The sequence below is a fragment of the Chanos chanos genome, chromosome 2, assembly GCF_902362185.1.
Source record: "Chanos chanos chromosome 2, fChaCha1.1, whole genome shotgun sequence".
NCBI classification, from domain to species: Eukaryota; Metazoa; Chordata; class Actinopteri; order Gonorynchiformes; family Chanidae; genus Chanos; species Chanos chanos.
Window position 1 is genome coordinate 11,471,411 of NC_044496.1, and position 72,089 is coordinate 11,543,499.

The following is a 72,089-nucleotide window of genomic DNA, read 5'->3' on the forward strand; positions in this document are numbered from 1 at the left end:
GTTCTGTGATGATGTGAAGTGACAACAACAAACCAGGTTGGGATCACAGAATTCTCTGAGGGCCTTTTTAGTCAGACTTTAGTCAGACTTTAGTCATCTCTCCTCTGACAAAATGACATCAGCTGTGATCGCAAACATACAGACATAAACCGGTACACGCATATAACGCAAACCAAAAGTCTTTCTTTTTGTCTCTCTCTCTCTCTCTCTCTCTCTCACAGGCACACACACACACACACACACACACATGCAAAACCACATGGACACTGCCTGTATAGATTTTGGGCCACATCACAGTAGAAAGAAATGTGATTGTTGGTTAAATCATATGTCTGACTCGTAACTAGGTTAACAGATGAAATCGTCCACCATGTTGTTGGATTGTCCATTTCAACCAAATTTAAAATTTCAGTTGAGCCACATATACTTACGTGTATTTATGTGTATCTATGTGCATGTGCATGTACATGCATGAGTTTGTGTATAGGTTGTGTGCCTGCATGATTGTGTGTCTGTGCGTGTGCGTGTGCATGTGCATGAGTGTGTGTGTGTGTGTGTGTGTGTGTGTGTGTCTGTGCATGTGTGTGTGTGTGTGTGCGTGTGTGTGTGTGTGCGTCTGTGCATGTGCGTGTGTGTGTGTGTGTGTGTGTGTGTATGCGTGCACGCGTGCATGTTTGCTATAAAGGACAGGTTCATTTATTCTCACCTCAGAGTTGATTGTTTTACCTCCCTGTGTGTGACAAAGCCTTGGCAAAGTGTAGACAGGAAAATGATCATTCACTCAACGCTGATGACTCTCGTCTGACATGTAGTGTGTCATGCTGTTGTCTTATTCATCTCCTTCCCACTTTCTCAGCATTTTCTCTTTTAGACTTTCTAAACAGAATGATAGACCAGTTTAAATGTAGGACCTGGTGTTTTTTTCGTTTTTGGGGTTTTTTTGTTTTGCTTTGGTTTTCTGAAGATAGGGTTATTTTAAACATCAGAAAAACAGGTCACATTCACACTGACCACGTATACACACACACACACACACACACACACACACTCCTCCCACAGAGAGTCACTGAGGCTCACTCTGTCAGGGGCAGTAATAAGAGGGGTTTACAGCAATCATTCCCCTGTTTCTCTCTCTATCACTCCCTCAGCTCTGCAGCAGAGGACAAATAAAAACTCAGAGAGAGAGAGAGAGAGAGAGAGGTAGAGAGAACTCCTCTGAAATAATAGCTTAAACTGAAGTATTACTTTAATACTTCAATAGAAATAACCTAATTCCAACATTTTCGAAGGAACAGGCAGCTCTTGCTTGAGGCTAGCTCGTAATGTGTGTGTGAAAGTATATCGTGTGTCACTTTGGATTAGCGAAGCGAGCCCCTGTTGCCTTTGAATGAGAGGCAGGCAGGGTAATAGGAAGTGCAGACATTAGCCTTAATAAAATCATGTGGAAAAAGACAGATATGCATCTTGACCAAGTATTCACAACAAGCAGAGACATCATATCAGCCTCATGCTACCCAAACATGAGGGACCTATCCCCCCCCCCCACCCCCCAACGCGCACGCACACACACACACACACACACACACGCACACACACACACACGCACATCCCCTTAATGGCATATGACTATTTCCCTCCCTCCCTACTCGATTAAAATAAATAACGCACATGAAATGACATGTGTATTTACTTACTGTAGTGTGGGTCAGACAGACTGTGCTGCTCCTAATACCCAGCCCAAGTCCCTTACGTGTTTGTCATTTTAATGTTTTAAATCATCCATCATCTCTTAGCTTCATTCCATCAAATTTGTTTCTTGCATTTTGCCACGAGCAGTTAGGGGGCGGAAAAAAAAAAGTGAGACATTTCTTTGTCCGTCATCCAGAGAATACAACTGTCACCTCTAAGGAGTTCCATTCATATTCCTGTCCTCATAAGGCATGTCACATTGAAAATATATAGAGGAATCAAACAAATAAACACGGTAGCCTGCAGTGGCACAGAGAATTGGTGGTTGGGGGAATCAGAGAGTGATAGCTAAGAGGGGCTTAAAGTTATAAGACAATTGTGATTCATGTCAAAATACCCTTAATGTATCAAAGATATGAAAGATTTTGACAGCAATTGAATGACACCCTATGAAGTAAAGAGATCTTCCAAGACAACAAAGTCTTTTTTTCCCCCCCTTCTCCCTTTACAAAACGCGCTGCATCAGTTGACTCTAACCCCATAAACAGTTTATGATGAACTGCCATAGCGCTTAATTAAAACAATAAATCCAAGCTGTACATTAGTTTTGCGTTAGCTCTCTCTCTCTCTCTCTCTCTCCCTCTCTCTCTCTCTCTCTTCTCTCTGTCTCTGTCTCCGCCTGCTCACTGTGGTCGGTTGAACCCTCGGTTCAGCTGGACTTTGTTCTGTGGCACGCTAAAATACCAGCACAAATGTGTCATAGTTATTACTCCACACACACACGCACAAAGATAATTTCATTCGTATTTCATATGGCATATAGCTCAGAGAATGTGGGACTAATGGTGTATCAAAGGGTTTGCCTAGTGATAACATAGAATTTCTGTGAATCCACTCTAAGCACGCCTACGGTGCCTACCAAAAGAATTCAGATCCCTTTAATTCATTTCGTTCGAAATGGACTAAACTGATTTCCCTCCCCCCCCATCAAAAAAACACAATAGTCCATAACGTCAAAACACTCAGAAGCAGAAGCGCAGTTTTAGATAATAAATAAAAATTAAAAAACTGAAATCTCTAGTTTACACAAGTATTCACATCCTTCTCTCAGCACTTCACAGGGCCACCTTTGGCAGCCATTGCAGCTGTGAATCTTCTTGGGTACGCCTCTACCGGCTTTCCTCACCAGGATCTGTAAGACTGGATGGGGAGTGTCTGTGACCTGCGATCATCAGTTCTTTCCACAGATTGTCTATTAGAGTTCAGTTCTGGGCTTTGGCTGGGACACTCAGTAGCGTTTAGAGACTTGTGCCGAAGCCACTCAAGCATTGTCTCGGCTGTGCTCTTTGGGTCCTTATCAGGCTGAAATGGGAATCTTCCCCCCTAACCCCAAGGTTCCAGGCTCTGGAGCATCCATCCATCCATCCATCCATTTTCTCCCGCTTATCCGGGACCGGGTCGCGGTGGCAGCAGGCTGAGGAGGGTCGCCCAGACATCCCTTTCCCCGGCTACATCCACCAGCTCCTCCTGGGGGATCCCAAGGCGTTCCCAGGCCAGCCGAGAGGCTCTGGAGCAGGTTCTCTTTAAGGTCCTCACTGTATTTGGCTCCATTCATCTTTTTCTCAGTCCCAACCAGCCTCCCAGTCACCGCCACTGAAAGCAACCCCACAGGAAGGGTTGGTATTAGCCAAGTGATAAGTGGCACCTGGTTTTTGCCAGACACGGAACCTGGCATTCAGGACAGAGAGCTCAATTTTTAGTCTCTATCAGCCAGATGATCTTTTTCCTTATGCTCTCAGAGCTCTTTAAGTGCCAGTTAGCACACCCAGAGCAAGCTGTCACATGCCTTTTATGCAGCAGTGACTTCTGTCTAGCCACGCCATCATACAGAACGGGGTCTGTATGCAGAAAGCTCAGAGTACAAATTTGGTCATGAGAGCCCCAAAAATTCACAGAATTGAGAAAATGTACTCCTATGACTAGGCCTAACGGTAAGAGCAGTGTAGAAAGATTCTTTCACCTTAAGAGTGCTCTTAACTCTCAGCATTTCAAAGTGCTTCACGGGTGTCTAAGTCTGCCAAGAGTAGCAACAGGTGCCAGAGCTGAGACAGAGAAGACGTGTGTGACGCATCTTCCACGCTTGGAAAGACACACTGAACTTGTTTGATGATGCTGAGTTTATGAAAAGGCAAAGGGTGTGGATAACGAAGGCATTCTTTTTTATCACAGACCTGATTAGAGATAAAATATCACCTCAAACATGACAAAGTAAATGCTATCATGGTTGAAATGAAGGTGGGCACGACTTGCCGTGAAGGCTGTTTAATTTTTTTTCCTAAAATAACTTTTAGGAGTGATTTTAAGAAGATTTATACATACTGTTCCTTAGCTTAATTTGAAGTGTCATAGTAAAGGGTCTGAATTCGTACAGAAGAGATAGATTTCAGTTTTTTAATACATTTGTAAAAATAAATAAATAAATAAATAAATAAATAAATAAATAAAGTGCTTTCACTGTGTCATTACAGGATATTATGTGCTGACTGATAGAAAACAAATATTATTTTTTTTATAATTTTAACAGTGTTCTGTGCTCATGACAGAAGGGGGAGGGAGTAACGTGGCAATTACAGAAAAACACTGTACTTTCCAGTGATTCAGAAAACAGAGAGTCACAAATACGACACATTGTTTCGAGGTTGACAATTTCATGGCCTGAAAGTGCAAAACACTGCTCTAAAAACGTCCAGCTTGAAAGGAACAGACAACTCTCTTCAGTATAACTACATCTCTCTCTCTCTCTCGCTCTCCCTCTCTCTCTCTCTCTCTCTGAATCAGCATGCCGGCCTGTACTGGCCACAGCTGTCTCCAGAGTAATAAAAGTAACCTCTTTTTCCGCTCATACACACACACACAAACACACACACACACACTGATCACAAATATTCAGTGACCACAATTATTCTTTGTCATTACTCATTTTTACTCACCAGTTCCAAGGAAAGTCAGAACTCACCGGAATAAACACACTGTGTCTGCAGAGACAAACATTGTTTCAAAGCCTCCTTGAGCAAACATATGCTTTAAACTCACCCTGTAATTAAGACCAGGACCAGTGTGCATAAAGCCGTTCAGAGTGAAAATCAGGTCTTAACTGTCCCCAAAACTGTTAGAATTCAGGAAATTTTCTCCTAAACTTGGATCCAAGAATAAGTACTATGGGACAGCTATGAGAGGTGTCTCATACTGTTACGAGTACAAGATGGAACAACTGAGACGGAGAAGTCGTGCGCAGCGCACCTTCCGCGATCGGAAGAACGAGCCAGAATTGTTCGATGTTGCGGAGCGCCTTAAAAGGTCGACCGGGGATCAATTTTTTTTTTTTTTTTATCAAACACCTAATTAGAAGAAAAATATCACCGGCAACACGACGACGTAATGCAATAACGACTGAAATGACAGTGGCGGGGTAGTTATGAACAAGTTATTTATTGACTTGTGTTACGAAAATGTGGTGTGGTTAATGACACATTTTGGAAAATCGTTTTACGACTAACTTCTTACTCCTCACTAAAAGTTGCTCTTAGAGGTTTTGTCAACACATCCTTATCCTCTGCTTACAACTCGAGGTTTTCCCCGGTCTTAAGCAGACTTTTAAGACATTTTTATTAAAGCTCAGAAACTTCATACTACATTTCGGCCAAGACTCTTTCCTAGTTATCATAAACTGACTACATAGACTTTGTGCAGTAAGAAAACTAACTAGATACAGATTTGAACGCAAAGAAAGCATTTCAAGCGATAACACTCTTTATGTCAAAGGACTCAGATCACAAATCATGCTTCATTCGTGAGCCACGTGACTGAACAATGGATTGACTCATGTATGTATTTCCACAAGGATATCCATATCCATACATTCACTATTGTCTCCTGACTGAGCCCCTGCCTGCTGCTTTCCTGAAATGGAGAAATTATTTTTGTCAGCTTCCTTCCCCTGTAGGATTGACCACTGCCCCTCCCAATAATATGTCTAAGCATATTTCACAGCCTTTGGTTTGAGACAAGTACAAAAATATCTCATTTCAGAGGTCAAATTACTGCATGCTTAGTCTTGCGTCATGTAAGTGACCTGTGTCTGAGTGTACACTTGACACTGTAATCTCCAAACCAGGCAGCCTTAACATAGCCTAACCCTGTGTATTTTCTTAAAAGTTACAAATTTGACTTTGTCTGGCCACTGACTAGTTGAATCCAGTTTGAATCAGACATGCCGTCAAACCCTTGAAGTGAGAACAACTGACGTTTCAATGTGTTTCAAGATAAGTTATCTTCTGTATTAAACATTTAAAGTGATGATGAATGCCTGTAGCATGTCTTTTTGTAGGGTTGCCAGATATCAACAAGATGAAAACAAACATAAATTGGGTTTTTTTTCCAGACTTTTAAAAAGCTGTTACATAATTCCTGTGCAGAAAACTTACCACCAAACTGTGCTATAATGTGATCATGTTTAACAACAATTTTATTGCAATATTTAATTTAAGACATCTGGTCAAAATCAAAACATTCACTAAAACGAGGGAAAGTGAATTTTATATGGCTGTTGACAAAATTTCCGATGAAATCGAACACATATCCCCTGACAAGGAACAAGATGAAGAAAAGGAAGAAGGAGATGAGAGCTGAGATAAGAATTACGTGCTAACAAACCTCAACCTGGCAACCGAAGTCCTCCGCAGCTTGAATTCCTCTACGGTCACATGACCAACTCTGATCCGAGTCATGTGACTTTTGTTCCATCCTCGCCATTTTGAGCACACGCTGTGTGTGCGAGTGTGTGTGTGTGTATATGAGGGGAAAAAGAGATCACTTTTTTATTACCCTGGAAACAAAGCTGAGAATTGCCGTAGCTTTTGGCCAAAGATCATTGAGAGTTGCTGAATCAGTAAGTAAACATTCAACAGATGAAGTCGCATGACTTGGAGCTATTCATTGAACTGAACCGTAAATATTACAGTGCTTTTTTTCTCGTGCAGTGTTCTCTCTCTCTCTCTCTCTCTCTCTCTCTCTGTCTTTCTTGCTCTCCCTCTCTCTCTGTGTGTGTGTGTGTGTGTGTGTGTGTGTGTGTGTGTGTGTGTGTGTGGCGTGTGTTAGCTTGCCATACAGTACAGTTGACAGAAATGTCCTGCCCCCTTTCCCCTCACGTTTCGTCTCCACGGTTATGGGCACCATGTTGTTCAATACATCTCTGAACTTTCTCAGGAATGTCTTTTATTCACAGACGCTCTCTGCTGTTATTACTATCTGATTAAATAAACGTAGTTTTCGGCTTTGTATCTCATCATAACATAGTTTGGTATGGCGAATGTGTGTATAGCCCATGTGTTGCTTTTTTTCGACAGTTCAGCCAGTACTGATTTTTACTCCCACCTCTGAGGTTTAGTCTAAGGTTTACTTTAAGGTCTAAGCTTTACCATAACTTTACACGAAGTTTGCAGATCTGTCCTCTCCTCACATTGCCCAGTCTTGTTTCGATACTGATCAAAATGTTCGCTATTTTGTATCATCCTGTGGTTATCATTGAAAAGGTTTATTGAGAACTCCCCATAATAGCAAGATACGTTTCACCACGAGCGATAAAGTAACACACTTAATGATGGAGCGCTTTGTTCATGGAGCTGTCTTTGATCGCAGATTTTTAGTTTGTGCTCTTCTTAGAAAGTCAAAAGGTTTGGACAGCAGTAGAATTGCGGTTAGAGAGGGAAAGTGTTTCCTCTTACCAGTCTGAAACCAAACTTCTGCATTCCCAGCCTTTTACATTTATTCAGCATTAACTTTCACCTCATCTGACGTGCTTTTACAGACCAAAGCTTCTCTGTGAACAACGGCAAAGGTACCGAAAAGTAACTTGTCTGTCTGTAGAAACGTTGTGGAGCAACTTTTCTGCGGAGCTAAAAGTGTATTCATTTCTGTCATTCCAAAGCAGATTTTTTTAGCGTATTCTGGGGTGCCTAGGGTGTGGACTGAGGCTGAAGTCTGTTCCTGACTTACAGGGGTCATAGACCTTTTATATTGTCCTGCAAAAAGAGGCAGCTGACGTACAGCACAGTAAGGGGCAATTATTTATAGATTTATGATGTAATGCTTATTTCTGTTAACGTACTAGTGTGTCCATCACTTAGACTTGACTATAAGACATATAGGCTAATAAATTAGCAGTTAGGTTTCCTCCAGATGTTGGCTGGCCATTTTAAATTCTCAGTGCTCCACTTAAAATATCCTGTATCGAAATGCACATTCAAGTTGTTGACCTAGTATTTAATACAGAACAAAAAGTTTGGTTCTTAACTGTCTATAGCTTCGGGTGTTTTGCTTCATGGTGGCTCAGTGGTTAGCACTGTTGCCTCACAGCAAGAAGGCCCTCCTTTCTGTATGGAGTTTGCATGTTCTCCCCGTATTTGCGTGGGTTTCCATCAGGTTCTCCGGTTTCCTCCCACCACCAAAGACATATATGCTAGGATTAATACTCCTGTCAGTGACCTTGACCGAGGCACTGGCAAAAAAAACCTAGAGTTGGTTCCCAGGCACCTGCGGCTGCCCACCGTTTCTAGCTTCTAGTGTTTATGTACTCACTGGTGTATAGGATTGATTAAATGCGGAGGCTGCATTTCACTGCTCACTGCTCTGGTGTGTGTGTGACCAGTAAAGTACTTCTTTTCTTTGGGTAGGAATGTCTACTACATATGTCAGTTCTCATTGTAATGCAGCCTGTATATTGTTCTCAGGTATGGAGGACAGCAGAGGAGTTGCAGTCCTCGTCCCACACACAAGGGGGCAGCAAGAGGCCGTCTTCATCTCTGACCAAGACCTGCACAATAGTGAAGACAAGCAGAGGCAGCAGCAGAAGCAGGCTGCAGATTCTCTCATTCAAGTCATTGAGAAACTCAGCAAGATTGTAGAGAAACGCCCCAGACGATGCACGCTCCCTGGGAAGAAAAGACCTCCCCTTGCTTGCGCATCTGTGACTCTCCCTGACAGCAGGGATGGCAGCGGAGGGGCTACACCTCCTAAAAAACTTAAAGAACAACAGGGGGAAGAAGAGGAGAGCCAATCACAAAACTGCTGCGCTGAGTCTGCTCTCAAAACTGATCCTCCAAGTGGTGGTAGTCGGACTGTCACATGTTACCAGTGTAGCTTGTGTAGGTTTTTGTCCCCTACACTGGACGTGCTAAAGGAACACTTGCAACAACACAATGAGCAACATAGCGACCTCATCCTTATGTGTTCCGAGTGTCGTTTCACTTCCAGCCACCAGACAGAACTAGAGGCCCATGTGCGGCAACACTTAGATAAAGGGGACTGCACCCAGGGCTCTGTGCCTGAGCCGGCTTGTCAGCAAATAACTGAATCCACCACGACCGATCTGAAAGGGACGAGTGCAGAGTCCATGAAAACGAAGTCACCAGGAACTGAGGGAACACAACCAACAACCAAGAAGTGGTACAGCTACGACCAATGCGGTAGATATCGTTGTCTGATCTGCAGTTACGAATGTGGGCAGCAGCGCAATCTTAAGACCCATGCATGGAAGCATGCTGGCCTGGTTGACTGCTGCTATCCCATCTTTGAAGATGAAACAGAGGCACGAGAACCCCAGTCAGTACTAGAAGTAGAGGAAGAGGCTATTGTGGTCTTCACACCAGTGGGAGACAAAAGCCAATCTCTCCATGGTGCTTCCACCTTACAGATCGAACTGTGTGCATCACCAGAAATGAAACATCAAGGAGAGATGATCTCTAGGAACATTAAAGAATCCAGGAGTCCCTCTACAGTGGAGGCTTTTTCTTCCAAGGGTTCTGTCGCAGAGGAACCCATGGTAGAAGTTCAGGTGACCACAGAGGCGGTAATGGAGCTGGAGCTTGAAACTGAGAACCGCCAGTCAACAGATGCTGACAGCCTGCTCTCTTCAGCACAGAAGATCATAAGCTGCAGTGCAAACAGCGATGGACACGTAAATGTGATTGTGGAACGCCTTCCATGTGCCGAGGAACCAGTTACCAGCAAGCCCCTCCTCCTCAGTCCAGAAGTGGGTGGTGATAAAACCCTGTTGGCCTCTGAGGAGGTGAGGTCAGAGAGTCAGCCGCATCCCATTTATTATGAGGAACAAGAGGAGGTGGTGATTGGCTGGAGTGGAAGTGATAGACAGCCTAAGACGGATGAAGGGACCTCAGATCTCCGGCCTAACGAGAACGCCCCACCGGCTCGCAGAAGGACCCACTCCGAGTCGCTTCGACTACACTCGTTGGCGGCCGAAGCTCTGGTTGCCATGCCAACCCGAACACCGGAGTTAGGAAAGGCTACAGTGAAGGACATTGTGGGTCTCACCTCTCAGAGTCCTGATACAGGGCAGCAACTTGTAGAGATCACTGCCGCAGCCCATCCTAAGACTTCATCGGAGGAGTTCATGGATGGGAGCGAAGGTCCAGCAGCCCTTCTTAATTTGGGACTGGAGGGTCCAGAAGGTTCTAGAGAAGATGGTATGGGTGAGGGTCCAGCTAAAGCTGGGATCAGCATGTCACTCTTGACAGTCATTGAGCGACTCAGAGAGCGCTCTGACCAGAATGCCTCAGATGAGGACATCCTGAAAGAACTACAGGACAACGCCCAAAGCCAGAGTGGGGAAACTGGTGCAGGAATTGCGGTTGGAGGCATGGAGGACACATCTACACCCGATGGAGGTCTCGTGGAGTATGTGGCAGGCAGCGATAGGCCATATCGTTGTCGATTGTGCCGCTACAGCAGTGGAAATAAGGGCTATATCAAACAGCATCTTCGTGTGCACAGACAAAGACAACCCTATCAGTGCCCAATCTGTGAACACATTGCCCATGACAGCAAAGACCTAGAGATTCATATGATCCACCACTGCAAGACACGCATGCACCGCTGCAAACAATGCGGCGAGACTTTCCACTACAAGGTAAATTTACCAGAAATACTGAGCCAAGGATGCAATGAAAAATTCAGATGTCTTTGATATGGTTTTTCAACCCCATGTATTCACTCTCTTTATTAAGAAATATTTGAGCGACTGTTACCACTGCTTGAACTCTGTTTCAGTATCCCACACCAATTGTGAAATCACATTCCAATTTCGTGTCAAGTCACACAGGCCCAAGCTGGGACAATAATGATAGCCGTTATACCCCCAAAAACACTTTTATTTTCGCATAGTCCTGCTTATCTTCATTCAAGACAGTTTGGGCAGTGAGCCAGGGGGAATTTAGATACTGAAGGATCGAGACAAGCATATATCGATTTTGATGCTGGCTTTATTGAAAGGGTAACAAGAAGTCTGTTTTGTTGAACCTGCCTGTGTTCTTTGATCTGTCTGATATTGTAATATACCTGTTTGACACAGTATTGGTCTATGTGACCTTAAAGCAAAGCTATGAAATATTCGCTCTGAAAAACTCCTTTTCAGAATCTTGCATGCCCTTCAGTAGAAGGCTGTGAACAGCGCAGTGTTTTGTTGAATAGGGAGAGTTTGTGAAGGACAGTCAGTGTTAGAACTGAATGTAAACTGCTGGATCATCTTAGGCAATTCAAAGTTCTGAAAACAATCTGTTTTTGTTTTCTTTTTTCAAATCACTGCCATAAAGCCAAAGTAAAGTTTGCTCCAAAAGCGAGATTTTCATCACCTTGAGGTAAACTTTAATTCTGTTAAAAGAAAAAGTATTGATTTCAAATCCTCTATAAAACGGGAAGAACCACAGAGCAGCAGAGATCATTTAGTCCATTGTATTTTATAGGGCTCTGGAGTTTTGAGTTTTTAATCGGCGAGGAAAGAAAAACTTGCTGTTGTTACTTCCGTTGGGTACGGATTGTAAAACTTATGACGAACCGATGCAGGTTTTATTAACGTCTTCTCCATCTCTCAGAGTCAGCTGAGAAGCCACGAAAGAGACCAGCACGGAATGGGCGACTCGACACCAACACTGACACCAGTTACCGAAACCACAGTGACCTCAGAAGAGTCGGACAGGATGATAGATAGGGGTGAGAATTTCGTGACATTTCAGTATTGCTTACTCCTGCATGGGAGCTTTGTTATACAGAGAGATCAGGGACTTAGTTTCGGGCCAGTATTTCTTCAAACAACAGCGACGCAATTGCATCCAAGAGACCTTTAAACTAATTTGGTGTAGTGTAGTCTGAAAGGTTAATAGTGATGGAAAGTACTGGTGAAAATGGCTTCCTTCTTCCCTCTGCTAACTTTGAAAATATTGTTATGAGATCTCGTGTGTTGTTAGCGACTGCTTTCCATACTTTCTCATCTTTCTCGTGAATTAAATCTGCCTGTAATGCTATTATTTTGGTGAGGATAATGATGAGGAAGAGGGGAGGAAGAGTGAGAGCACAGTAGCTGTCTGTATTAGATGGTTTTTTGTTTGTTTTTTGGTTTTTTTTGTGTGTGTGAACATGCTGTTTTGATCGTTTTTCTCAGTGACTCTCGGCATGGTTGTTGTTGTTGTTCTAATGTGTGAATTTCCCGTTGACCCTTTTGTGTTTCTCCCACAGACGTAGTAAATGAGCAGAAAGTGTATAAATGTGACGTGTGTGATTACACCAGCTCCACATATGTCGGTGTACGGAACCATCGGCGGATCCACAACTCAGACAAACCTTACAGGTGTGTGTGTATGTCTGTGGAAGTGTAAAGAAAGTCCTGAGTGACCCTTCTGTCTGACCCTGCTGTCTGTATAAGCCAGGTGTAAACATAGTTCACCAGATCACTCCAGATCTTTACAGGTATAGCTTGTCTTTAAGAGGGAAGAGCAGACCAATCAGTAGTCTGCTCTAATATGCTTAAATAACTCTCTGGCCTAGAGCTGTTTGAGCAGGTCTGAAATTGTTCAGACTACTTACTGTTTGCAGAAAGATGAATATTTTGTGATGATCATGGTCTATAGGCACAGTCTCATGTATTCATGGGTGCAGATTAAAGCAGTTAATGAAGCTCTTAGCCAAAAACTGATACAGAACACCCCCCCCACAAAAATCTATATACATTAGATAAGAGATATACTAAATGGGGACCTAAACAGAACTTAAACGCGGTTATGAAATTTGTTATCAGAGATAAGTGAGGGTGAGACCATGAGGTTATGTTTGGTAGGGTTTTTTTTTTTTTTTCTTTGAGGTGGTCTTTAAATTCATAGACTTGGAAGTTGTGTCTTTAATTAAAATTGCCACCAGGTGGCACAAGAACCAAGTAAAAGTCATCTCCTGTGTTGCACTTCTCTGCAGTGTTGATGTAATCAGATGGGTTTTGGGCTGTTTATGCATAGAAACCGGTATAGGATGTCTGCACATAAGATGTTATTCACTGCAAGTTGTAGTTAAACCCAGATATATACACACACACACACACACACAGTGAAGTCCACTGGGTCTCCGCTTCCTCAAGTTCTCAGTGAAGCTCCTTTGTGTGGGGATAACATGGCCTTGTGTTGTTGTTATGCTCTGGTAAGCAACACTTACTTCAAACAGCTCCACAGAGAGATGCATCTCCTTTTAACTAAGCAATGCTGTCTGTTGAAGCTGCAGAGTATCGCATCTGTGAGCACGCGGCAGCTGGTCTTAGCCTTGCTTTACCACAAATGGTCTCTTACACGACTTCAGAAGCAGCCCTCCAGGCTTCAAACAGATCAGAGACCATCTCACAAATTAGCCCGCAAACAAACATAAAAACAAGGGGCTTTATCAGTCTGCTCAGACACAAATACAAATTTATCCTGAACTAGAAGGGTCACTGGACCTTGAAAAGTTGTCATGTCTTCCTGTTTTTTTTTTTTTGTTTGTTTGTTTTTCTTCTTATTGTAGTTATTATTGTCTCTCTTGTCTGTCTGTGATTGTGCTCCCCCAGGTGCTGCAGCTGTGACTTTGCCACCACCAACATGAACAGTCTGAAGAGCCACATGAAGAGACATCCTCAGGAGCACCAAGCAGTGCAGCTGCTGGAACAGTACAGGTGAGAGAGAGCGCACCGGTGCATAGCTCAGGGATCAGTTTAGCAAAGGTTTAAGGAACAGCATAATACAGATGGCTAGGAAGAGCCTGACACAGTATTGAGGGCAGAGAACAGTGACATTAAAGAACAGCTTGGTAAAATAGAGATCAAAGAAGCAGTTAAGTGGTGTAGAAGACATAGATCAGCTCACCATTGAGAAGACAGGCAACGGCTTAAGGATATAGCGTATAACAGCACTAGTGCATGGGACAGGGAAGGGGATGAGAGTATAAACTTTAACTAGACTATCAGCAAGCAAATGAAGAGCCATAAACTGTGGGCAGGGAACAGCTCAAGAAGAAGGTCCATACCAGATTGCCAAAGAAAGATAGAAATGGAGGTTTAGATTGTGTGGCATAGGTTTTAGGTTTCAGACTGACAGAACATTTCACGGGACAAGCGATAAAAAGCATGCAAGCACGTGATGTGCCCTGTTTAGTGGAACAACTCAAGAATTGCATTAGCAGAAGCAGAATTGCAGAGCAGAAACTTCTCTAAGTGCGAGGGCACTACTGAGTTAAATAACGTAAGACAGTTCAGGCAGGCAATGCAAAACGGCACAAGTCGAAGAGCAACTCAAGGGAACCACTTAAAGTTGATCGTGATGCAACAGCCAAAGTTTAAGTGTGCAAACAGTTCAGGTATTTCTGAGGATTAACTTAGAAAAGTCTCCTGGGAACGCCTCAGGTGGGCGTTGAGGAGCGAAACGCCACAGCTAGAGGTCCGGGGATGGGGTCGAGCGCTGAATCACAAGTCTAGAAGTGACTCCAATTATAAATTGTCTGTCTCTCAGGACAGGTCTTTTTATGCTAATATTTGTTAATGTGATGCATAAGTGGGGATCTGAGTGGCTGCCCTTGAACCACCCTCACACTTCCTACTGCTTGGTTTCCCTCTTCTCTTCTGCTCTTTTCCGTCTGTCTGTCTCTCTCTCTCTCTCTCTCCTCTCTCTCACTCTCACTCTCACTCTCTCTTTCCTTCTCTGTTTTGACTACTCCAGGTGTTCCCTCTGTGGCTACGTGTGCAGTCATCCTCCGTCCCTGAAGTCACATATGTGGAAACATGCTGGAGACCAGAACTACAATTATGAGCAAGTGAACAAGGCTATTAATGAGGCCATCTCTCAGAGCAGCCGGTGAATATGGGCTGATGGGCTTTGTAGTTTGACTCTCCTTTGGAACTAATTAGCATACTGACACGACTAAACGTCTTATTACTCAGTTGTTTCATGGAGTTATTTGATAGGAAATCTTTGGGCAAATTTCTGGTCATTTTTCTCTGTGAGCATTAAAACCAAAGGGCTACTTGTAGTATATGTGTTCTTCCAAATGAAACATCAAGATTTTCAACCTGTTTTTTTTTTTCTTTTTTCTTTTTTCTTTCCCTCCTATTCCTGTGAACCCCCCCCCAATCTTCCCACCTCTGTCTTTGGTGAAAAGATCCCCAAGCGCGTCTCAGAAGGCATCTCCAGAGACTACAGCTGACCGCACTGTCGTGGTCCTTGGGAGGAAGGAGGCACCGCTTTCCGACACAGCCGTTTCCACGGCCCGTGCCCCCGAAAGTCGTCTTGGAACCGCGTTTTCTGCTCTACCAGGGGACTCCTCAGGTTCCTCCTCCTCCTCCTCCTCCTCCTCCTCCTCCTCCAGTAGAGAACCAAGCAGGGCCGCTCATGTGCAGAAGGGGGGCTCTGTTCTGCCCAGGACAGGTATGGAGTACTGCATGCTGCTGTTCTGCTGTTGTATCTGCGGCTTTGAGTCAACCAGTAAAGAGCAGCTGATGGAGCACATGAAGGAACATGAGGGAGACATCATCAGTATCATTCTAAGCAAGGAGCAGCTGGGAAGCCAACCAGCAGAGACGACAAGTGGTAGGCAGTGAAAGTGAGAGTAGGACTGTTCACAGGCATACACACACACACACACACACACACACACACACAAAACATGCAGTTCAGCAAAGAGCCAGTAAATATAAAGCAAGCTTGAATTGTGCTTACACAAGTACACAGAGAAATGCACACACTCACTGACACTGTCCTGTGACTGCTTTGTTCCGCAACATCCAAACCCAGACACTGATGTCTTACTCTCTCTCCCCTCACTGTGTACTACCTCTCTCTCTCCATCATTACCCGCCCCATCTCTTTATCTCTCTCTCTCTCTTTTTCTTTCTCTGTCTCTCTCTCTCTCACACCCCTTCCCTCCCTCTCAGAGACATAGTATTAATAACACAGTTCAGAGTATAGGGTCCCTAAGTTATAACAGTATGTACAATTTGATTTGAGGAGATATTGCAAAAAAAAAAAAAAAAGGCTGAATTATCTCATAAGAAAAACTTGTTGATCCATTTCTGAGTGTGTGCATGTGTATCTCATACCTCAGCTAATCATAATCAACAGAAACGGTATAAACAGGGAGGGGTTTGGAATCGAATGGATCACAGGGCAGCTTCTCTAGTTCACTGTAATGTTATTTATACCTATATCATTGTTTGGATGTGTTTCCGTTTGATATGGCACTTCACGCCCTCACGTTAAGCTTCAAACAAAACATGGCAGAATCCGTTATATTTCTGTCACGCGTGTCAATATTTTTGTCAATATTTATCAAGTTTTATTTATGTTTCCGCATGTACTCTTCTGTTGTTCCGACAAAATTGTGGTGATTCATTTATGACACCCTTCTTTCCTCGGTGCTATAGTCCTTTTTTTTTTTTTTAAAAAATCTCCAATGCTGAGGTTTAAAAAAAAAAAAGGTCATGTCAGGGAATGTATGCTGAAATGATTGGATAAGTAAGTTAGGGAAATGTAGTTCTAGTTTCAGATGTTGTCTTATAACCAGTTTCAGAGCAGATGTGAGAGCAGATATATTAAAAAAAAAAAAAAAAAACACACATACACACACATTCTCATGGCCACTGGTCTAACGTTCAGTCAGTAAAGGTTCTTTTTGTGAAGCGTTCATATGGCAGTAGATGCTGAAAGCACTGCTGTGACATTTTAATGTAATAATAGATGCCAATTATGCTTAGACTCTAGGTGTTAAGAACAAATAATTGAACTACAAGCTAAAATATGAATTTTTTTAGGAATTACATTTTGTACTCTTAATAGACTGATTATTAATTTATGGTGATCATTTCTAATGAACAAATGAATATCTTTAGCTAAATAGAATTGCTACTGCTTTTGTTAAAGTATACAAACTGAATGGGAAAAGTACAAACATTGGTTAGCAAGAGACACTGGTACCTTCTCCAGTCACCATGATGGGTAAGATTATTATTAATATTATTATTGTTGTTATTACCGTTATCACTGTTTGTTTGTGTGTGTGTGGTTTACACATATTCAGCTATTGCCAAGTAGAAGTATAAACCCAAGTAGAAATATAAATGGTTTTTCATTTATTTTCATCATTTTCTGTTTTGTAGACATGATTGGTCTTAGTATATTTATGAAATTTGTTCTGTAGAACAAAAAACGACTTATAAAACTGACATTATTGTTTAATTCCATACCGAGTTGCAAACTCATTCTGTTTATTTGCAAGGATGCTACTATAGATCGGCCTGGATACTGTGATTCCAGATCTTAAATGTTTGTCCTCTTTTTTTCTTTTTTTTTAAACTTTCTGCTTTCACCCTTTCCTTCTTCTTCTTCTTTTTTTTTTTGTGGACCGGTTAATTGCTACCTCTGCTCAAAATTAATTTCGTAGTTTCCGATCTAAATTTAGTACCCTTCACCGTTTCTCATTTATATGCTAATTATTTATTCCATACATTTGTATGCATCTACTGTTTTGATGACAACAGTAAGAATTCAAAATTACAAAGGCAAAAATGATATCTATAATTCACACCAGTTTGTATATTTCATTTGCGCTGCACCATGTGTCAAAGAAATCAAATCTTTGCCTTGCATGTCAGGATGTCTCATGTAAATACCAGATTGTTATTGTCTGGCTAATTTCAATTCAGACAGTTAGTGTCAGGAAGACAAAGACACGGTGTGCATATAAACGACGCCATCATCGTAGAATATTTTGCATTTTAATGAAGGGTTATGAGAATATAGCTAGGTGGGATTCTAAAATGCAACCCTCAGATTTGAAATTGGTTTTCAGCTGCTACTCAAATATTGTTATGTAAAGGCCTACGATCACATACTTTTTTTTGTCAGTATGTGCACTCTAGTGTAGCTAATTGTTTTATTCTATGCATTTCTTAAGTGTTCTCATTCATTTGCAGTCCATATTGACATTCTAATTGAATCAAATATTCAATTGTATTAAAAGTGTGGAAGAGGGTTTTGCACAGAAAAATGGGAAAATTATCTTAATTACACAGCCAGTGTTTTCTCCGCTCTGTATGCCTTTGTTCGCTGGTATATCAACAGTACTGTTACTCACTTCTCTCTTTTTTTTAGGCCTTAAGTGTTTGATCTGAGTTTAGCCAAAATTTAAACATGGATTCCCGAAAGTGTCTGAAAGTTCTGAACAATTTATCTGGCCCCCCCATTGTCGTGATTGTAGAGCAAGCCAAGGTTCACAAAATCAGCAGTGACTTTGTCACGTTCAGGGTTTGCTAATGAAGATTACATAGTCTCCATTCTGATGAAGATTATATAGTCCCCCTTCTAACGAAGATTATATAGGCCCCATAGTCCCTGCCACTTTGTTTTGTAGAATTCAATGCCATCAAACTTATGTCATTTCACTATATATAAATATAATCACCATCTCCCCAAGATTTGGCAGCGTTGGTTAACAATGCTTCAACTGACAGAATCTTTTTTTTTTTTTTTTTTTTTTTTGGGCCAATGAATCACCATCCTAAGTGGTGTGCAAGACTTAATCATGTTGCCTCCACACATGTGCCTTCTATGTCTGAACCTCATCATCGAACACACATTGTCTCGTGAACTTGAAACCAATGTAATGCTCAAACCAAGTGGTGCCCCTCATATGCTAGTTTGACGTGTTTTGATAAGGACTTGTTCTAGTAACGTGTTCCTGTGATGTGTTTTTTTTTTAGACACACAGCACTGTAGAATGGCTTTGCACATGACCGGTTATGTCAAAAAATATTGCTGTGCTATATATAATCGACATGTTTTTTTTTGTTTGTTTGTTCGTTTGTTTTTGTAAGAATTTCTATTTTTTAAAATATCTTGTAAAAAAAAAAAAACACTACAAGAATAAAATAAATGTTGAGGAAAGACAAAAAAAGGAAGAGGTAGAAGATGTTTAAAAAAAAAAAAAACACACACGCACACACCTTTTGTTGTTTTGTTTAGTGTTTAGCCAAAGTGAATGGCTAAAATGGGGTTCTTGTCTGGTTGCATTGTGTCTTAGGGAACAGTTAGTGGTTAACATTGGAAAAGAGCTTGTGCTGCATGCTGCCATGCCAAAGGAGCGGAGCAACTCCACCCTTTTATATGGTTAATGCCTTTTCAGAGCTGGTTTTATTATTATTATTATTATTATTATTACTATTATTATTATTTCCCTTCCCACTCATAGCGTAACAGCCAATACGGCTGCTTTTTACTGCTAGTGTTTCATGCATCTATTTATTTTATCTACATAAACTGTAAAGATGAGTCATGCCAGTTTCTTTCTTTCTTTCTTTATTTTTCCTTTTTTTCTGCTTTGGTAATAAAGACTGAATAATGAAATGTAACTTTTGAGTGTCGTTTGTTTTATGAAGATCAGAAAACTGTGGTTATGGCATTACGTGGTATGTAAGTTTCACACTCCTGGGGACTTATTAGGACAACAAGCCAGGGTACAGCACACACTTGAGCAGAAAAGTGGAATTACAGAAATTTCCAAAATGCCAAAGCATTCCAAAATGCAACGCCGCAATTTGTGCCCCCTGTAAGAAGACTTATTCCTTTATATACCAGGACAGACAGACTGTTTGAAATTTAAACAGATCACACCATCCATTCCAAACTATGAACCAGGAAAAGGATAAAAATACATGAAAATTTGGCATACCCAGAGGCACAACAAGACACTCAAACATTCAAGTGAATCTCATGTTCTTTGGGGGGGGGGGGGGGGGGGTTGGGTTTTTTTATGTTTATGGTCCTCTACAAATTGCACACTGATGATGGCAGATGTGCATTAATGATGTTTTAGATGGAAAAAGCAAGTAGTTTTTTGTTTTGTTTTTTTTCTTTGTCTTTGCGTAAAATGTTGCTGAATGGACTGTTTGGGAGCAACCTGGTTCACTTCAGCGTTCGGAAAGTGATTTGTCCAAAAAAAACCAATGTATTTTTAGATTTGTTTTAGTATGATTTCCATTATACTAAAAAGTAAAGTAAAATGCATCTGAAGCATATTAGGGGGAACTTTAAATATCTCTGAAATAACAAAAGCTTCCTTAACGCGCTTTATCACGTCAAAAGGGACGCTAAAATAAAATAAGACATAACTTGCATTTAGACAGGTGTACTTATAGCCAAAATAATTCATTTTAAATGTACTGTCTTTTTGAATTTGGTGGGAGCATAGGAACAGTATGGAGAGATACAGCAGAGAGGCGAAGAGAGAAGGTGAAAGTCCAGGTGAGAGCTCCCCATCAAATGGAGACACTGGAGGAAAATGTGAAGGAGCTCCTCTGCATCTACTTTGTCCACTTCCCTTATAGTCACGTGGTTGTACGTCACACAACTGAAAATGCCGTTCCTAAGAAAATTAGGGTTAAGCCCCTCCCCATCTTCCCACCACAACATTTTGGTAATTTCTCAAAAATGTCTTTAGATGCTGCTCTGAAGATTTCAATGTGTTTAACACATTATAAAAAAAAATCAAGATTGTGTTTTCTCAATTATTAATAGCTGCAAAACTCAACGTATCATACATTTTCAACTTTATTCACTTATTGTGTTTTTTTGTTTGTTTGTTTACTTTCTTACTTTTTCTTAACTGCACTTTGGAAATATAGTATCAGAATGCCTTTATCCAATGGAGCTTTCAATAACAAAAAAATGAACAGAAATCCAGAACAACAGTGTCAGTTTATTTTACCGTTTCATACAGAGTGACTGTAATGTAATGTGTTGTGGATGTTTCCAAAACGAATCCGTCTTAGAAAAGAGGAAGTTGGGAAAGCTGGATTGGTTGCTTGGAGCAAATGTTTGCTGTTCGATGGTTACTCTCAGACAAAGACAGCCTCACTTGCTTGAGTAATTTATCACTTCGCAGAACTGTCTGTGCCAGTTAACTTCTTCTTTATCGGTTGCTGCAGTAAACAGAATGTAAGGCAACAACAGTCTAATGGAGCCCTGACCCATGATAAATCCTCATCAGTGTGGCAGACAAAATATTTAAGACACACGGTTTCCCTGAGTTTGCCTTCTGATGTAATTACATATCTTTTGGTAGGTTATCTGTGGAAATGGGTATAGGCTTGTCCATATCTAATAAAGCTGCAGGTTATGTTCGTGTTGTTAGTTATAGGTTTAGAGGAGTGAATTTTGTAGTGTAGGGTAATCACCACAAGTCACAGTGGGACCACTGTCTATATTGCTGCATTATTTTCTGAGGACAGAAACTCCTATAGGACTAGCATTCTTGGCCACGAATTCAACCTAAGAGTCAAAAAAAGTGGGTGTAAAAATAGATTTAGTGATTATATGCAGTGGTAATTAAACTCGGGCACGCCGAATGTCATCTTAACCACCGGCCCAGAATAAAAGCCTTTAGGAAAGAGTAAACTGATATTTTTGAGAGTATTTAAATCGTTTAAGGGTTGAGAGCACCTCTGCCCATATGGATTACCATGCTATAAAATTGTGAATCCCCCCCACCCCACCCCTGACCTGGTCCAGCTGATAAGCTGGGTAAGGATTCGGGCTTCCTTTTTCCTCTCCGCAAAATAGTTTCAAGTTTTCTACCTCCCTTTAATCCTTCCATTTTACACAGCACTATCCTCAATTCTAAGCACAGCACAAAGCAGAGCTATTTCACTGATGCCACCCATTTTACGAGATCTTGTTTTTCAAAGGGTTGCCTGTGAGTGCAGATGAAGGGAGCCAAAGAGAGGGAACTTGCCTAAAAAAAAAAGAGAGCACATACATTTGATTCAAGTGGCTCGTATGCTTTGGCGCTCAAGTACAAATTAATTCCAAGTTTCAATTTGTTTTGTAGCACCTCTAAAAAGCCCGGTTTTGTGCTTCAGTTAGTGCAAGGAGGGGGGAAAAAAAGTACATTTACAAAGAATTTTCTATCCTGGGTTTAAGAATTCCTCTGGTCCTCGGGAATAGATGGAAGCTTAATTTCAATAGGCCACAGCCTCATGCTTGATGTCTTATACATGCTCATTCAAACCTCCAAAATATGGCAGAGAGCGAGAGAGAGAGAGAGAGATGCAACCTACTTTTCCATTGCACTTATCAAGAACTAAAGGCACATAAACAAGTGTCTTCCATGAAAAAAAGGAAGGGGCTATTAAACATTTATGCTTTTCTTCCCCCATAATCCTCCACTCCAATGAGCTGCCTGCCAATTTATTTTCTCAAATCTCTTTGATAACCCTCAACTCTTTCATGTCTTCTACGGCTTTTTTTTTCTTTAACCAACCTTCCCCCTCCGTAATACTGTCCCGATGCCCAGAGACATGCTCAGGCATGTGTATCATCTATAGGAAACTCAGCAGGGTCTTCGCCTACTAACACACACAACACAACGCGTTAGGATGCTGGATGTTCTTCCATGTTCCATTTTAAAATGATGCGATCTATTACATGTATTACATTTAAATCTTTAAAATGGTTGAGATTTGCATGAAGGACATGATAAATTATGGATTAGAAATGTTCTTTTTGTTTGCCACCGCACGCCGAGAACAGGGAATTAAAAAGTATGCATTGATATACACTCTGTGTCAAACATCTGATTACAGCTGGGGCTCTGGGATGCCGAAATAAACAAAACAAACTCGATCAAAACTAATACCTCGCCATGGGAATTTCCACCTGGGAAACCTGAAATATGAATCCAAATGTTCACATAATGGGATGTTATCAAAAGGGAGGGAACTCAAAGGACTGTGGGTACTGCTTTGCCTGTTAAATGAAGTCATTATCAACTGTGACAAACAAGAGCTTTCGTCTCCAAACGCACACAGATATGTATTTCTGTTCACGGCACATATCTTAACTCCTGCAGATGCGACATATTCACCGTATGTCATTATCACGCCGGGAAAGACGGCGGGAGACCAAAGGACTCAGTTGGATGACTTGGTATCAGTGGAATTTGAGACCGTCCCTCGATACTTTCCACGTTGACCAGAGGACTGAAATGTAAAACACAAAACACAAACAATAATATTACTCAGAAACATTCGCAATAATCATGAATAGCAAAACAAACATATGCTAACAGACATACAACTGATCAAAAAGGCAAAGAATAAGAAGTCCGATATCCACGCAGTCTTATTTAAGCAAATGGGTCTGAAAAGGTTTTCAAATTGGAGTTTGACAATGCAGCTTGCTGTGTTGAGGCCCCGAGACCTTTCAAAAGATTTATTTATTTGTTTGTTTGTTTGTTTGTTTGTTTTTCTCCAATATCTCCCAACATTTCGCAATTCATTATTTCTATTTTAAAACACTTATATAAATAACCATATTGGGAGTCTGAAAGGCAGAGGTCTTCAGTTGAATTTTTATGCATATGTGAATGCTCATTTTTGCGAAATCATCTGAGTTCAGTCCATTTTAAATTGGTGGTGCAATTTCTTTTTTATTCATTCAAAACAAAAAGCTCCACAAATTTAGCTCTTTTCAAGAGATCAATACGTTGGTAAAACACTCTTTGTTTTAGTCTGAAACTAATACACAGGTTCAGAATGTACTGCAGGACAATTAATTGTTGTTGTTTTTTTCCTTAAAACAATTTAAAACAATTTTAGTGTTCATATAATCCATCACCCGCCTGGGAAAATGACATAAAAGGAGCACTCTAAAAAAGTGTCCTCTCTTCAGTATTTATTAAACAGCATTTGTCAGGGAATGTGAAATAACTCATAAGTGAACACTCTCCAATTTGTACATAGAGTGTATACTCCGGAATCAATCCAGTTTAGTCAAATAACTTATGCTAAAGTGAGTTTCTTGCAGTGTGTGTGTGTGTGTGTGTGTGTGTGTGTGTGCACGTGCGCGTGTGTGTGCGTGTATGCATGAGGTGTAGACATAGTTCTCACCACAGAGATAAGATAGTCGATCTCAAATGTGTTTGTGTAAGGTCTCAGGCTGTTCCAGACAAAGGGATGATATGCTTTCCTGCACGGCACAACAGAGGGACTGCTTTCAGCTTTACATCTTCAGGGTGGCTGTATTTACTGGGACGACAGACAAAGATCTAAAGAAACACCATGGAACTATTTCAGGCATGCCCGGAGGAAGCGTCTGTGTTTTGAGTTTGTGTTTGTGTATGTGTGTGTTTCACTATCTCCAGCCTTCTTAAGAGCTGTCACATAAGATGGCTGGTTGCAAACTAAAAAAACGCTTTTTCCAGTGCTTGCACTTGTAACCGAGCAAGAGACAAAAGACATATGTCTGTCATCAAGATCTGGGACCTTGCAATTTCATCGAGTGTGTATTCACTCGTTAAAATGGATTTTATTTAAACTACAAAAAGCATCTAAACAGCCAGAGAAAAAAGGTCTTACATAAAAATAGAGATACACTAATACCACATCGAGTTTGTGTGCCACCAGTTGCGCTTACAACTTGAAAACTTCATTATGACTGAGAAAAGGCCTGGATATGTGTGTCAGAATAATTCTGATGTTTCCATATAATACAGGCTTATAAGATTACAGCAGCAATGGAGTCTCCTCCCTCTTATCACCACACTTACCACTACTTTAATGCTTATAAAGAACACTGAGAGGAAAACTGTGTTCCTTAAGTCCGCCGAAGCTATTTAATATGAAAACTGTCAGTCACAACCATTCACACTGACATACTCATGGTTTTGACATGCTGGTTTTTGCCCTGACAGAGTATGATATAAGGCTTAGAAATACAAAGTACAAGTTTTTCTCCAGACCAGTTGATGAGAGCCTGAAACTGTAGTATAGTAAACGGACTCTGTTGAGACTGACTCACCTCTTTGGGCGGCTACGCTGGTGCTGTTCAGAAATCTTCTCCATCTCAGCTTTGATCCTGTCCAGTCTCTCTTTAATCAACTGGGTGCGTGTCTTATATCTAACTGGAGCTTTGGGCCGTTCCACACCGATGTTTGGGTCTGAGGTTCGGCTTGTCATCTCTCCTTGGCTCTCACAGTCGTCCGCTGTGACTCATCAAGGTGATGATATTAATCAAACTTGAGAATTTCATATGAAGCATTTGAGCTTGTTGGTACTGCTCTGATTATGTAATTCATGGCATTCCAGATAACAGGGCTGAATCTGCTGTTAGAGTGCAGATTGTGTTAGCCTGTATGCATTTAGCAACACACAAATGCACTATGCACCATCAGCTGCTGAGGTAATGAAGTCTTTTATCACAAGACCACATGCATGAGAACACATGCACGCACACATACAAATATACATACACATACAACACACATGCAAACACAGGTATATCACGTAGTAATAACTTGTGGAATGCACTGAGTTTTAAATCTTAAAAAAACAGTATCTTTTGTGTATATGATCATACTCCGTACAGGTAGAACGCACTCCCTGGGTGTCCCTCTCAATAAAAGCCCCAGACATTGATTTCGCTGAGCCCATCTTAGATGGAGTCTTAGTTGTGTGTTCTTTTTGTACACCAGAGAGAGAGAGAGAGAGAGAGAGAACAAACTGTGATTTAGTCATGGAATTCAATAAGTTGTAACTAATGTTAACAGAAAATTGTGCATACACTGCATTTGCTCAAAATGTGTTCACATTCGATACACCAGGAAGACAAGTCTAATTGCACATGAGGTCGCTCAAATCATTTCCTCCTTTGCTGAATAAACACTGTACCCTATTTCAGAATCAGTGCTGAGTCCAATTACTTCGTGTCCGTAGGGTATGCTGAAGTTTAAGACTTCTGAAATGCTTGAAGCCTCCTGCAGGTCTATTTCAACCGCAAGCATTTGCGCACTTGCCTACCGCGTCCTCTTTTGTCACTGTCTCCTCAGAACTTGTGCTGCTGTCGCTTGAGGTGCTTCTTTCACCCGAGAAGGAAGAACGCGAGAGAAACATTCTTTGAGGAGAATTTGAATCTTTTCTAATTAAAGACAGATGGTTCCGTTTGTAAAGGAAAGCCTTTTCTATTTCACGTCGTGGGAGATTGCTCAATCTTATTAGTGGTGAACTGCAAACTTTCTTGCCATGGTAACTGTCGGCAAGGAGCAAAGAAAACAATGTTTGTCTGCCCGGATAAATAGGCTACTCGTCTCCAACTGGTTTGTTAAATTGCTCAAGAAGTCTTATTACAGTTTATGTGAGAGAGAGGCAACCATGTTCACTGGGGAATTTTTTTATTATTATTTATGCCCCCTTCCTTCGCCTTTAACATCATTATCATAATCATTGTCGTCGTACCAAAATAACTATCGTAATTATGACAGTGTTGTCTAGAATCGGCCTCTGGTTGTGCAGTACTTGTCAAACATGCTGTTTAAAAGCGTCTAGCGCTCTGCCAATCTATCCAGCACATTAGAAAAAATGTTTGTTGCACGGAGATTACCGTTTCCAACAGGTTGTCAACGGTGGATATGTTCGCGCAGCATTTAGTTGCCTGTCAGTCACTGCTGTCATCCTCTCTGCGCTTCATTTTGACCATGTGATCTCCTCAGCGTTCGGGTAGACTTTTCTGAGGTTGTTGAACCATCGTTTCAACACAACTCTACGTGGCAGTGTGCTATTGTGTGTTTCCAAACAAAAGAAAGAGAGAGACAAAAACAAATCAGGCAGTAACTTTAATAACCGTTCTCTATGCAAATTGCATTTTCTTCTTCTTAGGGATCCGTTAATTGGATGGGAGGGCTCGGCAACGTTATTTTTTCAGACAGCTCTCAATATAGGCTATAGCTGCAAACGAGTGTCCGTGGAAACGGAGAGGGAGAGGAGGGGCTACCGGACATCCGATAAGGGACTACATGCACGAGACGGTGAGAGACATACGAATGGATCTGCAGAACTAAAAAAATATCGCATAGTCGGTTGTTCAGTTGTACGAATTAAAAAAAATGCTTGAGTGGTTCGTCTGGGCGGAGACACCGAGATTAGGGAGTGATGCGATCTGAGATTTCCTGACATTCTCTCAGCGGCGCGAGTAGGAAACACCGCTGCAGAAAGCAGGCCTGAGAATGAATGAAAATACACATTGTTTCTTCATTAATGTTTCTCCTGTTTTGTCGCCTTGTTTTTAAACCCGATTGTTTACCTCATGCGGCAATGCGTTTGCTTTCTGTGAACAAGTCAAACTCACTTATCTGGAGAGGATAAAATGTGTAGCTGTCCATGTCTGCTTAAAGGAGCCAGTAGCCTAACAGAGACAGACAGCTAGAGATGGATATGAGATACGTGATATGCGAGACATTTTGATTGATAACGTTAGCTTCTTCCAGTTTTTCTTCTGTCAGTGTTCAGTAAAATGTATGATATCACCGTAAATCCACTCGTAAACTGATGTTAGTCCCCAGCGCTTCAACGTGTTCCACGATTTTTTTTTTTGTTTGAAGTCGCTACGTTATTTTTTCCATCATGTGGTGCATCTGTCCAGATAGCGACGTAACAGTCCACTTTTAATGGTGTGCGCTCAGTGACTTTCACTATGTTTCGGTAGCTGCTTTGTAGTGTCTGTCTCTGTGTAATGCTGTGGAACAAAGTCTTTTAATAATTGATCTAGAAAGTTTAAAAGCACCCGTCGTGATATTTACCCGGCAACAGAGAATAATGGAAGGAAGATAATATCCCCCCCTTTTCTCTCTCTCTCTCTCTCTCTCTCTCTCTCTCTGCCTATATCTATATCTATCTATCTATCTCTCTCTCTCTCTCTATATATATATAAATATATATATATAGATATAGATATGTGTGTGTGTGTGTGTACACACACACACACACACACAGTATATATACATTTACATCTATATCTATATCTATCCCCCCCCTCTCTCTCTCTATCTATCTATCTATCTATCTATCTATCTATCTATATATATATAAAAGGAACATATATATATATATATATATATATATATATATATATATATATATATATATATATATATATATATATAACAGATATATATGTATGTGCATATGCATTGATTGTTTATTAACCTTAATTATGAAATGTTGTGTATAAATGAATTAAGATGCTAAAATTTTGTAAACTATCCTTAGTTGTAGACGGTCATGCTTGTCATTTGCAGGATTCTATAAAAGCACAAATAATGAAAACTAACAGTATTCTCGCACTTTTTAATCCAGCCCTGTGTGGAATATAGAATGTTTTGTTAATATGTTACCTTCTCTTGTAAAATGAGCATGCATTCACATTCACACCTGTCTTCTCTTCTGTGGATTCATAGTGTGCCTACATCTGATCTACCATGACTGCCCTCAGGCAGAGAAAGGGCAGTAAGGTGAAGGACTCTGGGCCGGAAAGCCAAAGCCAGAGCCTACAGTCCGACCATGGGACAGACCCCCCAGAGAAACCCTGTAACGGTCAGCATGGTTATTTCCTAAGCTTAATGGACATTTCATTGCTTCAGAGTCTTCCATTATCCTCAAAAACAAGGCAGCATAAATGTATAAACACATATTTTGCCAGTTGTTTGAATATTTAAATCAAGCATTGTTATCTTTATGTTTGTTAAAATGACTTGACCAAATTCCCTCACAAAATTGAACCACAGCCTCTGTTTTCAAATCTTTTCTCCCAAAGAAGAATCCGCACAGATCTCTCACCTTCGTCACACTAGGAAGGTGGAAGGCCTGTGGTTCTTGTTTGGGCCCTTAGAACTCCCAAAGCCTGAAATTTCAGTCATTTCTTGTCCTTCTTATTATTCACCTTCCATTTGGTTTAGTAAGTTGGCAGTTAAGAATCTGTTAAGTATAGTTTAGTATCTTTGACTTGGGATAGATCAGTACTCACATTTGTTCGTCTGAATTGAGCTGAAGCAAGTTAAGTTACCGAAACAGTTTACATTTGCACTGCACAAAGTTCATGAAGAAGCGTAAGGTATTACAGTGGTTTAGCAGTACTGTACTTAGCAAACTACCCTCTTCTTATGAGTTGTGTGCATGAATGCGTTTCTCAATCAGAATTTGTTTTCTCCTAATTCGTCTGAGTGCTCTCTATAGCCTTCAACAAAAATGGCAGTAGGCACTGACTCCCCTCTTACTCTTTTCTTTCCAGCACATCTATCTTGGTGGACGGTTGCATGTTGGATCACTGGTGCCATAATCGGCGTCTATCTGGGTCTGCTGTGCTGTATCTATGTAGCTACACTGCACGAGAATGACCTGTGGTTCTCCAACATAAAGGTATTCACCAAGGCTGTCATCCTGTCATTTAGTTGACCTATAGTAACACAGTCTATAAAGACTCCAGCTGTCTTACTGTCATCTGGATGAAAAGCAATCTAAAAGAGGGAAAGAATCTTATTGATTTTGGTTTCTTCTGCCGTTGAGTCGGTGGTAGAGGGACACTGGTGAGTCACACATCTCGTCTGCCTCTTCCCTGCTCCCATTACAACATGTACCGGTTATGTGTCGTCAAGTTGCTTTAGGCGAACAGTTCGGAAATTTCGTCCAGCTCTGAACGTCCTCAAAGACTGAGGTTTTATAATTAAATCTGACAGGTGAGTCGATGAATCACTTTTAAATGTCTGTAGGTAAAGGACAGATTTAAATAACAGAGGAGACAGTCTTATTCCTGTCACGTTACTGTATGTACGTCAAAGCGTAACAAGTCTGATGCAGTTAGTTGACAGCAGTACTTTTGGGGAAAAAAAAGCCCAGTCATCCAAAATTTTGGAAAAGAGTTTTAATATGATTAATTGCTATTATTTTGTGTCTACATTCACTTTCCTTTCATGTTCACTGAATTTCTCTGTTTTACTGACTGACCAGCTCATCTTATAAGGGATTACAAGAGGAAATGAAACGTCTCTTAAGAAGCAGGTCTTTAAGGATACAAAGTCTGGGATTAAAAAAAAAAAGCCTACATATTCCTATTTAAGTGTTATCGTACACCTCTGTTAGGACTGTGGTGGTTTTAGAGTGTGTGTTTTAAGTATCTGTAATGTGTTATAAATTCATTTTGCGTGAACTCACTTTACTTCATGAGAATACAAGCACAGCTTCGCCCCCTGTTCCAAACTGTAACTGCAGTAGTCCTAAAACATGTGAGATGTTGGACCAGAAATGGGTTTATTGCATTTTCTCTCTTTTCAAAATGCTTTACTTGTGATATGGGAGGAAAATGTAGCTCTGCATACATGAATTCACAGTCTTCTGCTTTATTTCATTTATTTTTTGGACTTCTCGTGGAAACCTGACACGCACTCTCATGCTTCCTCGAGACACGATTTGATTTGTTCTCCATATGGGGTGTAAGACTGTTTTTCTTGAACTCCAAAGGTATAATCGACATGTACCGCACAGCCAGCAAGCTTTTGGCCAAGACAGAAACTGGAGGCTGAAACAGAACACACCACTGGGGCGCAACAGTTATGTCATGTTCAGCCAATTACTTCAGTCTGTCTTGAAGGCCGTTGGATGTTTAAATGGCACCAGTCTGAAAAACCTTGATCTCTCATCCAATCAGATGATTGTTTACATCAGCTGACTTTGGCTTTGAATCGTAAACTCTTGACTGAGCACGACTGAGCTTCACGTTTTACCTTACCTCTTTGTTTTACAAATTCAGATTTTGGCTTACATTTTACAAAACTTTGCTTTCCTTTGTTTTACACTTGTTTGAGGTGTAAAGCTAAAGGAAAGTAAAAAGTTTCAAACCAGCTTGTGTTGTTTTCATGGTATCAATGCTTTGTGGAGGTACACTGGCAAAATCAAAGCAGTTATCTGTCTCAAGAACCTTGAGATGAAATAGATTTATTTATGTTGATATCTTTTCTTTTCATTTTTTTTTGTCTCTGTGCGGGCTGAAAAGGTAGACCCGTTTTGTCTATCATAAGTAAGAGTCCTAATACAGAATTGTTGGAGCATGTCCTCCTTAAATAGACTTTCACATTTTCAGTGTGATCGGGTGCGTAACCAATGCTGTGTATATGTGCTAATGCGCTTTTTGTGTGTGCGTGTGCGTGTGCGTGTTTGCACTCCTTTTACTTCATTCCACAGAAATTGTGTTTGTGTAAGAATGTACGGCTGAGAGCACTTCACAGAAAACACTTAATTCAGTACACAGACTTGACACATGCATGGCTAAATAGATGTCACATACGTAAGATATGTCTGTGGTATGTATAGTTTCCATAAGCTCTGTCTAGTAGTCTGCCTTCAGATAGGCCCATGGCTATTAAATCAAATTATGAGAAGATGGCAGGGGTGAAATAAAGCTGTACAAACGCACTTTCCCTAGAGGAATGTGTTTTATGACTGGTCCATGATTCGTCCTCTGTTTTCATCCGCTTTCTCCTTTAGCAGACGCGCCCGAGCTCAAAGCGCTAGGATGACCAAAGAGGTTCTCTCTTTTCTTCTTTTTTCCTTCATTTTCTTGAAGAAGAATGCCTTCAGGACTGAGTCTGGGCTTGTGGAAATGCTTGCATTATTTGCAGTGAAAACTACAACATGCTGAAAATTCATTTCCTCTTTGCTCTGAGTCACTGTACAGCACCGCCATCAGTGGTTGTTGTAACAAATCAAACGTGACTGCTCAGCTCTATAACACAGAGCACAGGCTTTGTCTCATGAATTTTTTTTCCCCCCTTTTTTCCTCAATAGTCTGCGTCTTTCTTAAAGGGAACTTGTTGTTCAGACAGTCCCATATGGCTTTCTAAACGTCTTGTGCAGGTGCCAACTCTGACATTGTCCATATGTTCCATTGACGTTGTTCAGATGTTACTCTGGCGGGGTTAGAATGTCCTAAGGGTATATCTACTGGGAGGCTATTGTGGCGTAAGGCAGCTGGGCTCTTAAATTCATTGCGTGTGATGTCATGTCCGTGACGGTTATAGCACCTCGTGGAGTCCATTTCAAGCTCTGAGCGATTGCTCCAGTTTTAGATCACAAATGTTCTGACAAACCCTCTCAAGATTTTCCAAATGATGTTTTCAAATGAAGTCATACTTTTCTTTTTTTTTTTTTGTCTAAATGAAGTGATTTTTTTTTTTTCAAATGTACTATGAGGTCACTTGTACTGTGCTTTTTCCTTCTATCCCACTTGTGTGATTTTAGAGCAGTTTGTTGCTGTTTCAGGCAATCACCTCTTGGACTATTATGTTTGCAATTGTGTCTAATGGTCTCATGAAGGCCAAGAGACAGGATTTGGAACACAGCTTAAGAAACCAAATAAAAAAAAAAAAAAAAAGGCAGGGGTTTGTTCTCCTCTGCCTGTGTTCGCTGGATATTACACAAAGTTTCTGAGACTTCTAGGGGATCCATTAAAATCTCCGGTTTGGGATGGAAGTTCGAAGGAGAGAGAAAAGCAAGCTGGATAGTGACTGTGGGACTACTCCGGACGCTGCTGTTTCGGAATGCCATGGAATAAAAGATAACGCCAGGGTTTGTGGGAAAGGGGAGATGGGAGACGTTGGTTTCTGGAAATCACTGTGGTGGAAAATTCTTATGTGGAAGTGTTGGCAGACTGTTGTCATGGTAACCAGCTTTGTGTTGTCAGGGGTAATGGGATTTGGTCATGCGTGGTGTGTTTACTCCATACATGAAAACCTACTGTGGTTTTCCCATCTAAAGGTGAGCTTGAATAAGTAGAAGATGATATCGTGTTTCAGGAATGTGAAATATGTCTCACTGTGATCCATACTATGTTAATAAAAGGAGTTTAACTATGTAGAGATGGACTGAAATTTGGTCATCCGTGTAAATGCTTAATAGATTTAAAGGGCTTTCAGTGTTAAGGGGAGAGTAAGGGCTCATCTTGAAACATGTTTCTTTCAAAGTAGCTGTTTTTCCCAGATGTATTTAAACAGGCTTAACTGGCATGAATACATGTTCAAATGAATCTGAACTGATCATAAAGAGGTGAAGGTTGAGGGCTGTTTACTGTGTTTTTAATGGAGTGTGTATTTTATCTGTCTCACTGCACTGCTTTACATGACCACTTTTCAAAGCACGTATTTAATACTGGATATATGTCTTTTCTTGAGAGCTTTATAAATATATCATGACATATCTTTCATTTAAAATGCATCAAATCCTATGGGCAAAAATCAAAAGGGTTGATTTTAATTTCAAAAGATTAGAGTTTAACTCTGATGTGTTGTTGGTTATCTACTCATTAACAAGCTCATCCTACCGTCGTTGTTTCCACAGGATTTGGTTTTATGGCTGTGATTTTTAAAGGATTGTTTGCGTGAGCCTTATCCTCTTCATCACCCGTGTTTACGGCACCTTTTTCGTCAAACTTTTATTGGCTCAGAGATCTGTGACTTATTCCCTCAGATGCACTTATTTGCCTACTGTGTTTTTCCTCATATGGAGATAAATGCATTTTATTGTCCTTCTCTGCTTTAGTTTTATTTGGTTTTGTTTTCTGTGTTTATTGTACCATATTTCTCTATGACAGGAGGTTGAGCGGGAAATCTCTTTTCGGACCGAATGTGGCCTGTATTACTCCTACTACAAACAAATGCTGAAGGCACCGTCTATACAAGAAGGTGAGACAAGGCACTTTTTACCGACACTCCAGAACTTCTCACGTACAGAGACAGACGTTTTCTTCTCTGTGTCTGTTAGGCAGTAGATGTTTAATAGAAGAAATTTAATATTTCCTGCCTTAAGCTTTGTGTTATTCCACTAAAATCCAAAATTTTGAAGGGGCAGTATGTTCTAACTGCTTAAACTGTATTTAATCGCTTTCATTTCATCACTGATTTTTTCATTTAGGCCTATATGTTTAAGTCTATATATTTTATTTTTTTAAATTATACTGGGATCTGTCATTTCATCTCGTCCCTCTAATCAGCTATTTTGTTTTAAAATAATAATCAAGTGGTTGAATTTAAAGTTAGGAATTTGCTTGTGAGAATTAATCATTTTTATTCACACGTGGTTTCCTTTCATCATTTATCGCAAACATCAATGACAATTTTATCTGTAGTCATAAGGGTAGTGAGAGTGGGGGGAACAGTTTATTTTAAGTGGTCTGAGGCAAACTAAATCCCTTAATACCGGCTATTCTGAGAAAGTTGTTTTAATCTTTTACTTGGAAAAACATAATAATTATACCATTGCTAACCAAGACTGAAACTGCAAATGTACAGTCGTTGCCAATAGCAGTTCTGGGAATGGTACATTTAAGTGTTGGCTCTTTTGTGCGATAATGATCATATTTGGAGTAGTCTCTGTGCTCGGCATGCAGGAGATATTGATGTAGCTACATGCAGTCTCTATAACACCGAAAGCCACAAGCTCTTGAGACGGTATTGACAGCTTCTGTTGAGACCAGTCAGATGAGTGGTTGAGTGGAGATGGATGAGGGTAAATTGAATATGTTCTATCCGTTATTTTATTTTGCCTTTTTTCTGGCTGTGTCATCGTGTGCTTTCGTTCAGTGTGCTATTTGTAGTGTATTTACAGACATTTAGGAACAGGTAGTCACTTTGGTGTTCCTGCTTATCACTCTAACATAAAATGAATTCATACATGTTTTTTTTTTTTCCTTTTGTCTTTGCTTTTCTCTCCCCTGTGAAGAAACTGTGGTGAACAGGCATGTGTTGCACTGTTAATGATTTATTTTGCTCTGTTATTGATTCAGTTAATTTTTGGTCATGGGAGTCTGAGTGTGGCACAGTAGTCTTGGAGTTTGTATGAGTACATAGAAATCAGTATGAATGTGCACACAACATGGACAAAATGTCATATAGTGATTATATTGCTACATATGGCGACTTGAAAATCTATCATATACTGATTGTATTACTGCATATTATGACCTACAGTGAGGCAAAATTTGTGTTGCTCTTCTTAAATAGCGGAACAAATTCTGCGTTGCAACAGCTGCAAGGTTGTGCACAACACCTGTTTCTGATTTACATCCTCCCTCTTAAATATGAAATAGAGCCGTACATATTACTGAGGTTGTGTTTTATTACTGCCAAAACCCTGTATTCACTTTTTTTTTTTTTTTTTTTTTTGTGGTTAGCCTACTTTGTTTTCTCTTTGTGTGACTAAGCGAAATTAATGTCATAGCTTTTCGTGAGAGAACTTTTCACATTTCCAGAATACAATGACTGTATCGAAATGAGATTCAAGCCCAGTGTGTATGAGGCTGAACTCGCCACCATGAGTTTGTATGACTCCATGGGAAAGTTGATAGGGGTATATATGATTTTGTAGGAGTTACAACAGTTGTATATGAATCTGTGTAGGAGAAACTATGGGTGTGTGTGTGTGAGTCTGTAGGATAATTAGTATGCGTGTGTGTGTGTGTGTGTGTGTGTGTGTGTGTGAGTCTATAGGATAATTAGTATGGGTGAGCGTTTGTGTGAGTCTATAGTATAATTAGTATGGGTGTGTGTGAGTCTATAGGATAATTAGTATGGGTGCGTGTGAGTCTATAGGATACTTAGTATGGGTGTGTGTGTGTGAGTCTATAGGATAATTATTGCGGGTGTTACCAATAATATGTATGTTTGTGTCTGATTATGTATGAGACTATGTTTCTACATGTGTGTGTTGACTGCATATGAGTGAATATGTCTGTGTGTATTTTTGAAAACAAACTTGCACACTTATCAGTGGATATCTGTGTATGAGTGAATGTTTTCTCTATGTCGATTGCTAGGTCTCTCAGAGTTGATCAATGACAACACTACAGAATCTAAGAGAACCATCAACATTCTACAGCGAATGAATGTCTATCAGGAGGTCTTCCTGAGTATTCTCTATAGACTTCTACCTATCCAGGTATTTTTTATACATAAAAATAAAGGTATAGAATACCTAACAAAGCAAAAAAAGTTGTTTTTATATCGATCACAGTTATAAGAGCACAGTTTGAATTCTGATTTTGTGTCTAGTTGTAGATTCTCCACGGTGTCTTGCTTTTTGTTCGTTTTTTTGCTTCTCAGTGTTTGTTTGGTGAAAAAGAGTTGTAGGGCTCTGACTCTGTTTTGACTCTGTGTTTGTGTCTCTGTGGGTGTATATGTCTAGGCTTATCTGGAGCCTGTGTATTTCTACATCTACACAGTGTTTGCTCTACAGGCTGTGTATGTGATTGCTCTCTACATTACCAGCTGGCTCCTCAGTGGCTCTTGGCTGGCTGGTGCTCTTACCGGAGTCTGGTACATATTCAACAGGTAACACAGACACACACACACACACACACACACACACACACACTGGCTCACATGCACGCAAAAAGCATTTCACAGATTCTGTTATACACAGAATCTCTGCTTTGCAGTCAAATTTTGACATTAGACTTAAAAGTGAAATTAACAGTAATATTTTTCTTTTTTTCTGGAGTGTTGTGAATGGGTTGTTTAAATAATATGTTCATTCTTGCGGTTTAATTATTCATTCTTGCGGTTTAATTAGAGAGTTATTTGTGCCTGTTTTCAGTGAAAATAATTTCTCATTTAATTGTCAAACATTTCTAGCAGAAATTCTCTTTGGCTTTATGAAAAAGGTGCAGTTTTGTTTTTTGAAGTGTTGTACCTTGTACCCACAAACCTGTTTCTCAGATTAACTTGTTTCAAAATAGTCGCTATGAGTGTTACTCAGGGCGCTTTGGCTAACTGATGACAAAACCAAGCTGTGTGTTTCCTGTTGCCTGGTTTTACTAAATGAATGCTGTTTTTGTTTGTGTGTGTGTCTGTGTGTGTGTGTGTGTGTGTGTGTGTTTAGAGTAGACACTACTCGCGTTGAGTTCACTATCTCTCTGAGAGAGAACTGGTCTCTGCCATTCTTTGCTCTGCAAGTGGCGGCTATTACCTGTTACCTGAGACCTCAGCTCAAGCCAGTACACCAGGTACCACAGACTGCCCTCAACACTGCTCAACACAGCTGAGCACATGAAACATAAGTGCCCCGCCATCTGCTTACGATCTGCAAGACAAGTCATTACTCACTAACTACCGCTGACTGATTTCACTATGACTGGTATGACCTTAACACTACTGATGGGTCTCAACACTCCTTACTGTTCTCTGCAGTACTGACCATCCTGAACACTACTGACTGCAGACAAGACCGATGGTCACTGTCAGCACTCCTGAATGTACACCATTGACCACTGCTACTGACTACTGCAGTTGACCTCTCTCTGCCTTTTCTAGACTGTGTTCTTAATTATTATGTCTGAAATACATTTTAGACTTTCACCGGATCACTCTGGACGTTTGGCTATAATGTTTGAGTTCTGACTTGCGTGAATTGTGTCTGTGTGTCTGTGTGTGTGTGCCTGTTTGTGGATGTGTGCGTAGAGAGTGGTGTTGTGGTTTCTCTTCGTCTGTACGTTCTGTTTCTGTTTGACATGGCAGTTCAATCAGTTTGTTCTGCTAGTCCAAGCCCTTGTCATCTTCACCCTGGACTGCCTGGACTTCCTCTCACCGGAGCAGGTAACACATAAACGTACACTCACACAATAATACCATCAAAACAAGAATACACTGTTGAGTGTTGCGTATTGCCTGGATTTAATATAGACTGTATGTAGAATATATATAATGTGTGTGTTTGTGTTTGTGTGTGTGTGTGTAAATTTCTGCTCTCTCTCTCACCAGGTGGCATCTCTGTACCTGGTCCAGGCATTGAGTTTGCTGTGTGTGTGGGTACTGCAGTTCTTTAACTCCATGATTTTGGGATCTCTGGTTCTTAGCTTCATAGTGGCAGCACTCCTCGTCAGACGTTTTCAGGTGAAGCAGAGACACGCACGCACAATTACCTAAACAATCCCTCTTTCCCTTTACCGTCACTCTGTCTGTCATAATCACAAACTGAAAGAAAAACCCAGTTAGTTCTCTTTCTCAATTTTTCTTTTAACCTTCACAGGACTAGAAGTGTTATTACGTTATGTTCTGTCCTGAATATAGATTGAGACCTCTGCCTCCGTGCTGCTGTTTCATCTCTTTAAATCATTCATCCTACCAATGACTGAAGGATATTAGAAAGAGCAGAGCGATGCCAAGTACAAATTTACTTTCAAGTAAAACACAGATACAGACACTTATATCTTAGTGAGAACTTCCCACTGACGTCTGTGTCCTTGTAACTAATGATTATGAATAAGATAAACCCATAAACTTAACCAAAGATATATTTTTGCCCTTCTTGTTTTAGCAATAACTATAGAATTTATAGGAAAATAAAAAGGAACACACATACACACACACACACACACACACAGTCCAAAGACATGCTTGAAGGCTCAATATTCATCATTTTAACTCTCACTGAAGATGCATTCCATACGAATCATATTACGTGTTATGAAAAACCATGTTTTAAAGACTAGGAGCAATTTTTTACCCAATAAAATATCATCAGATCATCATCTCTCTTTTCACATCATGATTTCCTTTTTTTCTCTGAGAGAAACACAGCACTTTGTAAAACACTAACAGCTGTTTCAGAGACATATTGTTATTAACGATTTTTTTTTTCTCCCCTTCTGTCTCAGAGAGGGCTGAAAACAGGAGGGCTGCTGGCTCGTTTGGGAAAGCTGCTGCTCCACACGTTTCTGGTGTTGGCACTAACTCTCCTCATTAATAATGGAGCCAAGGTGAATCTCTAACTTCCCGTTCTACATTCACCACAGTGACACCGGAGACAAGGCAGCCGTTTGGTGAACATTGACTATTTTGTGTGAAGACATTCTCTCTCTCTGTCTCTCTTGATCTGTCATGCGCTCGCTCTCTCTCTCTCTCTATCACACCCCCATCTCACTCCGGTATGATACACAGTCACTAGAACCAGCAAACTTTTGATACCAGTTTTTGCACCTGTTCATGATGTATTGAACATAACCTATATTCTCTGCTTTTCCAATGGATATCTGCCATCAGTTTCACATCAGTGAACATTGCTCGTTGAATCAGTGAGGAGAATGTCTATGTCAGAGGTCAAATAAATCAGAATCAAACACAGTGCCACTAACCCCTGGAGCAGTACGTGGTTGAATGTTTCACACAAAGACACATCTGCAACCTCTGTGTTCTGAATGAACTTCTATAGGGCATGGTTTACTTGAGGACCATGCAGGAAACGGAAAACGTGACTCTCTCCCACTCATAGAGGGAACTCGTATTTACGTAGCCCAAAGACAAATTTCTTGTAATCTTGAAGCCTACGTTGTCTTTCTCTTGTTTCTGATCGACAGAAAATGCTTCAGCTGAGATCGGATGAGCACATTTTTAAATTCATTAAAGCGAAGTTTGGCCTCGGGGCTACAAGGTAAAGCTTTGTTCTCTGAGCTCTTGTTTAAACTGTTTAAAACCTTTTATGTCCCAGCAGAGAAGTTAGCAGTGTTTACTGTTCGGAACCGCAAAAGTACAAATTGTCTTTTAGTGAACACAACATTAATCCCAGGTTATTAATCATCTCTAATGCCAGGGAGAAATAACAAAAGTCTGGGAGCATAATCTCTTCATCTAGTTTGACATGTCATTTCAGATTAAGTACACAGAGGATTCTTGACTCTGTATTCTTCTTTTTGCCCCCCCCCCCTTTCTCTCCCTCTCTCTTTCCCTCTCTCTCACTCAGAGATTTTGATGCAAGTCTGTATCTGTGTGAGGAGGCCTTTGGGCTGTTGCCGTTGGATACATTTGAGCGTTTGGCAGGCACTTTGGTGTTGTATCCATACCTCTCTACCCTCAGCGTGCTGCTCCTCATGTTGGTTTTGGTCGCACTCGCCAACCTCAGGTATGACAGGCATCTCTTACACACATAAGCATTCAAACAGTGTCTCTTATGGTACATCGGTCACTGAGTGTACAGACCCGCGCGCGCACACACACACTCACTTACACAGAGTATCGGATTAGCCAAACATATAGGTTTTTCTCCTAAATGTTCTGTCTGAGAGAGTTAGTTTGTGTTTGTCTGCCTGTGTGTGTGTGTGTGTGTGTGTGTGTGTATACATGTGTGATGAAGAATGAGCATGTATGTGTTTTGAGGTAGAGATTAACTACAGTGTGTGAGTGCTGGGTCTCATTCACACTGATAACCCATGTGTAGTCGGTGTCCTAGTTGTTAAACACACACACACACACACACATGCTTACATTATTAATGCCCTGATTGCACAGTGAAATTGAATCTGTTCTTTACTAAAGTCGATTGTATTTGAGTACATTTTATTTGATAGTACTACAGTTTTTGAAAATATTTCACTCTGTACTCCGCTGTAATTCCAAAGCCTTGAAAAAGGATTGTTACTTTGCCATTAAGTGTGACATTGGTATTTGTGAAAGACTTGGTTGGTGCCTCGAAATGATGCTTTCAGACAGTTTGACCTTAAATCAAGTACACCTCATAACAATGTTAGTACGCAGTTTTTTCCTCATGTGTATATCCAAAAAGTGAAGCTTTTCTTTTTCAAGGAGTCATCTTTTCTGCGTACTAACGGGGGGGGTTACATTACTTACAAATCGGTTTGTGTCTTAAGTGCATTTATGATTGAAGCCCAGCTTTCTTTCAAAGGTTTTCTAACCTTTTTCACTTTGAGGGGAAAAAAAAAAAGCATCACAATTTTACTCGTTTATTCCCAGTAGTGCCACTCTCATTTCTGGTTTACTAATTTGTCTGTTTCTTTTTCTTTTTCTTTTTTTTTCCCCTTCCTTTGTCGCTCTCTGTCCTGTTCCTTCTTTGCTGGTTTCAGTGACTCGGGAAATGGCGGTGTCTGTGATAGAGGAGAGGAGCAGACCATTAGTATGCGTCCAGAAGTGGCGTATAATCTCTTACACAGCGTTTTCTTCGGTCTGTTGGCTTTCTCCACCATGAGGTGAGAGCGACTGTCCTCATATTAGTTCAGCCGGACACACTCAGACTGAGTGGGTTTGTCACGGAATCCGCCTCTTTAGCTGTATACTCCTATATTTTTTCTCTTTCTGTCCATTTTGTCATCTTTCTCTTTCTCTCTCTGTCTCTCTCACGCTGTCATTTTGACTCTCTCTCTCATTCTGTTTGTGTCTCTCTCTCTCTGTCTCTCTCTCTCTCTCTCTCTCTGTCTTTTTGCTCACCGCCTCTCCCTTTCTCCTCTTATCATTTTCTTTCCGTGTCGCTCTCTCTGTGTCTAAGTGTCAATCTTCATCATTTGAGTCCTTGCTCGACCGAAGGCTTTGCCTGGAGGATATGCTAATGTAAGATATACTCCTTTTAAAAGAGGGGCTGGTTTCTCTTAAACCTCTCAGCGGCATCTGTTCTGTATGTTTATCTCAGCAGTGTCAAACATTTGTTTATGAGCTCCCCGAAGGGAACCATGGAAGGATCTCTCCCAACAAAAGATGCGAAACCCATATTTGGCCTACGGGCGTATCTGGCCATTGTTGCTGTAAATATTTGTGTTGAAAAGATCTTAAGCTGCCTAATGCTTGATGCTGTACCTAGGCTTGAGAGTAAACCTGAGGACTGATGATGTTACACTTCAGTAGCTTTAATCCTACTGACACGGTGTCGGTCTGTGTTTGTCTTCGTACGCTGTGTGTAGTGGACTGAGCAGTAGGATATTTTATTGTTCTGTTTACAGGATGAAGTATCTGTGGACAGGACATCTTTGTGCCTTCGCTGCCTATGGGGTTTGCGGTAAAGAGGTGTGGACACTCTACCTGAAGGTTATTCGCTGCAACACTAAAACAAAGGTACAAACAATCTCATCTTCAGAAACTCAGCTTCAACCTTCAGAAACTCAAGCTCACCTTCAGAATCTGAACGTCACTTTCAGACACTAAACCTCTAGAGGAAAAAAAAAAAGAAAGAAAAAGGACAGAAACAGTAAATACAGTAAATGCCAGGAAACAGTCCTGATGGTGATAATAGGATTACTGGTTCGAGAAACATTTATCTCAGTATGTGCACCCCAAATTAGATTATTTCTGTATAAACAAATTTCAGTGACGTTAGGTTGTAAAAATGACATCTAAACAGTTTTGCAGCGAGAAGTGAAACATGGAAGCTAATCTTCCCCTCCATAAGGAAGACTCTGGACAGTTTTTCTAAAATGATGTGAGAGTATGCTTTGTGTGAGCTTAGAAATAATAATAATAATAATAAAAAAAAAAACCCCACAGATGTTTTATTTAAGCAGAGACATATTTTGAAGAGATTCATCAGTATTTCAGCAAACAACGCCTCAGCAGATATGGAGTTTAAGTGAACAGGAACCATAATTACACTTGGCTCCACTAGGTGGCAATGTAGTAATAAGCTAAACCAGTGAGCATTGGAAAACAAAAAAAGTTAGATTTGAATGTTTTTGTGTTTTCTCTCTCTGTCTTCCTTGATACATTCTCTTCTTCTGTCATGTTTAGCATTTAATGTTTATTATTTGTCTTTTTTCCAGTTGAGGCTGGTCAGATACACAGTTCCTTTTGTAATTCTGGCTTTCCTTTATTACAAGGTGAGACTTTTGGTGTCTTGTCTCATGACTGTTTGAATATTCTCTAAATCTGTAGCTACTTAACTGAACTCGGCATCCGTGTATACACAAACCATCATGCATACAAAATCTAGCTGAAAGGAAAAATCCCAGCTTTGGTTATTTTTAAAAATGTTTTTCTATACCTTTTTCATGGTGATTTCACTATGTCAACAGCACAGAAGAAAATACAAAATTAGACCAAGCACACACATATTACAGCATGCATGTCCACTTAAACATACGTAGATATATTTGCTTATTTGTTTGTGTGTGTGTGTGTGTGTGTGTGTGTGTCTGTATGCTTATGAAATGCAGCTGTGTGTGAATCTGTGTTTGCGTACATGCTCATTGGTGTGAACGTGAGTGTGTAAGCCTGTATAAGTCTTGTGTGAGTGATGACTCTCGCTCTCTTGTCGTTCAGTTCTGGCCCAGACTGATGGAAGAGATCTCAGAGCTGAGAGAGTTCTATGATCCAGATACGGTAGAGCTAATGACCTGGATCAGGTAAAAAAAATACTAACACAAACACACAGAGACAGACAGCACTCACACTCAATACTCCTAACTAACATCTTTGTGTGTTCTCCATTCACATAGAAACACACACACACACACACACACAAACAAAGGGAAACACCCTCAAGCAGAGAAGGGGAATCTGATTAGTGCCTTTCAGAGATGTGATTTTTGCAGTGAGTACCTGTGTTTATGTGCAACAGAAAAGCAGAGCCTCTTTTTATAGACATGCGACATGAATAAGGCATTAGATCCTGGGGAGAGACCAGGGGCTGGCAGCAGTCTCTGCCTCTCCATGAACAGGGTTTTATCAGTGCCATCAGACCTATCTGAACGTGGAGGAAAATGTTTTGCCCTGGTGGTCCTGTTCTTGCTCCCTCCTGAGATCACTGGAGGAGGCTGCATCTATATATATGTATATGTGTGTGTGTGTTTTAGAAGGAGAAAAAAAAAGAGGGAAGAAGCTGCTAAAAGAGAGGGGGAGAGTAAGGAAGAGAAAATGAAATAATAGAGAATTGGGAGAGAGAGAGAGAGAGAGAGAGAGAGAGAAGAAAGAGAGAGAACAAAAATCTGGAAGTGACACCGGTTTATCTCCCTCGTATGAAAATCCAATTTGTGTCGGGGGATTAGCGTGTTGAGTTACCTTGGCTAGCACCGCAGCATTAAGCCTCTTCTTCCCTCACACTAATTACATAGCAGATGAAAGAGTTAAGAAGGGATCGCCTTTCACCAAAACCCCTTCAGCACTGTCAAAGCTCCTCCTGCCTCATATGGAGATTACCAAAGATTTCAGGCCCCAGTAAGAGAGTGTGAAGGAAAGAAAGAGTCAGGTGGTTTTTGACATATCAGTCATGTTATAGCACCGTGCATTGTGGTACGGTACAGTCTTTATCGTCAGCTTCTTCAACCCTATCAATACGTTTACGGTCAACAAGGGCCTCAGAGATACAAAAGGTTGTCAATGAGATTGGAGAAATGAGGAAAAAATGAGAGAGACAGCAAGAGAAACATTGAGTAATCGTGTGGAAAACGGAAAGTACTTTTACCAAACAATAGTTTGTTCTTTTCTTTTCTTTTCTTTTTTTTGGAGGATCTTGTGCGTCTGAAGTGAGAATTTACAGATGCAAAGTGTAGCAGCATGAGACATGTTGTAACGATGCAGATTTCGCAATGTGAATTTTCACACCTTCAGAAAGACTAGGTTCACAGGGTACTGAATGAGAAAAGTCAAGACATCATGTTGTTTTTAATGAAAAGGCATAAAGATATTTATATCTGATTTTACTTTTAGCCCATTACCAACTTAGGTGTTGAGTTCTCTTCATAGGCATCAGCGTTGCTTCAGCATGTTGTAAATCACAAGCAGTGAAACACTCAAAGGGTTGATGGTCTCGCGTTTTGGTTGGTTCAGACCTTAATGGGTCATTAAGGGTTGGGGTTCAGATCTAGAACAAGACGATTGCTACAAACTATATGGAAAAGCTTACTGTCTGTACGGTCTAATTTGATCAACTGTCAAAGCAGGTTAAATGGATGAAAACAAGAGAGCTGTTTAAGAATATAAAGACGCCAGAAGGCTTTCCCAGTCATTTCCTAACTAAGCTCGTTCCCCGAGGTTAGAACAAGAGTTTCTGTGGCACGAAAAGCTGTCAGTTTTTTTGCCATTGTGAAGTGTCCTCATAACAATCATATTTTTCATCGTGAATAATTCTTGCCATGTAATTAGTTTCTTAGTGATTCTACACTGTGCTTTTCTTTTGATGCGCAAAAACTGGAGTTATATCAGAATGTTGCCTCGTTTTTTTACCAAATAATGAAGACAAATGAGCTTTTTGTTTTCTTATAAATAAAACAGAAAGAAAGAAAGAAAAGGAGAAAAACTTCAGTGTCTCTCTAAGCACTTGAAATGTCTGTTCTCCCTTTGAACGAAAATACTTTTTTTTTTTTCCCCCTCGTCTCCTCCATCTGTTTTTTTTTTTTTTTGATTTTTTTTTTTTTGTGCTGTTGTTCAACATCATCCCATTTCTCCTATTCCATTTTAATTTTTGATTTTGCTGTCCTCGTACTTGTTCTTTACTGGCTGAAATTGGCAGTGTTTGACAGTTTTCTGTGATACCCGATACTAAATCAAAACTTAGGAGTTCAGACTTTCAGCTCTCTCTCTCCCCGGCTTCAAAGAAGATAAATAAAGTGCCGTCTCTGTCTGCTGACCCTTCAACCCCCAGTGTGCTCTCCTTTCAAACAACCCTCTATACTGGTCTTTTTCCTATCAGTGACCCTCGACAACAATGTTTTCCCAGCCCATAACCCTCTAAATGAGTTTGTTTTCTTTACCCTTGACCTGCTAAGTGTATACTTTCAGCTCAAATCCTTAGGACTCACTTGAAAGCAAATGTTTGCCCCAGCATTAAAATACCCAACTCATTTCCCAGACTAAATACTTTTCAGCAATTAAGAGGGTCATTTTAGTGATGTTATATTATAAGACATTTATGGCAGCCCAGGGAGACCATATGGGTATTGCTGCCATTTAAGGAAAAATATTTATTTATTTATTTATTTATTTGATACTGCTTTTTCAGTAATTTGATGGCTGAAGTCCTTTTGTTCCTGAAGAATGTGTTGAATTGTTCTGTTGGAGTGGGGAAGTGACTTCATTTTAGTTTGCTAAGATGAGTTTAATGAAGTTTCCATGTTTTTGTATTTTTCTCTCCTCGAACACTGAGTTCCCACTCCCACCATTAAAAGAAAACAAGTCATGAGTTTGTTCTTCAAATCAGTCAGACAAACAAAAGTGATTTATTAAGCGTGAACTATCAACATGATTGACTTTCAGTCAGGTCAGCAAAATTAGATCAGCATTTTCAGTTCTGTGTATGAAAAAATCACAGAAAGCCAAAATATCATCAGAAATCCTACAATATCACCATAAAAGGTCAAGAAGGTTATTAAGTCAGGTTATTAAGATTATTAAACCAACCTCAATCCCAAACCCTGAACTGTAGAATCTGCTTAAGTGAAGAAGATGATGATGAGAAGACGTTGTTGAGTATTTCCTTTAAGTTTACTGCTATACCCCTTTCAGTGCAACTTTACATTACGCTTTTTACCAGTTGCATGTTTTTTTCCAAAACATTTTCTCTGTGTTCAATGCATTTTTTTTCTGTCGCTCACTAAAAGTCTGAAAGAAATTTCATCTAACTTTCGGTCGATTCCATCCGTCTGTCCATCAGTCGCACATGACATTTTGTTAAAAAGTCACACGATCAATCAATTGATCATCACTCACTCACTCAGTCACTCTGAACTTGGTCTCCGTTCCCCCTCAGCCCTGAGTTCTGGTTCCTGTCTCTCTCTCTCTCTCTCTCTCTCGCTCTCTCTCTCTCTCTCTCGCTCTCTCACTGTTCTCTCAATGACTGATTCTCTGATAGCCCCAAGCAGCAGAGAAACTTCTCATCCAGGATCAAAGACATGGACTCAACAGGGATGAGTTGCACAGCTTGGTCGAATGCTTCATTTAAAGTAGGAGTCTTTTCTATGAGGAATATGAACTTGAGAGTAGCATTTAAGCCCATACTTATTAAAAGTGGAATAAACGCGCACTTATCCTAGGGTAAAGTCGTGTTTAAATTTACTCTTGGAACAGGTTTGAAAAAGACTTCCGCTCTCCGTCAGCTGAGCTTATTCAGTGTGAATGCCGACGCTAGCACCGTCCATCTGAATCCAGCTGCTCTGAATCTAACCGCTTAAGTGATTTTATTGTTGTTGTTAAGTTCCCCCTAACCCCTTCTTTCTCTCCATTCAATGCAACTATACACACATGTACAAACACACACACACACAAACACTGGTTTTTTTTTTTGGTTCATTTCACAATCTCTCTCTTTCTCTCTTTCTCTGTCTCTCTCTCTCCCACCTTATCTCCTTATCATAACTGACTTCTCCAGTTTTCTAGTTTTCTGTGTATCACATTGTGGGGTAGATTTTCTGCATTTTTTTTTCTGCTGACCAACTGTTAGACTGATTGACTGATGCTTCATTTGCACCTCACTGACTGTCTTAAACACAGCTGTGAGAATGCTCATCAGTTAGGAGTGAGCTGACAGTACAAACTGATGTAGTCTTATAGATGGATGGGTCCGATTGATGCAGCCTTCGATGCCGTGTTTCCGGGCAGTTGCAGGAGAACAAATTTATATTGGAGGAGTGAACACCATGCTACTTCGAGACTGCATACTGAAATAACAGTTACTGTTTATTTAACTGTGAGCATGAATTCTGATTGAATTTTTGATTGTTGCACACAGATTTGAATACTTTAGCTACTCTCCTTTTGGCAATATACAAATGAGCCAATACAAACTACAAAGTAGTTTGGTGTGAGATGTTATCAAAAATAGGTTCATTAATTTTACTCGACAAATCTGTAAACATCACTGGGGGACCTACCACATAGTGTACATACACACACACACACACACACACACAGGAAAGTCTTGTACCAGCATAGGAAAGATGGACAAAGCCTACATGTGTGTTTTTCCCCAAACTCTCTTGAATATTAATGACATTAATCAATTTTTATAATGTCAGCAGGGTGCTGGCTAATGCAGGCTGACATTTACATAAGAGAATCTAAATGTGAAATTAAATGTAAATGAGCTGGTGGACAGGGCCGATCCCTCATCAATACCTGCTAATTAAACACTCCTTCATGCAGAGGGCAGGAAACAAGCCTGAGAACGAAGGTCGGAGGTCACCCCTTAACCATCCAGTTCAGTGCTCTTCTCCTAATAGACACTCCACCAGCACTGGTTTAGAGAGAAAGAGAGAAAGAGTTTGTCAGATGGCAGTTTATAAAAAAGACAGTGGGGGAGAGAAACAAGGGATAAAGAGGAAATGTGTGTGTGAAAGAGTGCTGGAAATACATCCCATTTCATTAGGAACTGAGAGGGCAGATGAGCACAGGGGAGAGTGGAGAGGGTGGCTACAGCATCGACACATAATTAGATTTTCTTCCCTCTTTTTTTTTTTTTTAATATACCTAACACAATGGCTGAAACTAGAGGGTTCAGTCATTTAGCCTGAAAGGAACCAAATAACACATTAAGAAAGTCTCCAAAGCTTCTGTGTGCAAAATACAGAAATATGATATAGGATGAGAGAGAGAGAGAGAGAGAGATTGGGACTGTGAAGTGAAATGCTGTGCGCGCGTGTGTGTGTGTGTGTGTGTGTGTGTGTGTGTGTGTGTGTGTGTGTAAAATTCCCCCTCCTACAGACTTAAGTGGTTGAACACTGGTGTATTTAAATTATTATACCAGTTATTGTACTATCTAGTGTGGTGATTATACTGGTTACAGTAATGTATAATGTAGTGGTTAGACTGAGGTCTGTAGTGTTGTAGTGCTTGCTGGACTCTGTCTGTGCTTCAAAGCGTTATCTGACCGTCTCACTGTCCCTTTCCCCACAGCCATCAAACAAGCCACACTTGCATCCAGTGACAAATGGCAACTCCCAGCCTATTCTATTATAGAGAGGAACTGGCTGTCTCTTTGAGGCAGCGTATGTATGGCTGTGAGTGTGGATATGTGTGTGTGTGTGTAATCAGAGGTGAGCCGACTGAGAGACTGTAGGGCAGAGGGAACAGTGAGAGACGACTCTGTGTAATTATAGTCATTTTTCTCTTCCCTCTGAGGTTTGGACTATCCAGGTTTGGCCTCTTCAGTTGCCCTGTTTGTGTGTGTGTGCGTGTGCGTGTGTGTGTGTTAGATGTACAGAGGAAAAACTGTGAGTTGAGAGAGAGAGAGAGACAGTAAAAGAGAAAGCATGCAGACGTGGCGGTACAGATATTTGCTGGTTAAATGATTAAGTCTGTTTCTTCCAATGTAGTCACAGTAGCCAAGAGTGGGCTCACCTTACTGTTTTTGTCTCTTTGCTTGTTCTCCCATCGTAAATTCTCCTTATTGAAATAGCATTGCAAGTAAATTGTGTACATACTACAAAAAAAGGGGAATGTTTTGACTGCACAAGATACAGTGTGAAAATCAGCATGTACTGTAGTTTCAGTAACTTGAAATGATTGTGCTGATATTGATAAGTAATTCTTATACTGTGGGCAAGACAACATTCTTAATTGTGTTTGGGTAAATGTACACCGAAAGTGCATGGAGTGTTTGACAGCTGAAAACAGACAAAGTACTGATATCCATTTCTGACTTTGAAAACTTTTGTGATGAACCTTCCTGAGCTGAGGAAATTTTGATGCAGTCAGATAAGCTTATCCCAAAAGTACAATTAGTGAGTCGGAAGTCCATTTAAGAGTTTCTAGAAGTATTGATTCGTTTTAAAGTTTGATAAAGTTTTGAGTAGCGTAGGTTTTAATGCACAGTGCAGAATAACTGCTCGGCGCTGGATTGAATATTTCCCGACGTTAGTTTAGAACAACGTGTGATGGTCCTAATGGAGAGCTGCAGTGTATGCACTCTTTTGGCCCACTCTGCCACAGACAAGCCTTTTTTCAGCTGAGCAAGGACCTGAAGAGGCTCTGAATTTTAGATTCAGCTGTGTTAGATGAAGAGTGGAACAAAATCTTGCAGCTTTCCAGGAGACTAGTCTGGCTAGGATCTGGTACACAAGTTTTTTTTTTCTTTTTTTTCCCCACCCAGTGCAGCATTACAGTTATAAGAAACATTCTATTTCACACACACACACACACACACACACACACACACACACACACACACACACTTGTGTTCCAAAGATCCCCCCAACCCCCGCAGAGTTTGGGTTTAAATCAAGCATAGGAGTTGGATTTATGTGTTGAAAATGAAAAGCCGCGTGGTGGCTTGTCCGTGTTCCTGTCAAACCCGTTTTCCATGAATCTAAACCGCTGACTGAGCGATAATTTATTGAATCTCTCGGCGTTCTGCATCCACCCTTCCTGTCCTGCTCTTGTACCCTGCCTTAAATGTTAAAGGAACATGAAATTCAGTTGTAAAGCACTGCTCTCCCATTGTTCTCTGCAGTTCTAAGACTTCGAAGAGGGCAGTCTTTGGAGGCAGCATGCAGCTTTTGGCAGGAATCAAACTGTGTACGGGGAGAGTCCTCACAAATCACCCACATTATGAGGACCAGGCACTGCGAGAGAGAACAAGACAGGTAAGAAACACACACAACAAAAGGAGAGATAGCACGCACTTTTTAACTGAGGTGATTATAACCGTGGGGTTATGGAAGTTCGGCTCAGAACAAGCACACGGTTGAAGATCACGCCCAGCGAGAGAGAGAAACAGTTGGATTTAACAAGAAGGATGAATACATGACGAGTTGTAATGTAGAAGGGTATACATGGGTTTTTGTCTAGCCTTGACAGCTCAAGTTTTGAAACATAAAACAAAACACAAAAAAAGCCTCTGTGATGGATAATACAGCTTTGGAAAGGATGTGAACTCCAGAAGAGGCCTTGTCAATAGAAATCTCAACAATACACAGGACTCGTGATTCATGTCTGATTATCTTTTTGTTTTGCTCTCTTTCTCTGTCATTCTCGCTCATGCTCTCCCTTTGCTCTTCTCAGTTCTTTAACTTCATTGCTCTCTCTCTCTCTCTCTCTCACTTTCTCTCTCTCCCAACACGTCAGTCTTTTATCTGTGAAAACAATGCCATGTTTTCTTTGACAGAGCCATTTAGTCAGACAGAATAGAAGTCAGGCAGCTTGTCACCACTAGGGATAAATTACTGCCTTCTCAACCATTTGAAAGGAGTCTATTAACAAGAGGGGAAGTGGAGAGGAAAGCAGGCTGGAATGCCGGACAGACTCCGGAACATTCTGGCAGGGTCTGTGGGTGGTTTGTAGTTCACACGTGTTGGGCTGGGTGTGTGAAAGTGACAGATGAGGTGGTGTTTGTTGATGAAAACCTGAGGCTGCCTTGGTTCTTTTTGGTTTTCCCTGACACTTTTATTTACAAGGCAGTGGTGTGGACATGAGGAAGATCTTCCACGTCAACACTGTCTTTCTCACCAAAGTGAAATCTTGCTCACTGCGTGTTCGCTTTGACAGTTGAATTCAAATATTTTATATCGAATTTGTGTCTCTTAGATCTTTTTTTTTTACTTTACTCCCTTGTTTGGATAAAATCAGTTAGTCTGAAGCAAGTGCACACACCCTACATTAAGAGCTAAGCCGATCATATGTCATTGCACACCGTGAGTTGCATAGGAGTCCTTGTAAGTGTGTATGTGATGCGTTGTTATTGAAGGTTTATCAGATCTACGCGAGGCAGTCGGCTGAAGATGTGCACAGGATTTTGCGCTCGGTGGGGACAGACTATGTGGTTCTAGAAGACAGCATCTGCTATGAGAGAAGACACAAGCGGGGCTGCAGACTCAGAGACCTGCTGGACGTCGCCAATGGACATGTAAGTGACACACAATGCCCGTGGCTAGACCAATCAGGACACCACAAATGAGTCAGTCCCCAGGGATCTGTGCTCTGAATTGGATCACCTCCACTCTAGACTTTGACCTTGTAAAATAGCAGACAGAACCTGAACCTTATATAAAAACTGTGGGAAGCCACAAAACTCCATGGCTCGTTGCGTGGAATATTAATAGTTAGTTCTTCTTCAAATGCGTTTTCCCCTGAAGTCATAAATAGGTAGGTTTTTTTTTTTTGGTTGTGTTACATGCACAGCTCCCAGTTAAATTCAGGGCGCAGTGGTTTTCTAACTCTCCCATCTAAATAAGAATTAGTTTTATGGTAATGTTGTATTGAGTTGCTTGGCACATTTGATTTGAGTTTTCTGTCCTTGTCAGTAGAATTGACATCAAAAAGTTTGTAATCAGCTTTGCTGTCATAGCAAAAATATTGAAGGTCTAGTAACAAAATAATAGGCAAAACAACAGGTCGATCTAAAACTAGACAGTAGACATGTCCTCTTGAGACCTGCTGTGTGTATGGATGTGCGAGAGAGAATTATGAAGTAGAAAAGACAACTGGTAAGATTTTGATTCATAGTCCCAGATAAAGCTTAAATTTGTCCCTTTAATGACGATGTGTCATGTGTCATGTGTGATCTGTCCTCGTGTGCTGTATGCACTTAACGTTATTACATCAATAAACCTGTCTCTGTGTATAGGTGTGTGTGTGTGTGTGTGTGTGTGTGAGTATCTGTGTCCATATTTTACTCTCATACAGGTTCGATATGCAGGAAGAACAGCATATGTGTGTGTGTGTATGCATGTGTGCGCGTGTGCGTGTGCGTGTACATGTGTGTATGTATGTATGTATGTGTGTGTGTGTGTGTGTGTGTGCCTGTGTGTGTTTGTCTTGCGTGAATATATATAGTTTTCAGGCACGAAACACTAATGGCTTTGAAAGTTCTCATCTCGAGGTCTTATAGAATGTATCTGTTGTATGTATGAGAATCCTACCTGCCCTGATCTGCCTTCATCAGAGAGAAACGGAGAGAATTTATAGAGCAGCACACTGTGGGAAGGGTCATATATCTCCTCTCCGGCTCTGCTTTCAGGGATATACTTTTATACGTTTTCTGAGACTTGGTGAAAGCGAATGGTTTGTGAATTGTGAAAAAAGCAAAGACTTTTTTTTTTTTTGGTTTGTTTTTTTCTTTCCTCCCAGTCAAGGGCGTTTATGGCCTACACTGTTCAAAACTCGAAAAGGAGACAAAAGAAGCGTGGCTGGATCAGGCCAAGTTTCTGGTTCCTTTAAATGATAAACCCTTTGTGTGTATTCAGAGCCACAGAATCTTTCATTCTGTCTCTAAAGTGGTCGGACTGACCGTCATGGTCCAGTGTAGCACTATTCAATCTGGACAATGTTCTCTCAAACACTAAATGCAGCAAAGTGAGAGCAAGCTTAATATTTTTCGCCTGTTTGATCTTAGGACTACATTACTATCTCTTTGTTAAACATCACCGACCTTGCATTCGTACCGTTTTTTGGGGAGAAAAAAAGTCTTGATTTGATTTTCATTTTTTTTACAGAGGTTAAGCTATACAGTGGGGAGCTGGAACTGGGGTGCAGGTTTTGTACTGTGTTTTAGGAGTTAGCCTTCTTTGAACCTGTCCCTGAAGCATGTCTGCTATGCTGGGATTAAGCATAAAGAGCTGAAAGTTTTGGTTTTTAGACCCATTTCAAGTGCGTGTGTGTGCATGTGCATTCAAGTGCGTGTGTGTGTGCGTGTGTGTGTGTGTGTGACTGTTTGTGCACGTGTGTGTGTGTGTGTGTGTGTGTGTGTGTGTGTGTGTTTTACTGTGTGACTGCAAAAAGAATGACCCAGATATAACATCATTGCCTCATTCTGATGTGTGCATGTATGTGTGTTTGATGTTTTAGATTATGGATGGCTCTGGGGACAATGATCCGGACCTGGTCCACGCCTCCCACCCTCGATTCTGTGAAGCCATAAAGACTGATGCGCCTCCTTACTCCACGTTCTTCACACGTGTGTTCAAAAATAAGACTTTCCATGTGTACAGGCTGAAAAAAACAAAGAGGAAATCTAAAGGAGAAAAACCAACCATGTGAAAATGTCTCTTGTACCACTTACATATCACACTACCCCAACAGCTCAACGGTAACAGAATGTTTGAGCAAGATCGAACATCTTCTGTGTGTGTGCACGTGTATGTATGAGAGAGCAGGAGAGAGACAGAGAGAAAGAGAGAGAGAAAAATATGAACATGAATGTATGAGAGAGAGAGTCAATCCCTGTGACTGTGTGTGTGTGTGTGTGTGTGTGTGCGTGTGCATGTGCGTGGGTGTGTGTGTATGTTTGTTCATGTGCATGAGAGCCTGTCTTTGACTGTGTCTGTGTGTGTGTATGCGTGCGGGTATATGTTTGTGTGGGTGCATTTGTTCGTGTGCATGAGAGCCTGCCTTTGACTGCGTGCTTTTTTGCGTGTGTGTGTGTGTGTGTGTGTGTGTGTGTGTGTGTGCGCGCGCATGTGTGTGTGTGTTCATGTGCACAGGAGCCTGCCTATGTGTGTATATATGCCTGTGTTGCTGAGGTCTGAGGTAACTGATTGTGGTCCTGACTGTACAGTTGGTAGGTGTCATGCATTCTGAAACAACTTGGGTTGTTCTTACAGAAGAAGAAAGGATGAGAGCATCACAACTAGAGCACTTTATTTATCTCTCCTTCTCCCTCCTCCGCTCTCAGTGTCTCACACACCCAAACACACGTGGTAAAAGCTGAGGGGAAGTCAGGACACACCACACTAACACCCTCCTCACTAAGGCAGGATCTGCTTCACACACGGACGGAAGTGAACAGCCTGTTTCTTTAATTGAAAACAGTGGGGGGGAAAGATTCAATAGGCAGTCATAGTTAGACACTGTCTCTCAACACCACTGCCCTGTCTTTAGTTAGTAAGGACATGTCCACAGGACACACTCTCTCTCTCTCTCTCTCTCTCTCTCTCTCTCTCTCTCACAGTCTCTATTTGTCATTCACATATACACCCCTTCACCCCATGAATAAAAATATTTCTTTGATTGAGCTGATTAAGTGTAATTCCCAAGGCCATCATGTGGTAATGACTATTGGTAAGTGGGTTTTTTTTTTTTTTAAACACATTTGCTGATCACTACTTGTGTGCAGCTCTGTCTGTGCTATCCTCTGATTTCCAAACTGTGCTGTGTTCTCATACACACACACACACACACACACACACACACAGAGTTGTGCTGCCTTTTGCTTCCCCCAACAGTGACCAATCACAGCTCTCACAGCTGGTCACGACCTGACTCAGAGTTCCATAAATGTAGTACTCAAGTTTCACAGTGCTGTGAAGATAATTGCTTATGTATTTTACTTTTATTAACAGTACAGTGGAACATTGGTGGTTGACAAATGCCTATGTCAAGGATATAACTATTAGAAATGTCTTGTTCTCCTTCTTCTGATAGAATGTGCAGTTATGATGTTTTAGGTTGTAAATATAGTTATTGTCCCTGTTTTGTGATTTCTGTAATTAGAGTGAATAAAGGTTTACATAGATGATTATGTGATCAGTCCACAAGAGAGATCTATTATGTTTCAGTCCTATTGTTTATGAAAGTTAATATTTACTAATGTTTTCTTGATCATAATTTTTAGATGTAGATGCTCCTTCAGGTGATGTGTTTTTTTTATTAAACTGATTGTAACTGCTTGTAGAGGAGAATGATTCAGGGTAAGGTCAAAGATTTAAGACTGTGGGGGAGGGGCTCCTGAGTGATGTGCCCATTTGAAGCACTGCCTCACAGAGGTGTTGTCTTAGGACTCACTCAGTGCCGCATTGGAGGACTTTTTGCCAAGAGTTGAAAGGAACGCGATTGGCTCTGTTCCTTTGTCCAGGTGTGTGCATCAGGGTTAGTACCATCTCTCTGCGACTCGCGTGTCTGTGTCGCTGCGGGGACAGGGAAGCGGAGAGAGAAAATAGATATGGTATGCTGTGTCATTTCTAAATGAACATCTTTAGAATGTGACAGTGCCTTGTCATTTCCTAATTAGGTATAATGTTTTTGGCTGTCCATTTTATAGGATTTAGCGCAAAATGGGCATAAAATTATAGAATTATTTTCTAATATATATACACACACACACACACACACACACACACACACACACATACATACATACATACATACATACATACATACATACACATATATATATATATATATATATATATATATATATATATATATATATGATTACATAAAACAGTGCACGCATATGGTGAGAAATTATTCTAAATGACAATTTTCGCTCATTTAGCCTTAAGCCTTCTTAACTGCATCAAAATCCCACTTTAATGTGTACATCATTTTATAACTGTAATGGGAGTGAGAATTTTTATCAGATGCAGTGAGAATTCCTCCACTGCAGGAGACCTATAATATTCATAGCATTTGGAAAGGAAAGGTTCACTAATATTTTTTTACCACCATGTTCTTACCTTAAAATAACGACAAATGGGAATTTGATGTGTTCCACGGGCTGTGATAGCTGAGTTTAAAGATTAATATTTTAAGACTCGTAGAACTGGGACGTCGTTCCTGGGTTATAAGGATGCAAACTCTCTCTGAAACTCGGTTATCACAGCCAGAGGAATTCATCAGATGTCCGCCTGTGAAGTTTCTTTTTTCCTTTTTTTTCTTTTTTTTTCTGTAAGGAAAAGAACATTTGCTAAATGCATCTTTTTAAATGGACCTTGTACTAGACCATCGTTACCTGTGTTGTTTAATGGATTTCATTAAGTCTGCTGGCCCTAATGGAAAATATTCGTACTGTTAACATGTTAAAGAATGTCTAGTTCAGTAAATAGACGGGCCAGCTGGTACTTTGCACTAATTTTATTTTACGTCTTAAATGCAGTTACCATGAATCAGTATTTGATGTATTGTGTGTGTGTGTGGGTTTTTTTTTTTTTCTTTTGAGTTTTATAATAAAAGCAAGTTTCTACATTGATTATTCTGTAGCTCCCTTAATCCTTTCTTTGCAATAAATCTTTTTATTAAAGCTCAAGGTAAGCTGATGCTATTGATAAAAAACGGCGATGAAGCTGTATGCAAGCAATATCTAACAGTTCACAAGAGGCTCTCACTCCAGAGATAAGATTACGACTTAAAACTAGGCTTTCCTTAAACGCTGACTCGTTTGTTCAGTAGAAGATTGCGTTCTGCTACTAAAAAAAACCAAACAAACAAACAAAATGCACTCCTTGATCAGAACACAAACTGGAAGTAGAGACATGCTCACATAACGTAACTGTATTCTTGTCAATTTTACTACCAAATGAATCAGAAACTTATGAAGAATCTTATGATGCCTTCAAGGCCTGCGATACGTTGTCTTAGCAATGGCCTCTCAAAAGCCAAAGATCTAAAAATGACAAAGTGCGAGAATTTGACAGGACTGTTCACGTGCCTCTGAATCTCAGTAGCACCCACGTTATCAATCATGAAGTTGTAAAATGTGATGGCTGAGCTCTACTGCTTGTCACCATTTTGTCTCTAGTGAGCTCTGCACTTGCTTTCAGCAGAGGACAGGAAGCCTTAAGATTTTCCTCTTCCTTTCTGCAGATTTTCCTTTTTCTTTATGTGCAAACTCTGAATAGAAATAGCATGGACCGGTGACCATCTTTAAAGCTTTTATTTAGTTGATGCTCTTTAAGCATTTTGCATTATGAGTCAGTTCGTTAATATTAAGACGTCCAGATGAATACAGGATTTATCTTGACTGGCATTTTTTTTTTTAATCTGGACTTGGCATTTGTCATGGAAATGACAAAGTATTATGTCATGTGACTTGCCAGCTGAATACTGATCTTTGCGTATCCGTTTCCACGAGAGACGATTTTCAACTGTCATCCATACATTGGCGCATACTGTCAAGAGATGAAACCGTAGGCGGTGACAGACGTAAAGAAGTTTATTCAAGAAATAAAAACAACAAAAAACAAATAGAAGCTTTAATACTGTCTCTATTCAGAAAGAAGACAATGCAAATTTAACAAGAAAAACTAGAAAAAAGAAAAAAAAGAGGAAAAGCACAAGCTCACCTTCAACAAAAGCAGATCCTTGAGTAAATTTTTGATATATAGAGTTCTTAAAAAAAAAAAAAAAAGAAAAAAAAATAGCTTTTGCTTGGTATGTACAAATGAGGTAACATGAAGTTTTTCATAATATGTAATATTACATACTCACACACAAATAGAGTTGGCCTTTTTTCAAAATGAAAGAAGAGTTATTCTCTGTCTGACATGAAAAGAAATCCACTGTATTCAAAGTAGAATACTTCATTTCCTGTCAGATGACAGCTACACTCATACACACTCATACTCTCTTTAATACAACAGCCTTTTCCAATCACATTATGAATCAAAAAAACTCCTGTCTCTTTGGACCTTTTTTTTATTTTTATGTCAATGACATAGTATGCATTGCACAGCTACCCACCTAACCTCATTTCCAAAACGTATTTTCTTATTTTATGTTGTCGCTGTCTTCAAAAAAGAAAAAAGAAAAAAAAAAAAAGGCTTTTTTTTTTTTTTTTTTTGAAAAACCAAAATACTACAGACGTCTTCTCCCTCAACTTCTCCCCCAACTCCCATAATCCTTTGCATCTCAGCGTGACAGGGAACGATCGGTTCACATTAGGATTAGAGCTCTGATGTCTTTTAGCTGACTCCCACCGTTTACAGAAGCTCTGTCACGCTCCACATGCATCTCTGCACAACAAAAATCACAGGCAAGAAGAGCTGGAATGAGAAGATGACAAAAAAAGAAGGGGTGGGGGGGGGGGGGGGGGGGGGGGTGCAGATGCTACCTCGAAATGCATAAAAAAAAAAAAAAAAAAAAACCCACAGGATTGGCCCTTTGAGGCCTCACAGAGGGAGTCAACATGACTTCTATTCATGCCATTTGTCGTACGGAAAGAGAGTCTTTCCACCTCTTCCTCACTCTATGTGCCCTTCCGCGTCTTCCACGCAATGCTATTAGACAGAGGGACATGGAGGGGTTTTGTGCAAGGCCAGATGGAAAGCTCTTTCTCTGTCTCTCTCTGTCACAGATTTGTGCAGACACACACACACACACACACACACGTTCCCTCGCCCTGCGATGTTCAGCTGAATGCTGTGGTTCATCACTTTTCTAGCTTAGGTGAGTAATGAGATTGGAAAATGCTCTTTTTAGTAGCTATTTTTGGTTTAGGAGAAGACCATGCTCCCTCTGTGTGGTAAAGTAAGCATGTTTTGTGTTAAAGGCATAATGCTTTCAGAGGAAAGCCAAATGGAGTGGCACCCTTTTTCACAACTTAAGCCGTTACCACTGGTGACGCCCCCATAAAGATTGATCCCCCCCCATTGCTAAGCAGTAATATGGTTCACCTTCACATAAACAGAAACACACATCGACACACGGGTATGTGTCCAGTCACTGTCATACAAACAAACGTACACACACACACTAACCATCTTGAAGTGTGTATCAGCTGCTCTTTGTGTGTACCTGTTGCTTCTGCACTTCTCGTCTCTCTGTTTAGATTGCTAATTACTGCTTGGTGTCTTTCTCTCTCTCTCTCTCTCTCTCTCTCTCTCCCTTTCTCTCTCTCCCTGTCTCCCTCTCTCTCTCTTTCTCTCTCTGTCTCACTCTCTCTCTGTCTCTGAGCTGACTGAAGTAGAGCAGAGAGATGACTATTGTCCTTTGGACAGCAAATCTGCTTTATCCTCTGAGAGCTACTCAGTCTAGGCCATTCTGATGTCTCTCTCTCTCTTTCCAATCAAATTTATATTCCCATAGAGTGTTCTCTTTAAGAATACACACTTTATATTCCCAAGGAGAGACCAAGAAAAGAGCTTCTCTGAATTGATTTACTTTACTATTTTAACTCATATTTCAGTCCTTTTTTTATTCTCTCCCTCTTTTCAATTCAGTCCACATGAGTACAGAGAGGACTGTCATGTAAGTCTGAAAAATCAACAGTAAAAGAAATACTGGGGGTTGGTCTGACAGATGCACATTACCAGTCATTTTGACAGCACAAGCAGAAAATTAATTTCGAAAACCAAGGCCACACAGGGTCTCACTCTCTTCCAGCTCTGACCATCAAGCACCTTTTTTTTTTTTCTTTTTTTTTCTTTTTCCTCATTTTTTTTTTTTTTTTTTAATTTGAACACTGACAGCATACTGACAAATAGAACAGTAGATCAGAAAAAAAGTCTAAGATCATAATTTCTCCATTGCAAATCACGGTTCTGAACATTTTCTGAATAAATTCACTGTAATACCGAGTGTCACTGTGGTAAAAGATCCTCAGTTTGTGCTCGCACATCCATGCGTGCGCTTGTGTGTGTGTGTGTGTGTGTGTGTGTGTGTGTGTGTGAGTGTGTGTGTGTGTGTGTGTTTGATTGATTGGCACATCCCATTGGTTGCTCGGTTCAAAAATGCCTCGTGATGTACCAGTGTAGCCTTGAGAGGCATCAGTTCCCCAGCAGGGCCACCTAGTGATGTAGAATCCCAGAGAAAGAGAGAGAAAAACAAACGCACAGGCCTTCTCTTTCTTTGCAGACGTCTCCATTCAGAATAGATTGAACTCGTTCCCCATCCTTTCTCCAAAAGTCTTTCAGTTGATGGGTGATCATCTCCCTCAGAGGTCGCTGGCCTCTGCTCTCTCATACAGTGCTTTGAGTTTCTCGAAACGTGGTCCCCACTCCTTTACCGATTCCTGCCCCCCGCCGTTTCCTCCCCTTTCTTCCTCCAGCCCTGAGGAGCTGAATGAGCTGAGAGACCCGGCCAACGATCCCCCACCTTCCGTGGAGAACACCTGGAGCGAGTCGAAGGGTGCCGTTTCGGGGTGCTGGTCTGCGTCTCGGATAATTTCGCAAAGATACCGTGCCAGGTCTTGACTGGAGAAGGATAGGCTTTTTCGGGCCAACTGGGACGCTCGGCTGGCACTTGGCCCGCTGCACTGGCCCGGTCCCGGGGTACGGGTGGGCGGCACATCCCTGCGAAGTGTGGCGGTGGTGCCTGAAGACATGGAGCTGGTGGTGGGGGTCCTGGTTAGAGGTTCGGGCTGGTGTGGGTGGTGCTGGTGTTGATGCTGGTGTTGCTGAGAGGCGAGAGGGTGGTGATGCTGGATGGCTCTTGAACGACTGTACTGGACAGACTGGGCTGGACTGGGCTGAAGAGACTTCTGGAGCTCAGCCATGTCATAAGCATTCTGGGAAAGAGAGAAAGTGAGGATGGAGAAAGAGAGAGAGAGAGAGAGAGAGAGAGAGAGAGAGAGAGAGAGAGAAAGAAGAGTGGAGAGGAGAGAGATAGAAACAATCTAAGCTGTATTCACAACAGTAATTATTTTTGAAACATATCCTGTGATGAATGGCTTCAGCTAAAAAATGATAATACTAAAGGGGGAAGAAACTGTGCAAAATAATCCTCTCTATATGTCTTCATTACACCACTTAAGACTCCCCAAACAACCAATGACAGAAATCCACATTTATTCTCCTAATACTAAACCCTGATTAGTTCTACAGACTGCATTTCTCATAGCACCTGAGAGCAGAGAGAGAGAGAGCGAGCGAGAGTGAGAGAGAGAGAGAGAGAGAGAGAGAGAGAGAGAGAGAGAGAGAGAAAAGCATTGGTAAAGAGGACAGGACATGATGGCTATGGTGCAGCCCTTTTTTATAGAACACGGCATAATCTCTTCAGCATTAATCCAATTCAGCCGAGACTGATTCCCCCGTTACTGTGGCAGCACTTTCCTCCAGAGAGAAAAGAAGGCCCTCCCTGGTGGGATAAGAAAGCGGGGGAGGAGATGAGAGAGAGAGAGAGAGAGAGAGAGAGAGCGAGAGAGAGAGAGACAGAGAGAGTGGTGTGGGTGACAGAGGAGTGGGTGTTGAACTGGGTAATTGATTAAGTGATGAAGGGAACATATGAAGGCGAATCAGATGATCAGGAACGGATCCCATAATCATATTACGGGATTTAAATATGAAGAATGCACGAGAGCAAAAAAAGGTAAACAGTGTAGCTAGGAGAACATAAAAGTCGAAATGTCAGTGGTATTACACATAAGGACTACAAACTTTTCCCTAATTTCTCATACAAGCTTTAAAGCTGGTTTCCTTTTTAAACGCATTGAGGAAAAACAACAGAATGAGTTTTGTCGTCGCTTTCTGCCTTTGGTAGAATGTCACGCTGGTAAAATGTCAAGAAGCTTGGGTGCCGGGAGACTTGCTTTGCCGTTTTACAGATTGTCATGGGCAAAGGGAGCTGACGGCGTAAAAGGTTACCATGGTAACCAGTTGGCACAAGCACGGGAGGCCGTCATGGTGACCTGAGGATCCTTTGGGTTTGTGTATGTCAGCTGGTGGAATTCAAGTTTCAAAGTATTTTTTTTTTTTTCTTTTGCTTCTACTAGTTTTGTTACCATGGTGAACTGAAGGTGGACAAACGTTAAGATGGCGTACGTTTAGACAGAATAGGTTCAAATCTAGCGGAAGAGTAAAAACTGCATCTTAAACAGGTTTTCTTAATTCCCTAGGGGAGGCCAGCCTTCAGAACGGTAAATTCTGTTCTACTATGTTCTCTATATTTGTATTTGCATCTAAAAAGCACTTCTAGAAACTTAAGTTTTCATTTGAGGATTTGTTTGAGTTTTTTTTTTTCTTTCTAGCAGTATGAGGGGATGTGGAAGTCACCTGGTCCTCTTCCCCTCCTCCCTCCTCATCATAGTTTAGGACGTTCTCTCTGATGTCTTCCCAGCCGTCGTGATGAGCAGAGACGTGGTACACACCCTCCTTCAGTCCCTTATAGCTCCGCCAACGTGTGTATAGGAAAATCCCCAACAGCAGCACTGCACACACACAAACATACACACACACAGAGAAATTCTCAGCATGGACATATAACACAAGGATATATCATTAACAAAAGGAAAAACATGGATGTGTGTGCATTTGTGGATCAGTGAGGATATACTATCGGCACACTAAGAAATGCACGCAGAGTTCACCTACCGACTGTCAGTTTGTAGACCCAGATTTGTGCAGGGAATTAATCAGTAGTGTTAGAGGAAGCCGTGGTCAGGACTACATGTGGGATATGCTTTAGTGCTGTCACTCAGATGAGTGGTGTCACTCAGCCGTGGATGAGACAGGAGGAGATACCAGAGCCAATTAGACTCTGCTCCATTCTAGCTCTCTCTGATGGTTTTGCCTCAAAACAACAGTATGTCAGCTAGCATCTCTCTCTCTCTCTTTCTCTCTCATTCTATCTATCTATTTATCTATCTGCCTTTTTCTGTCCTCCTCATCTAAGAAGAAAAAAAGAAAAAAGTCTGGCTGTAGTTAATCTGGCCACAGAAAATAGATAGACAGACAGACAGACAGACAGGTACTTTATTCGTTCTGAGGGAACTTTAAAATTGAACCAGGGTCATTATTTTTCATTTTTACCTTAACCATACAGCCATTGTATACTACACTATTACTAACCTCAAATCAGCTATGTATGGCTTCTTTTGAGTGGAACTAAAAGGCTAAAAGCTAAGCTGTCTTGGAGTCTGTTAAAAGGACTGTTCTCCCTTCAATAGGTAGAGTTGAAGTTCCCTCGGTGTTGAAGTGATGTGTCAGTGTGCCAGCTGGGCCGAGATGAGAGAGGCCTGCACCACGACGGTACAGACATTAACTCAATAAGCGCTCAGCTCTGTGTCAAGAAGTGCTCACACTATCAATCCTCGCTGGCATCAACACTGACCTTTAGACTACATTATCAAGCCATGCAGCTCTCCGCTTTCAGTCTGCCTCTAGCCCCCTATTCCTCCTCTCCCTCTGTCCATTCTTATTGTCCCTGGAGCTATTCATCACTCTCTCTCTCTCTCTCTCTCTCTCTCTCTGTATTTCGCCTTCTCTCCATCAGTTGTTCAGCCTAAGTGGTGATAGTGCTGTATTGGACAGTATCAGGACAATTACTGTTTGCTGTTCATCCTCATTTTATGACCTTAATACTCATTGGTATTGTAATGAACATACACAATGTTTTGAATGAGAATGGCAAGTTTGAGCTTTAAAAATCTTGTTCTGTCGACGCAGATCTGAGACGGTGTTAATCTTCCTCGGTGTTTTGCTGCACTGAAGTGAGGACTCTTAAGTCTGACCACGATGACCACAGCGACAGACAAGTCAGAAAAAATCACCCTACCTGCGAAAATCACTCAATTACCGTGTCAATGTTCAAACAAGTCAGCATACAGTGTGTGTGTGTGTGTGTGTGTGTGTGTCCAACTGAAAGCAGAGCAACAGAACAAAAATCTATTCCTCTCCTCACAAACGCAATCTCTCAATTTGCTGGCACTTGTATCGAACAGAAATACACATCAAATATCTACTCCTCTTTATACATTTGTCACACTCAGTTGGAGCCAAAGGAATGCACACACCAAAGCTAAAAAGCCATTTTTAGCTCACTTTGCTCACTTAAACACAGAAAACCAGAGGCTTTGAACCACACTGAAAGACAAACTGAGAGACTCGGCATTGGTTATGACACTTCATTTCATAAAAGAGGTTCTCCAAAAAGCATAGGGTTGTTTTTCCTTTTTTTTTTTTTTACATATATAGGGGTTTTTTTTAGCCTTTAGATGTGTCTGTGTTCTAAGTAAAACTGGACTTTCATGTTTCTAACATGTTTCATGATTCTTCATAGTAGTTATAAATAAAATGAAGGGCAACTTTCTTTGAAGCCCCTCCACAGTTTGAAAGAACTTTTGTATCTTTTTAGGCAAAACTTGATGAAAGTGAAAATGATGACTGAGAGTTGTACGGGTCTAATGAAGCTGTTTGTTAAGATGCTCCATCTAATAGGGCACGTGAGGAAACAATGAAGCCTCTGAGACAGAGGTCCATCTGCTTGATACTACAATCTCATTATCATTATTATTATTATCTAGAACAATGTCCTGGTGAACATATTCATTTATCTCTTGGCCTGGAAGGTCATCCATGCTTTTATTTCATCTAGTTTAGATGACTGCAATTCTTTGTACCCAGGGGGTTAAGCCCCCAAAAAAAACTATCTCACGCCTTCAGTTGGTACAAAATGCAGCTGCTAGACTTTTAGCAAATACTAGGAGACAAGATCACATCAGCCCTGTTTTAGCCTCTCTTCACTGGTTAGCCGTCGGTTTCAGAATTGATTTTAAGATCATTTTTAAAGCACTTCATGCTTTAGCTCCGAGCTACATTGCTGAATCGCTGCTCCCCTACGAGCCACTTCGCAGCCTCAGATCTGCGGGCAGGGTTCTGCTGGCTGTTCCTAAGTCCCCGCTCAAGACCAGAGGTGACCGGGCTTTTGCTGTCAGGGTCCCGCAGCCATGGAACTCCCTGCCTGAGAGTCTGAGGCTTGCAGGATCAGTAACATCTTTTAAATCCCTTCTGAAAACGTATCTTTTTTTTTTTAAGAAAGCCTTTCATTAACTTTAGCACACTTTTATTTCTAACATGTCTTACTTGTTACTTTATTATCACTGCTGTTGTCTTTTTCCATTCTATTTCTGTATTATTTATTTTCAACATGTCCTACCTCTTATTATCACCGTTGTTGTCTTTTTCCATTCTATTTCTGTATTATTTATTTTCAACATGTCCTACCTTTTATTATCACTCTTGTCATATTGGTCCTCCATTTTACTTTTTATTTGTTTAATTGGCCTGATTTTATTTGCATCAGTCTTGAAAAGTCTTATTCCTTTTAAAGCACTTTGTAACTTTGTTTTGAAAAGTGATGTACTGTATAAATGAAGTTTATTATTATTATTATTATTATTATTATTATTTTTATTATTATTATTATACTAAGAGATGGAGACATTCACATCTCTAAAATCTCTATACAATATTGCTGAAATTTACCCAGTTCTGCATAAGAATCGTAAATGGATCTAGTTATTAAACATAAATTATTGTGCATTTGAGTATTTCAAGGTGACTGTCAAATGAATCACTGTGACCTAAAAAGAAATCGTTTCATTTTCTGTAACCGTTCATTTAAAAATTAAAATTTCTCTTAATGCATTTTATGCAGCTCCCATGAAATCTGTCACAGTACTAGAGCAGATGTATCTTGCCTTACTGTTATTTCAACGTCTGGATAAAAAAAGTTGGGTTTTCTCTGAAAACTCCAGAGCTGCATAATTTACCACGCATACACGTTGTTCTGTTTTGTGGATGCGGGTAGCATAAGCTTGTATACGAGTCCCATGTTCTCTAAAAACTCGAGCGTTGCATAATTCACCAAGTCTAGAGTATAAATGTACTTGTTGTTGTGTTTCGTAGATGTGGGTTGTGTAGCTAGTATCTGAGTGGAATGTTCAGAATCTTGTTGTTCATCTTCATGAAAATGATTTTTTTTCCCCTCTCAGCCTCACTTTCCAAAGTGTGGAGAACTGATCGTGTAACCTAAGGGCAGACCCAGAATGACTCTCCCAGATCCACACAACACTCACTGGGCAGTTCTCTCTCCCATAGCAACCACACAGAGCTAACACAGTGTTATGAGGAGAACTGAATACAGATTCCACTAAAATCTCAAATGGACCTGCAAAGCAAACGAGATGACAAACATGTTCAGCATACCAACACACACACACACACACACACACACACACACACACACACACACACGCACACACACACACACGCACACACACACACACGCACACACACACACACACACACTCACGCAAATGCAATATGCCAGAATAGAGTTACAATTTAAAAAACAAGTTTATATGTCAAAATAACCAAGGGGATATGATGTGGGTTTTAAAAAGACTCTATACAGATTTCATCTAAAAACAATTACATTTAAAGTATTCATGGAATATACTTATCGTATATCATGCGGATTCTCGGGGGATGGAAGCTAACAATACCCATTGTGTTCACAAACATTTGAAATGATTTATGAACTTATTAGGATGCAATTTAAAATTCTTTACAGAAATAGAAATGGTCTTTTTTAATGAGTTCTGACCCACTACGAACTTGTATAATAATAATTTTTGGTAGCGCAAATGTGAACTGAGGTTACTATTTCAGCACAGGTTTTTTTCCAAGATTCCCAGAATGCGGAAGGATTTACAGAACTGCAAATATGCATGTCTATTTCCATACATTCAAGTAACTGTACACGTTTTTCTATGACCTTCGTATGCATTCTACGAGCTTTTTAAACATCCACAACATTCACAAACATTAAGAGAACATTATTTGAAGATCAACATATTTATTCAATGTTTTCATCAGATAGTTTTGAGACATTGTTAAAACACTCCTGTTATAAATACTGATATTCATTTCATAAGAATTAATTAAATGAATTTCATAAGAATGCACTCCATTGCTTGGACATTTCCTGTCCATTGGGTATCTTCAGAAAGATGCGCACTCCTATACAAAACAATACCTGTCAAACTTTTCCTCATCTGTTATCTGACTTTAGGACTCTTGGAACCTGTCTCTATCTTTTTATAAGGTTTCATTTTTCATATTTTCTCTCTCCTCGTCTAATATATCTTTAAAGTTCTCCCATTTGTTCTGTTTTGATTCTCAACATTACGTCTCTCTGTTGCTATCTTTCACTCTCCTTTCTCTCTCACTCCCAACCTCTCTCTTTTCATATTCCTCTATTTCTCTCTCTCTCTCTCTCTCTCTCTCTCTCTCTCTCTCTCTCTCTCTCTCCCCCTTCCCTCTCTTGTTCATTCAGTCTTATCTGTAGAACACTGTCCAGAAAGCAGCAGTCTGTGTCTCTTGGTAAAATCATCCAGCAGCAGCTCCACTGATAACTTTAAAGGCCCAATCAGGTGACACCTCTGACATTTACCACAGTCCCAACCCTACCTAATCTCCTCCAAAGTAGGAGAACAAGCGCTATTGCCTGTCTTTTCTCTCTCTCTCTCTCTCTCTCTCTCTCTCGCTCTCTCAGTCTTTCTCTCTCTCTCTCTCTCTATCTTTAAAAGTTCAGTGCTGCTTAGTGTCCGTAATAGTCTTCAGACATTAGAAAGAACGAGAGTAAATCCATCAGAACCGCTGGGGATATGTAATATACAGAGCTGGAACTTTGTGTGTGTGTGTGTTTTTATGCTAATAAATGCAATTACAGATAGAGAAGAATGGTCACACACACTGATCTGTTTACACACGCACTAATCTCAACGTGCTTACACAATAGCCACAGTAATGTATATTCCACAACGCCGCACGGAGTCTTGTCACTCTTTTTGGGTTTTTTTTTTTATAACGTCTGAAACTCAACTGGTTAAATATGCTGCCTAAGCTTTACTGGCAACAGATCGCTCTCCAGTCACAAGCGGTGAGAGACAACCTTTCAAAAATTTCAAATGTTACCATCCCTTTACCCTATTCCCAGGCTGCTCCTTTAATGAAAGAGAGTTCACAGACACTCAATCGTGCTTGTTGGGCCCCCGCGGTAACCCTAGAGCTAAACGTGTCTGTCTCATTACTAAAGACCTCCCTTCGCTCTGTGTGCGGTGGTCTCCAGATGATGAGTCAGACAAAAGTTCTCATCATCCTATCCAATGTACGCTGGCATTTAAAACGTTCAATCTGAGGACTATAGAGGAAGTCCTTGTGAACGTACTGTGAACCTTTGACACCAAATATTACTCAAATGTACATTACAGATACACTGGATCTTATCCTAAAGAAAATAGTGAACAGAACACAAGTTTAAGAAAGAGAAGGGACAAAGAAAGCATTAAATTATGACTTTAAGCCACTCTGCTTCTTGATCCATCCTGAAATGCGGTTTTAGTGGCTTCATCTTCTATACATTAAGCACGTTACACACATCCTATTCAGTTTACTCTACTTATATTAAACATCGAATACAAAAACAATTTAAATGAAACATCAAATTCGTTTTCAAGTGAAGAGCCCTGGATCAGTGAGCTGTCACGACTACCATACAATCAAAGTTCTGCTTTTCACATCTCTACACATCCTGTTTTCTGCCAGCAGTAACAAAGCGAATAGCAATGATCCGTCTTCATGGGCAATTATGAAAATAAATTGATATTTACAAAAAGAACCCCAAACAAACAGCAGTGCAGATGGAAAATGATGGAAAACAGCAAAATGAGAAAGGGAAAATTAAACAAAGCAAAAGAAGGAAAAAAAAAGAGAGAGAGAGAGAGAGAGAGAGAGAGAGAGAGAGAGAGAGAGGAGACGATATTTAGTGATTGTTTTATTTTTCATCTCTTTCATTTCTCTGTGAAAAGGCACAGCAAGTGTTCCTTATGCGTTTACAAATAATGTGATTGGAGTAAGAGAAACGTCTGTTATTTAATGAGTTTAAGCCTCACTTTAAACAGATTCCATCCCAGGACTCACACAAGATAATATACTTATAGTCTAAGGAGTATATATTCCCTTTATTTTACACACAAACACACACACACACACACACACAAACACACACACAGGGAACCTATTTCAGGAAAACATGGGGGGAAAAAATGGAAAGAGAAGTGAGGAGAAATGGAAGGCGAGTGGAGAGTATTAAGTTACTATAACGTAGCACTGCAATATAGTCATAGGTCAAAGGTACAAAAACAGTATCGCCGCTGACACAGTTTCATCTGTTCTTTTCTTAACAGACTACAGTCTTATCATGAAAAAAAAAAAAACCCACAGTTCATTTTCTATACTTTGGACAATGAAAGTCTTACTGACTGGGCCTTCTGTTCTCAGAGCTGGATAATATTTCCACCATTTATCGATATATTACATTTGATATCTGTGCTCTGGTATTTTCAGAGGTAATAGGATATACTGGCTGATGCGATGTCAAGACATTAGTGCACTACATCATTTATTGATACTCTGATGTGTGATGTCCATCACAAGGAGCGTGCTAAAATCTTGTGTTTGGTTGTGTTTAATTTGCAGGAGTAATGTGTGTATCTGTTTTATATCTGTGTCTAAATGTATTTGTATATTTGAGGGTGTGTATGTGTTCTGTTTGTGGTTCATATGCAGTTGTAACAGAATCTGTTTTTGACTTGTGAATAATGGCTCAGATATTAGGCTGTAGTTGGCAAAAGAGCCAGGAGTATAAAGATGCCATCTCTGAAAACCATCACAAACCTTGAACTATGGGTTGTCATGGAAAATGTCAACTACACACATACAGACACACAGACACACACACACACACACACACAGCTTGTAGAGTAAGGCTTTACAAGCCCACTGAGGACTTCACACTGAGTCTAACTGTCACACTCACACTGTGTGCCATAAACACTGAGTGGATTCTGATCATAAAAATGAGTCTCACCAAACTCAGTATGTCCCTGAGAACAACACACCACTGAGGGAGACATAGATGTACTTTCATACATAAGCCACACTGATTACTGTCTCCCTCCCTCTCTCTCTTTTGCTCACTCTGTGTATGTGTGAGCGTGTGCATTCAGTGTGATTCCAGAATACCCATGGGTAGAAAATATAATCAGTATATTATTAATCATAATAAATAATATGTGCATGAAAAAGCTATTTTTTTTTAATTCTTTATATATGTGTAGAACGTGTAGTTCTGTTTACAACGAATACAAATGTTCATCTTTCTGTGATTTTTCATGCACACTAGAGGAGGATAAAGACTATTTCATGGTACTGCATGATTTCTGACTCTCCCCTCTTCTACTCTCCAGCTCTTAGTTTATCACACCTATGGTCTGCGCAGCTGTAAATCCCTGTCGAATCTGCCCCCTCTTATCACACCTCTAATCCGCCCAGAATGCCCCAGGGTGGGAGGAGACGACAGCCTGAAGCAAAGTGGCAGCGCACCGGAGAGGAAAACAGACTCCCGCTGTTTTTTTCTTTTTTTTTTGTTTGTTTTGGTTTTTGTTATTTTCTCAGAGAGAGAGAGAGAGAGAGAGAGAGAGAGAGAGAGAGAGAGAGAGAGAGCAAAACAGTACTTACTGTCCAAACAGATGGTTTTACAGAGTTACTCTTGCCATCTCTCTCTCTCTCACCTCTATCCATCGCTCTACTCTCTCTCTCTCTCTCTCTCTCTCTGTCTTTCACACACGCACACACACACGCACACACGGCACTTCTGCAGTTGACACCTGTGTCAACACCTTGTGTATCACTCCTGGGAAACAGAGATCGGAAATGAACCCATAGACAAAGCACATGGACATATGCTTTACTGTTTGATTTTAACAGATAAAAATACCAAAGCTTTTGAAAACAACAAAGAAACATGACTTACCTTATGTACCCTACTCAAGGACTCTAAACTACATACTTCTAGGACAAAATGAAAAGAGTATAGCACATTCCTCCACTCTCTAAAACCATGTTTATCCCACCCAAAGCAACATTCAGCCCCCCTCCCCAATACAGATAAGAAGCTTATGAATTTTTCCTGGTTTTTTTTTTTTCAGGGTCATACAAGAGAAGGACAGAGAGAAAAAAAGAGACGGGAGTACTCAGTTTGTTTTTTTTGTTTTTTTCTCTCCAGCTGAGGTGGAGGAGTCAAGGTCCAAGGCGAGGAGGTGTAGGGTTTGGAACGTGGCGCTAAAACCCATTAACTGGCCAGAAAAGAAGAACCTCTTCAGAAACTCTGGGCTTACTTTTGTGTTGCCCAATATCAACAGAGATGAAGAGAGTGAGAGACGGAAAGAGAGAGAGAGAGAGATAGAGAGAGAGAGAGAGAGCGAGAGAGAGAGAGAGAGAGAGACGGGCGGGGGGCTTTTTGCTTTCTCCTAACTCTTTCTTTTGCCTCCTGGATTTGCTCAAAACAAACCAAGTGAGAAAGCAGAAAAAAAAAAAAGCCAAGCACACTTTTACGCTTTCTTTTGGAGGGGCGTTGGAACCGATTGAAATTCCATCTCAAACTCTGGAGCATTGATCTCAATTTCTTAGCCAGTCTGTGTAAACAGCGCATTGAGTGCCTACAAATCAACTAATTAACACTTTAGAAAAGAAGCAAGTCCTGAGGACGATCAAGGTCGTGTCGATTTGAACATGAACTTAAATCTGTGAGATGAAAACTTGAATAAATAAATAAAAGAGATTATCTGTTTCCTTTTTGGCCCTGCCAAGGTATCAATTCTCAATGAGGTTGGAAGAATGTCAGGCATTAATTAACTCGACATGGATGCAAAAAAAAAATAAATTCCTTATTTTAATCAGTAATGTTCAGTTTTGAAGGATACTGTGGAATGTGTCTAACAGGGGTGCTTTTAAAGCCATAATGCATTAATGTCTAACAGGGGTGCTTTTAAAGCCATAATGCATTAATCTAAAGTGAGATGGAATTTGAAATTGAATTTAAAAAGTCTGTTGGCTGTATGATGAGGCCTGGACAATGAGAGACCTTGATATGCATGTGAGACTCACATAGGGACATTCTCTCTACATTAAAAAAAAGGCCTCCACATTAGACACACACACAAACACACACACACACACACTCACAAATCACTATATACATAGTAGTAA

General features: G+C 40.6%; 3 protein-coding genes across 3 annotated transcripts in view; 2 read left to right on the top strand and 1 right to left on the bottom strand.

Annotated features, from left to right (window-relative positions):
- Window positions 1–6,562: 6,562 nt before the first annotated feature.
- znf507 (zinc finger protein 507) lies at window positions 6,563–15,848 on the top strand. The gene is made up of 8 exons (XM_030766329.1): window positions 6,563–6,637; window positions 8,478–10,672; window positions 11,634–11,751; window positions 12,274–12,385; window positions 13,622–13,726; window positions 14,766–14,900; window positions 15,205–15,279; window positions 15,346–15,848. The coding sequence occupies exons 2-8, from the start codon at window positions 8,480–8,482 to the stop codon at window positions 15,641–15,643; spliced, it is 3,036 nt and encodes a 1,011-aa protein (XP_030622189.1). The 5' UTR covers window positions 6,563–6,637; window positions 8,478–8,479; the 3' UTR covers window positions 15,644–15,848.
- A 10,809-nt stretch (window positions 15,849–26,657) lies between these two features.
- dpy19l3 (dpy-19 like C-mannosyltransferase 3) lies at window positions 26,658–53,719 on the top strand. Its single transcript, XM_030764988.1, has 19 exons — window positions 26,658–26,895; window positions 28,324–28,459; window positions 29,154–29,281; window positions 33,504–33,594; window positions 35,724–35,845; window positions 36,092–36,237; window positions 36,788–36,911; window positions 37,366–37,500; window positions 37,666–37,797; window positions 38,562–38,663; window positions 39,261–39,334; window positions 39,644–39,802; window positions 40,761–40,883; window positions 41,628–41,739; window positions 42,441–42,497; window positions 42,940–43,022; window positions 50,060–50,192; window positions 51,293–51,451; window positions 53,392–53,719. Exons 2-19 carry the CDS (start codon window positions 28,345–28,347, stop codon window positions 53,581–53,583), a joined length of 2,187 nt encoding a protein of 728 aa, XP_030620848.1. The 5' UTR covers window positions 26,658–26,895; window positions 28,324–28,344; the 3' UTR covers window positions 53,584–53,719.
- Window positions 53,720–60,193: 6,474 nt separating this feature from the next.
- LOC115804505 (neural-cadherin) overlaps window positions 60,194–72,089 on the bottom strand; it is a 158,379-nt gene continuing 146,483 nt past the window's right edge. The window contains exons 32-33 of the mRNA XM_030764986.1: window positions 62,250–62,404; window positions 60,194–60,766 (exon numbers count right to left, since the gene is read on the bottom strand). Coding sequence (XP_030620846.1) covers window positions 60,194–60,766; window positions 62,250–62,404 — 728 coding nt within the window. The remainder of the gene's footprint in view (window positions 60,767–62,249; window positions 62,405–72,089) is intronic.

What these genes read in the sequence shown, in the direction of transcription:
- znf507 (XM_030766329.1), top strand. Translation starts at nt 8,480, where the DNA reads ATGGAGGACAGCAGAGGAGTTGCAGTCCTCGTCCCACACACAAGGGGG. An exon ending in CAGCTGCTGGAACAGTACAG is followed by an intron (nt 13,727 to 14,765) that starts GTGAGAGAGAGC and finishes TGACTACTCCAG; the next exon opens with GTGTTCCCTCTGTGGCTACG. An exon ending in GTGGTCCTTGGGAGGAAGGA is followed by an intron (nt 15,280 to 15,345) that starts GGCACCGCTTTC and finishes TGGAACCGCGTT; the next exon opens with TTCTGCTCTACCAGGGGACT.
- dpy19l3 (XM_030764988.1), top strand. Translation starts at nt 28,345, where the DNA reads ATGACTGCCCTCAGGCAGAGAAAGGGCAGTAAGGTGAAGGACTCTGGG. An exon ending in TCATTAATAATGGAGCCAAG is followed by an intron (nt 38,664 to 39,260) that starts GTGAATCTCTAA and finishes TCTGATCGACAG; the next exon opens with AAAATGCTTCAGCTGAGATC. An exon ending in GAGCTAATGACCTGGATCAG is followed by an intron (nt 43,023 to 50,059) that starts GTAAAAAAAATA and finishes TGTTCTCTGCAG; the next exon opens with TTCTAAGACTTCGAAGAGGG.